This window comes from Somniosus microcephalus, chromosome 28, assembly GCF_052327205.1.
Source record: "Somniosus microcephalus isolate GS21.2 chromosome 28, FLI_Smic_1.0, whole genome shotgun sequence".
NCBI lineage: Eukaryota > Metazoa > Chordata > Chondrichthyes > Squaliformes > Somniosidae > Somniosus > Somniosus microcephalus.
The window spans coordinates 12,029,882-12,101,970 of NC_141014.1; the positions used below are offsets into that span (position 1 = coordinate 12,029,882).

General features: G+C 46.9%; 5 non-coding genes across 5 annotated transcripts; all 5 read right to left on the reverse strand.

The window, feature by feature from the left end:
- Positions 1-5,861: 5,861 nt before the first annotated feature.
- Positions 5,862-5,934, reverse strand: trnar-ccg (transfer RNA arginine (anticodon CCG)). The gene has a single exon. It is a non-coding gene; the product is annotated as a tRNA-Arg (tRNA).
- Positions 5,935-6,813: 879 nt separating this feature from the next.
- trnar-ucu (transfer RNA arginine (anticodon UCU)) lies at positions 6,814-6,886 on the reverse strand. Its single transcript has one exon. It is a non-coding gene; the product is annotated as a tRNA-Arg (tRNA).
- Positions 6,887-20,231: 13,345 nt separating this feature from the next.
- trnar-ucu (transfer RNA arginine (anticodon UCU)) lies at positions 20,232-20,304 on the reverse strand. Its single transcript has one exon. It is a non-coding gene; the product is annotated as a tRNA-Arg (tRNA).
- An 878-nt stretch (positions 20,305-21,182) lies between these two features.
- On the reverse strand, positions 21,183-21,255 carry trnar-ucu (transfer RNA arginine (anticodon UCU)). The gene has a single exon. It is a non-coding gene; the product is annotated as a tRNA-Arg (tRNA).
- A 32,497-nt stretch (positions 21,256-53,752) lies between these two features.
- trnar-ucu (transfer RNA arginine (anticodon UCU)) lies at positions 53,753-53,825 on the reverse strand. The gene has a single exon. It is a non-coding gene; the product is annotated as a tRNA-Arg (tRNA).
- Between the last annotated feature and the right edge of the window lie 18,264 nt (positions 53,826-72,089).

Here is a 72,089-nt window from a genome sequence, read left to right on the forward strand (position 1 = left end):
AGGCTGGTGGAATGGGTGGACACGTGACAAATGAAAGTTAACGCAGAAAACTGATACATTTTGCTAGAAGGAATGAAGAGAGGAAATATAAACTAAAGGGTACAATTCTAAAGTGGGTGCATGAACAGACAGAACTGGGGGTGTATGTACACAACTCATTGAAGGTGGCAGGGCAGGTTGAGAAAGCAGTTAAAAAAGCTTACGGGATCCTGGGCTTCATGAATAGAGTTGTAGAGTCATCAAGTCATAACGGCACAGAGGGAGGCCATTCAGCCCATCCAGTCCGTGCCTGCTCTCTTTAGAGCAATCCAGTCAGTCCCATTCCCCCGCTTTATTCCCATAGCCCTGCAAGTTTATTTCCCTCAAGTGCCTATCCAGTCTCCCCTTGAAAACATTGAGTGTCTCCACTTCCACCACTTCCGTCGGCAGCGAGTTCCAGGTCATCACCATTCACTGTGTAAAAAAGTTTTTCTCACATCCCCCCTGTATCTCTTGCCCAATGCCTTAAATCTGTGTCCCCTGGTCCTTGTGCCATCAACTAGTGGGAAGAGCCTTTCCCCGTCTAGCCTATCCAAACCCGTCATAATCTTGTACACCTCTATCAAATCACCCCTCAACCTCCTTTGCTCTAAAGAAAATAAATCCAGCTTCTCCAACCTGTCCTTATAGCTAAGATCCCCCATCCACGGAACCATTCTGGTAAATCTCCTCTGCACCCTCTCAAGGGCCTTCACATCCTTCCTAAATTGTGGTGACCAGAACTGGATGCAATACTCCAGTTGTGGTCCAACCAGCGCTTTATAAAGGTTCAGCATAACTTCTCTACTTTTGTACTCAAAACCTAAAACCTCTATTTATGAAGCCCAAGATCCCATATGCTTTGTTAACCACTCTCTCAATATGTCCTGCCACCGAGGTATAGAGTAGAAAATCGTGGAAATTATGATGAACCTTTATAAAACATTGGTTCGACCCCAACTGGAGTATTGTGTCCAATTATGAGCACCGCACTTCAGGAAGGATGTGAAGGCCTTAGAGAGAGTGCAGAAAGATTTACGAGAATGATTCCAGGGAAGAGGGACTTTAGTTACATGGATAGACTGGAGAAGCTGGGGTTGTTCTCCTTAGAGCAGAGAGGATTGAGAGTAGATTTGATAGAGGTGTTCAAAATCATGAGGGGTCTGGACAGAGTAGATAGAGAGAAACTGTTCCCATTGGTGGAAGGGTCGACAACCAGAGGACAAATTTAAGATGATTGGTGGAACAACCAAAGGTGACGTGTGGAAAAACTTTTTTACTCAGCGAGTGTTTAGGATCTGGAATGCACTGCCTGGAAGGCTGGTGGAGGCAGATTCAATCACGGCTTTCAAAGTGGAATTGGGTAAGTACCTGCAGGAAAAACATTTGCAGGGCTACGGGGAAGGGGCAGAGACAGTGGGACTAGCTGAAGTGGTATTGCAGAGAGCCGGCACAGGCTCGACGGGCCGAATGGCCTCCTTCTGTGCTGTAACCATTCGATGATAAGCTTTTGGTCACCTGTCCCAGTATCTCCTTATGTGGCTCGGTGTCAAATTCTCTTTGATAATCGCTCCTGTGAGCCCCTTGGGACGTTTTACTACTTTACAGACGCTATATAAATGCAAGTGGTTGCTGCAGATGGCTCTGGCACGGCACGTGAGCAGCGGCAGATATGATGGGTGAAAATAGCTTCCCTCAGTGCTTAACTTTCCAGGATTTGGGAAATGTGGGGAATTTCAGAGCGGTCAATTGTCCTCAGGTGGGGTGCTGTTAGTATTCAGCCCCAGTGGCCTAATGGATAAGGCACTGACCTCCTAAGTCAGGGATTATGTGTTTGAGTCTCATCTGGGGTGATGCGTTTTTAATGATTGACACTATGGCGGATTAGACGGGGCAAGTGGTGGAAAGTACAGCCAGGCGGGGAGGCTGCATTAATTGTAACTTGTGAGCCAAGTTTCCGTCAACGCTGTGATGTCAATGCAACCATCCGCAATAAGCTCAAGGGTGGTAAGGGCCTTGTGGACAAGTGTATTGACAATTCGAGGAAGCTGGAGTAGGGATTTGGGAGGGCCGAGTGACCAAGAGGGTTTATGGAGGTATTACCGTGGAAATTTCCAGGGCTGACTGACGTAAACAAAGAGGTGGATGGTCAGTGGGCCCAGGTAACTTTAAACTTGTAGCTTGGGCTAGAATGCAACCACACAGGATCATACCTATCAGCCAAGGTCCCAGACTCCTCCATCACCATCCCTGGGTATGTCCCGTCCCACAAGCAGGACAGACCCAGCAGAGGTGGCGGCCCAGTGGTACACAGACAGGAGGGAGTGGCCCTGGGAGTCCTCAACGCTGACTCCTGACCCCATGAACTCTCATACCATCAGGTGGACTTCAATGTCCATCACCATAAGAACATAAGAAGTAGGAGCAGGAGTCGACCATACAGCCCTTCCAGCCTGCTCCGCCATTCAATAAGATCATGGCTAATCTTCGACCTCAACTCCACTTTCCCGCCCGACCCCATATCCCTTGTTCCCCCTAGAGTCCAAATATCTATCTATCGCAGCCTTGAATATACTCCACGACTCAGCATCCACAGCCCTTTGGGGTGGAGAATTCCAAAGATTCACAACCCTCTGAGTGAAGAAATTCCTCCTCATCTCAGTCTTAAATGCACGACCCCTTATCCTGAGACTGTGACCCCTAGTTCTAGACACTCAACCCAGGGGAAACAACCTCTCAGCATCCAGCCTGTCAATCCCACTCTGAATCTTATATGTTTCATTCTTCTGAACTCCAGAGAGTATAGGCCCATTCTACACAATCTCTCATTATAGGACAATCCTCTCATCCCAGGAATCAATCTAGTGAATCTTCATTGCACTGCATCATAAGGCATGTATGTCCTTTCTCTGATAAGGAGACCAGAACTGTGCCCAGTACTCCAGGTGTGGTCTCACCAAAGCCCTGTACAATTGTAGTAAGACTTCCTTACTCTTGTGCTCCAACACCCTTGCAATAAAGGCCAACATGCCATTTGCCTTCCTAATTGCTTGCTGTACCTGCATGCTAACTCTCTGTGTTTCGTGTACGAGGACACCTAAATCTCTCTGAACACCAACATTTAATAGTTTCTCACCATTTAAAAAATATTCTGTTTTTCTATTCTTCCTAACAAAGTGAATAACCTCACCTTTCCTCACATTATTCTCTATTTCCCTCCTTATTGTCCACTCACTTAACCTCTCTAGATCCCTTTGCAGGCTCTTTGTGTCCTCCTCACAGCTTACTTTTCCACCTCGCTTTGTATCGTCAGCAAATCTGGATACATTGTCCTCGGTCCCTTCATCTAAGTCATTAATATAGATTGTAAATAGCTGAGGCCCAAGCACCACACTAGTTACAGCCCGCCAACTGGAAAATGACCCGTTTATCCCTACCCGCTGTTTTCTATCTGTTAGCCACTCCTCTATCCATGCTAATATATTACCCCAACCCCAGGATACCTTATCTTGCGTAGCGTTGTGGTTGTTGGAGGTCAATCACCTCAGCCCCAGGACATCGCTGCAGGAGTTCCTCAGGGCAGCGGCTTACCACCACCTTCTCAAGGGCAATTAGGGATGGGCAATAAATGCTGGCCTTGCCAGCGACGCCCACGTCCCAGGAACAAATAAAAATAAAACCTTTTACGTGGCACCTTATTGAATGCCTTTGGGAAATCCAAATATACAACATCCACTGATTCCCATTTATCTACCCTGCTAGTTACATCCTCCAAATACTCCAATAAATTTGTTAAACACAATTTCCCTTTCACAAAAACCTAATCATATGATTTTCTAATTGCATTGTTACCACTTCCTCAATAATGGATTCCAACATTTTCCCGATGACTGATGTCAGGCTAACTGGCCTGTCTTCTCTCTCCCTCCTTATTGTGGATGATTGCATTGACCTTACGGCCTTGATGGAATCTTGGCTACAGGTGATAATACAATCCTCCTTAATGCATCCTCCCCGCCTGGCAGCACCTTCCACCACTTGCCCCACCTAAACTGCCGTTGTGTCAATCATTAAAAACACATCACCCCAGATGGGACTTTAACCCACAATCCCTGGCTTAAAAAGCCAGTGCCTTATCCATTTTTTTTAATTTTTTTTTTATTAATATACTTTACTGAACATTAAGAACATTTACAACATCGTGATCATTACATCGTATGATACAAATCAATTCCACCACCCTACACCGCCATTCCGCCACCACATTTTAACATCAAAACCTGAAGTTTAATTTGTCACCTGCAACATATATTAATCGATTGTGCTTTAAAAATTGGTTGTAAGATACTGTCCTTAAATTCCTTTCTGAATAAAACATCCACAGAGCCTTATAATGGCCTTTTGGCTTATATTTAAAATACTCTTTTAGATTGATTCTCCGCCCCTTACAAAACAGAGCATTCCTTCTTTGCACAATCACGAATCTAGCCAAACTGAACATTAAATTAATTGCCGTTCCGCTAGACTCGGGCAGACTCTCCTGCAATCCCCATCTCAAAATTGAGTCCCACGGGATTCCCCTTCTTGCCATTCAGTCCCCACCCAGCAAAAAAGCTTCACACAACTGTTGAACATAGTACTTAAAGTCATTTAACTGCGGACATAACACCAGTAAATGGGACAGAGTCTCATCCTGTGTCCCACACATTGGGCAAGTTGCCGCCTCCACACGCCCAATCTTGCACAAGACCGTCATGGTAAAAATCCGGTTGTGAGCCAATTTGAAATCCAGCTCAATCCATTCTGGGCATTTAAAATTCGCCCACATTCCTTTCCAAATCCTGTTAAAGTCCAGCAGTGGGTATATACTCTGCCAAAACTCCTGACCAGCAGGTGTCTTGAATCTCCATTCTCTAAATACCTCATAGAAATCTCGAGTATTACAGTTGTCAAATTGGACTAACTCTCCTCCTTTCTCCAGTACGAAGCTTGGAAAAGCAGGACGCATTTTACTTCCTTTGGAGATTTCCGCATTTATTTCTTCCATCCAATCCTGTGGCATTGCCCTCACAATCTTCTCATACATGATTCCTATTGCTTTTCCTTCTACCTCCTGATCCTCCTCCCACACCATGTCCCTCACAATCGCTTCCGGCAACCAACCTGGAATCACCTCGTATAATACATCTTTCACAGATATAATCCCAGCTTTTATAAAAGCTTGATTAAATAAAACCTCTCCTTCGATGTTGACCCACCTGTTCAAAAATAAGGGCTGCTCTAAAAATTCCTCAGCCCCCTTAGGCATAAACCGCACACTTTTTAAAAATTGAGCCCAAGTCTCTACCACCCCCTTATAAAATCTAGGGAGGAGCTTAATCGATTTCAAAAACATATTATTGTATTCCATATACAATATCCCCTGCCCTCCTATCCCACTTTGTTTTAAAAAATGCTCAAAACAACTCTTCCAAAAACTTGAATTTGACTTCTGAAGAAATCTCTTCACCCATTTGATTCTAAAGAATTTTTTCTTCAAATCAATATCTGGGAAGTTGAGCCCTCCCTGATTTCTCCGTCCAATGATGGTATTGTAGGCCACCAAGGCTGGTTTCCCTTCCCATATAAACCTCACACAAGCCTCTCGGATGGACTTTTCTGCCCACTCAGGAATATCCTCCACCGTCAATAAGTACCATAGCTTAGACAGCAGGAGAGCAGACACCACTGTCGCTCTTCCTTGCACTTTCAACCACCTTCTTTCCCATCTTCCCAAAATCTTTTTAATTTTCATAACCTTCGGTTCTCCAATTTAATCGATCCACTTCTCCCTAAAGATACATCACCCCAGATGGGACTCGAACCCACAATCCCTGGTTTCGGAAACCAGTGCCTTATCCATTAGGCCACTGAGGCTGAATACACAATGGAACCCGCCTGAGGACAATTGACCGCTCCGAAATGTGACATCTGCCTCAGTTTCAGAGTCTTCGAAGTTAAGCACAGATAGGAGCTATTTTCACCCATCATATCTGTCACTGCTTGCGCCATACCAGAGCCCTCTACAACAACAACTTGCATTTATATAGCACCTTTAACCTAGTAAAATATCCCAAGGTGCTTCACAGGAGCGATTATCAAACAAAATTTGACACCGAGCCACATAAGGAGAGATTAGGTCAAGGTGCCCTAAACCTTGGTCCAAGAGGAAGGTTTGGAGGAACATTTAAAGGAGGAGAGAGAGGTAGCGAGGCGGAGATGTTTAGGGAGATACCGTGCCCACTGTCCATTCCCCGACCCTGCCTGGTCTTTGCTTTCATCAGTGAGCCCTGGAACTTTGCTCAAATTTGATTCCCAATTCCTGGCCTTCTCTGCCATCAATACTACACTGCAATACTCAGCTGCTGCGACTCTGATCTTCTATTCAGTTGCTTAAGTTTGAAGGTAACTTTGTCCAGTTTGCAGCCCATCCCCCATTGCTGCTGTGTCTGTGACTGTCCCACTGGTTTATTTTGCTGCTGTCCGGGTCCTGACCAGAAATTCACTCTCCTGGGCCGACATCCATTTCTGGATCTTATGGGGGCCTCCAACTTCACCAGTGCTTTCTGCCACACAACACTGCTCCACATTAACACCTCCAGCATACCTCTCAGTTACTCTGCCCTCCCAAATCCCTTCACAATGTCTATCAACTTGCGAACACTGCCCTGACCATCTACGAGTTTATTCTGGATGGTTGCATTGACATTCTGGGACTTGAATGCAATTTCCATAGTGCCAATCTTAAAATTACATCACCCCAGATGGGACTCGAACCCACAATCCCTGGCTTAGAAGGCCAGTGCCTTATCCATTAGGCCACTGGGGCTGTATGCAAAGCAATGAAAATCATGAGACTTAAAGGTCAGTTTGTGACCGCCAAATCATTATTTACAGGGCAAATTATTCTCACCGCAGACAGAAAATCTTTGATTAGGATTTAAAATGCACATTGTTGGGTGGCTACTGAATCGATTCACCCCATTCTTCCCATGTGGCCCGAATGCTACGGTAGGTAATCAATCAAACCCAAACTGCACAGCCAGAGTAAAGTTTGTACAGGACACAATTTCAAACTTTGCAGATGACACAAAACTTGGAAGTGCAGTGAACAGTGAGGAGGATAGTGATAGACTTCAAGAGGACATAGACAGGCTGGTGGAATGGGCGGACATGTGACAAATGAAATTTAACGCAGAAAACTGATACATTTTGGAAGAAGGAATGAAGAGAGGAAATATAAACTAAAGGGTACAATCCTAAAGTGCGTGCATGAACAGACAGAACTAGGGGTGTATGTACACAAATCATTGAAGGAGACAGGGCAGGTTGAGAAAGCAGTTAAAAAAGCTTACGGGATCCTGGGCTTCATGAATAGAGTTGTAGAGTCATAGGCCTAGAAATTCGGTTGTTTGCGCCAGCGGTTAGCGCCTTAAGAGACCGAGAATTGGAGCGTTGACTAATGTTGGGGCGGGCGCAATGAAGATAGCGACAACTCCCATATTGACTATACATTTAACGCCTGCGCTAAGTTTTTGCGCGCGCCCACTAGCGCAAGCACATAATGACGTCATTTCATCGTGCAACGTCTTTTAGGGGCGCCTGAGCAGATATTGGGTGGCGCCCGGAGCCTTAACGCCTAGCGCTATTAGTGACAGTTCGAGGGAGCATTAGCAGGCCCTTCTCGGAGTCGGGGGGCGCTATTTAAAGGGGACAGCTCTAGTATAGAAGCTTCAGCCACTTGGCCTGTTCATTGCAATCGTTGGTGGAGAGAGTTAGGGAGCTACTGTGGAGCAGAATTTTTGGATTTTAGCATTACAGTACTTGGGACCCTCAAACCTGTCCGGAGCAGTTGGAGCACTAGACCTAACAGCCTTCTGACCAACTGGCATCGGAATGGGAGATGCTTTGGAGGGCGACGGGCTCCAGGCCGAACACTATGAAGGGGCAGAAAGACGGCGGGAGAGAAGGCCGGGATTGGCCAGAAGGAGGAGGGGCAATGGAGGTTGCCCAATCCGAGGGTATGCTGCGAGGGTCTTTAGGGGTCATACCTTGACATGTCGGAGGAGCAGTGTGTGCGAAGGCTCTGAATCGGGATGGACGTTGTTACTGAGCTGTGCCACCTGCTTACTGAGGACCTGCAGCCGCGTCAATGGTGCATGACCTCTCTGTCGGTGGCCGCTAAACTGACTGTTGGCCTCAATTTTTATGGCAACGGATCCTTTCAGTGAGCCATTGGGGACATTGCGAATATCTCCCAGGCTGCAGTCCACTGCTGCATCCGGCAAGTTACAGCTGCCCTTTATAGGAGAAGGCGTCAATTCATCACCTTCCCTCTGACCCTGGAGAAGCAGGCGGAGGAGGAGGAGGAGGAGGAGCATGCGGATGAGGAGGAGGAGGAGCAGGAGGAGGAAGATGGAAGGGCTCCTGAAAGTGGAAGGGCCATCCGTCACTGGCTCATGAGGAGTCGTCTCGAGGCCCCTCTGGCGGAATGATGAGTGTCCTAACTGCTGCGCACTTTGGATGTTTGAAAGCATCTGAAGGCCAGCATCACTGTAATTATTCATGTACACCATAGCACATTTAAACTTCTCTTTATTGGCACAAAAGTCTTTCATTACAGCAAAACAACGTCATGTCAACAGAAACCATAACAAACAAAATAACACTAAACTCTTCGGCAAAGCCGCAAAACTGAACAAACTATTTCCAACAATTCCAACAGGTGAGGGTCTCCTTGAGTTTGGCCAAAGAAATGTCTCAGGACCTCCCTCTACTGCTGGCCCCTTGATGGAGAACGACTTCTCTTTCGCGCTCGGACCCTTCCCACCCTGCTGCTCCTACGTAATTGAACCCCAGTGGCGGGTATTATGTCCGTGTATAATTGAGACACGGGCTGCAGGAGTTGATTATAACAAGTCTTTACTGAATGGAGACAACCTGGAAACTGAAACTACAGAAGCCTGCTAGGGCCTTTTATACAGGGGTGGTCACTGCCGGTACTGCAGTCTGAGACCAGTTATTCCCTTAAAGGTACATACACAACAATTCCTCCCCTTTTAGATAAACAGTACATAACATTCATTTAACAACTAAATAATAACTAATTACAATTACGGTTGCTAGATACATTGGTTGAAGTTAAGCAATTATAAGTTCAGTCTTTGAGGTGGCTTCCTGATTCTGTCTGGATAACGCCTCTTTGGGATATCAGGTTCTTCTGGCAAGGTTGAGTCGGGATCAATGTCGTTGTTTGGTTCGTCTGCTTCCAATATCACCGATTCTGCGGTAGATGCAATTGGTACTTCGGTTTCATCGCCAGGTGTATCAGATCGTGGTGTGGAGTTGGCGTTTTCCAGTGACTCTAGAATCTGGTCAGCATGGCGTCTTACAATGTTCTCTCCAACGTCCACGGTATACATTAGAGGTCCTTGCCGTGTACAGATCGTTCCTGGCTGCCATTTCTCTGTGGGGTAGTCCTGGGCCAAAACTGGTTGACCTATCTTAAAATTCCTGTTCGGCCTTTCATTCATATTCTGAAACTTCCTGTTCTCCACATCTCTTCTGACGTTTGGCTTAACCAAATCCAAGCGGCATCGTAGTCTTCGATTGAAGAACATCATGGCTGGAGTTTGGTTGGTAACCACATGTGTCGCATTCCGGTAGGCAAACAAGAAGTTATCCACCTTGTGTTGTAGGGGTATATCTTCATTACACATTGCCTTGATAGCCTTCTTGAATGTTTGAACAAACCTCTCGGCCAATCCATTAGTGGCTGGATGATATGGGGCGGATGTGTAATGCTTAACACCATTGTTCTTTAAGAACCTCCGGAACTCTTCAGACACAAACTGTGGTCCATTGTCAGAGCAAATCTGTTCAGGCAGCCCATTCCTGGCGAATATGGTTCGTAAGACTGTGATAGTTTTTTCTGTGGTGGTTGAGGACATTTTTATTACCTCTGGCCACTTTGAATGTGCATCCACCGCAATTAAAAACATTGAGTCCATAAAGGGACCAGCAAAATCAATGTGCACCCTTTGCCATGGAGATGAGGGCCACTCCCATGGATGTAGAGGGGCTTGTGGTGGGGCGTTTTGGACCTTCTGGCATCCTGTACAGCTCTTGGTCATCTCTTTGATTTCTCTATCGATTCCCGGCCACCACACAAATGCTCTAGCTAAGTTCTTCATTTATACCCCTCCCAGATGACCCTCATGAAGCTCATTGAGCACTCTATCCTTCAATTTGGGTGGAATTACTACTCTGGATCCACACATCAAGGTTCCTCTGCACACTGACAGCTGTTCTCTTCTCGGCGAGAATGCTGGCAGCAGTGGTTCGCCATGTGCTGGCCATCCCTTCACCGTTAAATCATAGACCCAGGAGAGTGTCGGGCCATTTTGTGTTTCCTTTTCTATGTTTGCATTCGTCACAGGGAGACATTCGACTATGGTCGAGTGGAATAACTCCACTGGATCCACTGCCAGTTCTTCTTCCACCGTTGGCAACAGTAGGCACGGCAATCCATCAGCATTCCCATGCTGTTTAGTTCCTTTGTACTCAATGTCATATTGGTGTGCCCCTAGGAAAAGGGACCACCTCTGTAGCCGTTGTGCCGTCATTATCGGTACGCCCTTCTGAGGGTTGAAAATGGAGACGAGAGGTTGATGATCAGTTAGTAGAGTAAATTTCTGACCGTGCAGGTAGTGATTGAACTTCTTCACCCCCCACACCAGGCTGAGGGCCTCTCTGTCAATCTGGGCGTAGTTACGCTCGCCTGAAGTTAACGAGCGTGACGCAAAAGCTATCGGCCTCTCTGAACCATCAAGGAATTTATGTGACAGTACCGCCCCAATGCCGCAGGGAGACGCATCACACGCCAGTCTTATTGGTAGTGATGGGTTGTAGTGAGCCAATACTTCTCTTGAAGTGATTAGGTCCTTACTCTTCTGAAAGGCCTGCTTACATTCATCGCTCCATTTCCATGCTACTCCCGTTCATAGTAGGGCGTTCAGTGGATGCAGAATTGTGGACAAATTCGGCAAAAACTTATGGTAGTAATTCACCAATCCGAGGAATGACCTCAGTTGCGACACATTTTCAGGCGCTGGAGCCTTAACTACCGCTTCAATTTTGTCAGGGGACTTATGCAACCCCTCTTCATCAATCACGTGGCCACAATACGATATCTGTTTCTTAAAAAACTCGCACTTAGGGCGATTGGCTCGTAGCCCATGTTCCCATAGTCTAGTGAGCACCTGCTCTAGGTTGGCAAGGTGTTCACTGTCATCTTCAACTGTCAGTAGGATGTCGTCCAAGTAATACTGAGTCCCCGGAATCCCTTGCAGGACTTGTTCCATCGCTCTTTGCCATATTGCCGGAGCTGATGCTACTCCGAATACCAGTCGATTATACTGGTAAAGACCTTTGTGAGTATTTATCGTGAGATACTTCCTAGAGGATTCTTCAACCTCCATCTGCAAATATGCTTGTGCTAGGTCAATTTTTGTAAAACGCTTCCCTCCAGATAGTGAGGCGAAGATATCTTCTATCCTTGGAAGAGGATATTGTACTGTGTGAAGGACTGGGTTCATCGTCACCTTGAAGTCCCCACAGATGCGAACCTTCCTTGGCTCCTCAGACTTATTGTTTAACGTTTTCTTCATGACAGGAATGATGGGTGTCGCCCACTCGCTCCAGTCTACCTTAGATAACACGCCTGCCTTCTCCAGATTCTCCAGCTCTGCCTGAATGGCTGGGCAAATTGCATATGGTACCGGTCTTGCTTTGAAAAACTTGGGAATTGCATTCTCCTCTATTTTTATCGAGGCAGTTACGCCTTTAAGAGTGCCCAGTTCTTGTTGAAATACCTCTTTGGCGTCAGCTAAGATTGTTGACAATCGTCCAGGAGTGACGTCGTCATCCTTTTTACCAGCCACTGTCAGTGCCTGAATGGAGTGCCAGTCTAAACTTATCTTTCTAATCCATTCACGTCCCAATAACGGTGGTCCACCATCTTGCAGAATGTAGAGATACAATTTCTGTATTTTCTTGCCGTTGTATTCGACAGGCACCCTTATTTTTCCTCTGGGGTATACTTTTTGCCCCGTATACGTCCTCAAGACAATGGATGTCTCTCTCAAGGGTATGTGTGAGAATAACCGCTCGTAGTCTCGTCGATTCATGATGGTTAGAGCTGATCCTGTATCCAATTCCATTTGGACTTGGGACCCTGCTATCGTGAGGGCGACCCAAATGGTTCGGTGATCCTCTTTTGCGATTACGTTGTGAAGTTTGAGACAGCTTAGTCTCTTGTTCCCGGATTCACTATCGCTCATCTGGTCTTCGGAACTACTGTCCGTCATCTTTTGTACTTTCCTGTACGGTTCCTTAGTAGCCTTTTTGTTGTCATTGGTCTTCTTCCCAGACCTGCAAACTCGTGCAATGTGTCCCATCTTTCCGCATTGCCTGCATATTTTGTCCTTGGACCAGCAGTCCTTCTGGTCATGGTTTGTTCTGCCGCAGCGATAACATTTTGCAAATCCCCGTGTCATTTCGTGGGTGCCGTATTCCTGTGGCTTTTGTTGTATTTCCGCAGCTCCCCTTGCTGCTGCTTCGTACGATACTGCCACGCTGAAAGCCTTATCTAGCGTCAGCTCTTTCTCTGAGAGTAACCTCTTCTGGGTTCGTTCACGCAGGAGTCCACAGACAAATTTGTCCCGTAAGGTATCTGCCAGTCCTGCTATGAACTGGCAGTGCTTTGATAGCTTGCGTAGTTCCGTAAGGTAATCAGCATTGCTCTAATTTTTATGCTGATTTCTCCTGTGGAATTTAAATCTTTCTGCTATCAGCAGCGGTGTAGGATTTAGGTGTTCCTGTAGGATAGCAACAATTTCGTTAAAACTCTTTGCCTTCGGTTTAGCTGGAGTAATCAGGTTCTGCAATAGGCCGTACGGTCTTGCGCCCATTAAATTTAGCAATACCGATGCCTTTTTCTCATCGGCTATTTCGTTTGCCTCGCAATATACCTCGACTCTTTCCACATACGTGGTCCAGTTTTCTATTGCATTATCGAAGGCAGTGATATCGCCAGTCTTTGGCATCTTGAAAATCTAAGATGGCGCCTCCCGCGCTTTGCCTTCGTCCCCGATGGATCAAAATGGCGCCTCCCATGCTTTTCCTTCTTCCCCGCCGAGTTAAGATGGCGCCTCCCACGCTTTCCCGCCGCTGCCGCTGCTGCCAACGCCGCTCTCCGCGGTATTTTTATTTTTCTATCGCGCTTCAATATTTGCTCCGTTAATTGAAGAACCGTTCCCGTCATGGAGCAGACCCTCTGGGACACTTCCCTCCCTATTCTTAGGTCCGAACGCTGCCCGGCTGCGAAGCACCGGCCGCGCCCTGTGTGCTCCACCCTCTCTCTCTCTCTTTGCTTCCCGACTCGCTGCCCGGCCCTGTTGCAGAGCCACCCGATCGAGCTCTAGTCCGCTGCGGCCCAGGAAGGATCAGTGCACTACCTGCCACCAGCCCGATTAGCTGGGAAACCACAGACTGGAGACCAAGCCTGGCTCTCGACAGTCTCTCCTGCACTTTTCAATTCGATGATTTGGAGGGCGGTTGCCCACGGTCGACGCCCGTTTCTTGAGTTTCTTTGGATTTTTTTTTTTTCTTTCTTCTGGCTTCGACCTTCAATAATGTCATCTGAGGTGCTGCCGAGTTGCAGGTAAGTTCGTTTCTTACTCGTCGCCAGTATTATGTCCGTGTATAATTGAGACACGGACTGCAGGAGTTGATTATAACAAGTCTTTACTGAATGGAGACAACCTGGAAACTGAAACTACAGAAGCCTGCTAGGGCCTTTTATACAGGGGTGGTCACTGCCGGTACTGCAGTCTGAGACCAGTTATTCCCTTAAAGGTACATACACAACAGCGGGGTGAAGGCTGGGGGACGCCTGCTGACTGTCTGGAAGCACAGAAGCCCCTGAGGGACGGCCTGGCCGACCTCTGGGCTTGGAGGGTGCGGACGCAGGATGCTTGATCTGAGCATGGCTGGAAGCAGTGTGCACTGCAGGTGGTGGCAGCTGCACTGCAGACGTGCCAGCGCTGGCATGTGGAATGGTCACCTGCCGAGAGAGGACACCTGCACCATTGTCGGACAACACACTGGCTCTCTGAGGGGACCAGCTCGGCTCATCCGCCACAATCGCATGCTCCACTGATTCCTGGCCTTGTATGGGACTGGAAGGGCCCGGGGTGATCCTAGCTGATGCAGATAGGGTGGCTGCAGTGAGAGTTCGCGTTGCCTCAATCTGGGTGTGGACGAGACCGGCAAGTGACTGCGTGGCAGCAGTGAGGACCTGTGAGCCAGGTGCCAGTGCTTCGGAGAAGCCCTGGACAGTTCTTTCCATTGCTTCGGACAAGGCCGGTGCTGACCGCTCCACTGCCTCGGACAAGCCCTGGACAGACCTTTCCAGGGATTGTCCGAAGCCCTCAACAGTCCTTTCCCTAGCGGCCTCGAAGCCCTGGACAGTCCTCTCCATTGTTGGTGCAAAGCCCTCGACAGACCTCTCCATTGTTGCCCCGAAGCCCTGGAGAGTCCTGTCCATTGTTGCCCCGAAGCCCTGGAGAGTCCTGTCCATTGTTGCCCCGAAGCCCTGAAGAGTCCTCTCCATTGTTGCCCCGAAGTCCAACACAATCTTTGCCAGTGAATCTATTGATTGAGGCATCCTCCCCACTGCAGCCATCAGCTCAGTGTGCCTGAGCCGGGCCTGGGTGCTCATTTCAGCCAGGCGACGCACCTCCTCTGCACTCTGTGCAGCCGTCATCACTACCTGCCTTGCCCTCCGGGGAGACGGTGGCCGAACTTGCCTACCCCCCTTGTGTTGCTGCATGCCGCTTGGTCCGTCAACTGCCTGATCCTCAGAGCCCCCCCCGCCTCCCCTCCAGGGAACTACTATCCCCAGTCTGTACATGTGTATGCTCCTCTGAGATTGGAGCGGATGATCCGGCTTCCTCCTGATCCTCAACTCTGGAGGCACTGGCACTGGCAGCTTCAGGGCGTGGAGCCCCAGTTGGTGATGCATCATCTGAAAGCAGGGAGGTGGAAGAGTGGCTTTAGCAAAAGGACAGGTTGGCGGAAAGGCATGGCAGATTGCGGCACACTGAGGAAGCATGCTGGCGGGGGGACCAAGTGGAAGGAGACAGTTGCAAAAGGTGAGAGCCTTACCCTCGCTGTCGAGAATGGGGTCGGCAGCTGCAGTGGTAACAGGACCAGACAGACGTCCTCCAAGAATCTGGTGCACTCTCTCCTCGCGATCCGTGAGAGTGACCACTTGTGGAGATCCGCCACCGGTTCGACGCTGCTCCCTCTGCATCGTCGCCAGCTTGGACTGCAGGGGAAAGAAGGGGAAGTTCTGTAACATGATGCCTTGAGAGATCATCTGATGCCCCCCATGGTGCAAGAGCCCTTACATGATGCCTTGAGAGATCATCTGATGCCCCCCATGGTGCAAGAGCCCTTACATGATGCCTTGAGAGATCATCTCATGCCCCCCACGGTGCAAGGGCCCTTACATGTGGCCTTGAGAGATCATCTCATGCCCCCCATGGTGCAAGAGCCCTTACATGTGGCCTTGAGAGAAATGTCCATGTGTGTGCCCAGAAAGGGCCATGGGTGCTTGCTGGCAGATGGCCATTGGGGCATCATGTCAACAGGGTCCTCGAAGTTAGGTGCAGATGGAGGGAATCAGAAGTTTGCACAGCCAACACTCACCCTAACGACCCGAGTGAGGTCGTTGAATTTCTTCCTGCACTGAACAGGGGTCCTGGTCGCCAAGCTGTTGGAGTTGAATCTCTGAGAAACCTCCCTCCAAGATCGCCGGTAAGCCTTTTGATTCGGCCTCTTGCCATTGTCAGGATACAGAACATCTCGACGGCGCTCAACTGCAGACACCAAGTGGTCCAGGGCCTCAGTGCTGAAGCGCTCTGCTCTCTGTCTCACCTTCTCCATCCTCACCAAGTTTGTTGCGCCAGAGAAGGGCGAGCGCCGATTCTGAGGCCTACAGGGCGTTGAGTGTAGCAGCTCAGGCTGACTGACCCACCCCTTTAAGAGCCAGCCGGCGCCTGGAAGTCTCGTGGTTTCCTGTAATTGAGATCACCTGCGCTGCGCCCGTCCGCGACGATATTGGGTAGCGCCTGAACTTTTGCGCCTTAGGAGCCCCGTGCAACGTCTGAGTTAGCGCCTCAATCCCCTTTGGGGGCGATGCAACCCAATATCTCGCCAGGCAGCGATAAGTTTCGTCTGGCTATAAACTTTGCGCAGCGCCAGTTCTAACGCCTCAAGCGGGGCTATACCCAATTTTTGGCCTTAGAGTCATAACGGCACAGAGGGAGGCCATTCAGCCCATCCAGTCCGCGCCGGCTCTCTGTAGAGCAATCCAGTCAGTCCCATTCCCTCGCTTTATTCCCATAGCCGTGCAAGTTTATTTCCCTCAAGTGCCTATCCAGTCTCCCCTTGAAAACATTGAGTGTCTCCACTTCCGCCACTTCCGTCAGCAGCGAGTTCCAGGTCATCACCATTCACTGTGTAAAAAAGTTTTGTCTCACATCCCCCCTGTGTCTCTTGCCCAATTCCTTAAATCTGTGTCCCCTAGTCCTTGTGCCATCAACTAGTGGGAAGAGCCTTTCCCCGTCTAGCCTATCCAAACCCGTCATAATCTTGTACACCTCTATCAAATCACCCCTCAACCTCCTTTGCTCTAATGAAAATAAATCCAGCTTCTCCAACCTGTCCTTGTAGCTAAGATCCCCCATCCAAGGAACCATTCTGGTAAATCTCCTCTGCACCCTCTCAAGGGCCTTCACATCCTTCCTAAATTGTGGTGACCAGAACTGGATGCAATACTCCAGTTGTGGTCCAACCAGCGCTTTATAAAGGTTCAGCATAACTTCTCTACTTTTGTACTCAAAACCTAAAACCTCTATTTATGAAGCCCAACATCCCATATGGTTTGTTAACCACTCTCTCAATATGTCCTGCCACCGAGGTATAGAGTAGAAAATCGTGGAAATTATGATGAACCTTTAGGAAGGATGTGAAGGCCTTAGAGAGCGTGCAGAAAAGATTTACGAGAATGATTCCAGGGATGAGGGACTTTAGTTACGTGGATAGACTGGAGAAGCTGGGGTTGTTCTCCTTAGAGCAGAGAGGATTGAGAGTAGATTTGATAGAGGTATTCAAAATCATGAGGGGTCTGGACAGAGTAGAGAGAGAGAAACTGTTCCCATTGGCGGAAGGGTCAAGAACCAGAGAAATCAGATTTAAGGTGATTGGCAGAAGAACCAAAGGCGACATGTGGAATAACTTTTTTACTCAGCGAGTGGTTAGGATCTGGAATGCACTGCCTGGAAGGCTGGTGGAGGCAGATTCAATCACGGCTTTCAAAGGGGAATTGGATAAGTACCTGCAGGAAAAACATTTGCAGGGCTACGGGGAAGGGGCAGAGACAGTGGGACTAGCTGAAGTGGTATTGCAGAGAGCCGGCACGGGCTCGACGGGCCGAATGGCCTCCTTCTGTGCTGTAACCATTCCATGATAAGCTTTGGGTCACCTGTCCTAGTATCTATTTATGTGGCTCGGTGTCAAATTCTCTTTGATAATCGCTCCTGTGAGCACCTTGGGACGTTTTACTACTTTACAGACGCTATATAAATGTAAGTTGTTGCTGCAGATGGCTCTGGCACGGCACGTGAGCAGCGGCAGATATGATGGGTGAAAATAGCTTCCCTCAGTGCTTAACTTTCCAGGATTTGGGAAATGTGAGGAATTTCAGAGCGGTCAATTGTCCTCAGGTGGGGTGCTGTTTGTATTTAGCTCCAGTGGCCTAATGGATAAGGCACTGGCCTCCGAAGCCAGGGATTATGTGTTTGAGTCTCATCTGGGGTGATGCGTTTTTAATGATTGACACTATGGCGGATTAGACAGGGCAAATGGTGGAAAGTACAGCCAGGCGGGGAGGCTGCATTAATCGTAACTTGTGAGCCAAGTTTCCGTCAAGGCTGTGATGTCAATGCGACCATCCGCAATAAGCTCAAGGGTGGTAAGGGCCTTGTGGACAAGTGTATTCACAATTCGAGGAAGCGGGAGTAGGGATTTGGGAGGGCCGAGTGACCAAGAGGGTTTATGGAGGTATTTCCGTGGAAATTTCCAGGGCTGACTGACGTAAACAAAGAGGTGGATGGTCAGTGGGCCCAGGTAACTTTAAACTTGTAGCTTGGGCTAGAATGCAACCACACAGGATCATACCTATCAGCCAAGGTCCCAGACTCCTCCATCACCATCCCTGGGTATGTCCCGTCCCACAAGCATGACAGACCCAGCAGAGGTGGCGGCCCAGTGGTACACAGACAGGAGGGAGTGGCCCTGGGAGTCCTCAAGGCTGACTCCTGACCCCATGAACTCTCATGCCATCAGGTGGACTTCAATGTCCATCGCCATAAGAACATAAGAAGTAGGAGCAGGAGTCGACCATACAGCCCTTCGCGCCTGCACCGCCATTCAATAAGATCATGGCTGATCTTCGACCTCAACTCCACTTTCCCGCCCGACCCCATATCCCTTGTTCCCCCTAGAGTCCAAATATCTATCTATCTCAGCCTTGAATATACTCCACGACTCAGCATCCACAGCCCTTTGGAGTAGAGAATTCCAAAGATTCACAACCGTCTGAGTGAAGAAATTCCTCCTCATCTCAGTCTTAAATGCACGACCCCTTATCCAGAGACTGTGACCCCTAGTTCTAGACACTCAACCCAGGGGAAACAACCTCTCAGCATCCAGCCTGTCAATCCCACTCTGAATCTTATATGTTTCATTCTTCTGAACTCCAGGGAGTATAGGCCCATTCTACACAATCTCTCATTGTAGGACAGTCCTCTCATCCCAGGAATCAATCTGGTGAATCTTCATTGCACTGCCTCTAAGGCATGTATGTCCTTTCTCAGACAAGGAGACTAAAACTGTGCGCAGTACTCCAGGTGTGGTCTCACCAAAGCCCTGTACAATTGTAGTAAGACTTCCTTACTCTTGTGCTCCAACACCCTTGCAATAAAGGCCAACATGCCATTTCCCTTCCTAATTGCTTGCTGTACCTGCATGCTAACTCTCTGTGTTTCCTGTACGAGGACACCTAAATCTCTCTGAACACCAACATTTAATAGTTTCTCACCATTTAAAAAATATTCTGCTTTTCTATTCTTCCGAACAAAGTGAATAACCTCACCTTTCCTCACATCATTCTCTATCTCCCACCTTATTGCCCACTCACTTAATCTGTCTAGATCCCTTTGCAGGCTCTTTGTGTCCTCCTCACAGCTTACTTTTCCACCTAGCTTTGTATCGTCAGCAAATCTGGATACATTGTCCTCGGTCCCTTCATCTAAGTCATTAATATAGATTGTAAATAGCTGAGGCCCAAGCACCCCACTAGTTACAGCCTGCCAACCGGAAAATGACCCGTTTATCCCTACCCGCTGTTTTCTGTCAGTTAGCCACTCCTCTATCCATGCTAATATATTACCCCAACCCCAGGATACCTTATCTTGCGTAGCGTTGTGGTTGTTGGAGGTCAATCATCTCAGCCCCAGGACATCGCTGCAGGAGTTCCTCAGGGCAGCGGCTCACCACCACCTTCTCAAGGGCAATTAGGGATGGGCAATAAATGCTGGCCTTGCCAGCGACGCCCACGTCCCAGGAACAAATAAAAATAAAACCTTTTACGTGGCACCTTATTGAATGCCTTTTGGAAATCCAAATATACAACATCCACTGATTCCCATTTATCTACCCTGCTAGTTACATCCTCAAAATACTCCAATAAATTTGTTAAACACAATTTCTCTTTCACAAAAACCTAATCATATGATTTTCTAATTGCATTGTTACCACTTCCTCAATAATGGATTCCAAAGTTTTCCCGATGACTGATGTCAGGCTAACTGGCCTGTCTTCTCTCTCCCTCCTTATTGTGGATGATTGCATTGACCTTACGGCCTTGATGGAATCTTGGCTGCAGGTGATAATACAATCCTCCTTAATGTCGCCTCCCCGCCTGGCAGCACCTTCCACCACTTGCCCCACCTAAACCGCCATTGTGTCAATCATTAAAAACACATCACCCCAGATGGGACTTGAACCCACAATCCCTGGCTTAGAAAGCCAGTGCCTTATCCATTAGGCCACTGGGGCTGAATACACAATGTAACCCGCCTGAGGACAATTGACCGCTCCGAAATGTGACATCTGCCTCAGTTTCAGAGTCTTCGAAAGTTCAGCACAGGTAGGAGCTATTTTCACCCATCATATCTGTCACTGCTCGCGCCATACCAGAGCCCTCTACAACAACAACGTGCATTTATATAGCACCTTTAACCTAGTAAAATATCCCAAGGTGCTTCACAGGAGCCATTATCAAACAAAATTTGACACCGAGCCACATAAGGAGAGATTAGGTCAGGTGCCCTAAACCTTGGTCCAAGAGGTAGGCTTGGAGGAACAGTTAAAGGAGGAGAGAGAGGTAGCGAGGCGGAGATGCGAAGGGAGATACCGTGCCCACTGTCCATTCCCCGACCCGGCCTGATCTTTGCTTTCATTAGTGAGCCCTGGAACTTTGCTCAAATTTGATTCTCAATTCCTGGCCTTCTCTGCCATCAATACGACACTGTAAGACTCAGCTGCTGTGACTCTGATTATCTTTTCAGTTGCTTAAGTTTGAAGGTAACTTTGTCCAGTTTGCAGCCCATCCCCCATCGCTGCTGTGTCTGTGACTGTCCCACTGGTTTATTTTGCTGCTGTCCGGGTCCGGACCAGAAATTCACTCTCCTGGGCCGACGTCCATTTCTGGATCTTATGGTGGCCTCCAACTTCACCAGTGCTTTCTGCCACACAACACTTCTCCACATTAACACCTCCAGCGTACCTCTCGGTTACTCTGCCCTCACAAATCCCTTCAGAATGTCTATCAACTTGCGAACACTGCCCTGACCATTTACGAGTTTATTCTGGATGGTTGCATTGACATTCTGGGCCTTGACGGCAATACCTTGGTGCCAATCTTAAAAGTACATCACCCCAGATGGGACTCGAACCCACAATCCCTGGCCTAGAAGGCCAGTGCCTTATCCATTAGGCCACTGGGGCTCTATGCAAAGCAATGAAAATCATAAGACTTAAGGGTCAGTTTGTGACCGCCAAATCATTATTTACAGCGCAAATTATTCTCACCGCAGACAGAAAATCTTTGATTAGGATTTAAAATGCACATTGTTGGGTGGCTAATGAATTGATTCACCCCATTCTTCCCATGTGGCCCGAATACTACGGTAGGTAATCAGTCAAACCCAAACTGCACAGCCAGAGTAAAGTTTGTACAGGACACAATTTCAAACTTTGCAGATGACACAAAACTTGGAAGTGCAGTGAACAGTGAGGAGGATAGTGATAGACTTCAAGAAGACATAGACAGGCTGGTGGAATGGGCAGACATGTGACAAAGTAAATTTAACGCAGAAAACTGATACATTTTGGTAGAAGGAATGATGAGAGGAAATATAAACTAAAGGGTACAATCCTAAAGGGGTGCATGAACGGACAGAACTAGGGGTATATGTACACAAATCATTGAAGGTGGCAGGGCAGCTTGAGAAAGCAGTTAAAAAAGCTTACGGGATCCTGGGCTTCATGAATAGAGTTGTAGAGTCATCGAGTCATAACGGCACAGATGGTGGCCATTCAGCCCATCCAGTCCATGCCGTCTCTCTTTAGAGCAATCCAGTCAGAAAAAGGGTGTAAAAGAAAAGACAGCCATCCGTGGCTAAGTAAAGAAATTAAGGATAGTATTCGACTAAAAACAAGGGCATATAAGGTAGCCAAATCTAGTGGGAGGATAGAGGATTGGGAAAACTTTAAAAGACAGCAAAAAATAACAAAAAGATTGATTAAGAAAGGGAAGATAGATTATGAAAGTAAATTAGCAAAAAATATAAAAACAGATAGCAAGAGTTTTTATAGTTATATAAAAAGAAAAAGGGTGGCTAAAGTAAATGTTGGTCCCTTAGGGGATGAGACCGGGAAATTAATGGTGGGAAATATGGAGATGGCAAAAACACTGAATGAATATTTTGTATCAGTCTTTACAGTAGAAGACACTAAGAATATCCCAACACTGGACAAACAGGGGGCTATAGGGGGGAAGGAGCTAAACATGATCAAAATCACTAAGGAAGTGGGACTCGGTAAAATAATGGGACTCAAGGCGGATAAATCACCTGGACCTGATGGCTTACATCCTAGGGTCTTGAGGGAAGTGGCGGTAGGGATTGTGGATGCATTGGTAATAATTTTCCAAAACTCCCTGGACTCAGCAAAGGTCCCGGCAGACTGGAAAACTGCAAATGTAACACCATTATTTAAAAAGGGCAGTAGACAGAAGGCTGGAAACTATAGACCGGTTAGCCTAACATCTGTGGTAGGTAAAATGTTGGAGTCCATTATTAAGGAGACAGTAACAGGACATTTGGATAATCATAATTTAATAGGACAAAGTCAGCATGGTTTTATGAAGGGGAAGTCATGTTTGACAAATTTGCTGGAGTTCTTTGAGGAAGTAACATATAGGGTGGTTAAAGGGGAACCAGTGGATGTAGTGTATTTAGACTTCCAAAAGGCATTTGACAAGGTGCCACACAAAAGATTATTGCTTAAGATAAAAAATCATGGGATTGGGGGTAATATTCTGGCATGGATAGAGGATTGGCTATCTAACAGAAGGCAGAGAGTTGGGATAAATGGTTCATTCTCAGACTGGCAATCAGTAACTAGTGGTGTTCCGCAGGGGTCAGTGCTGGGTCCCCAACTCTTTACAATCTATATTAACGATTTGGAGGAGGGGACCGAGTGTAACATATCAAAGTTTGCAGATGATACTAAGATGGGAGGGAAAGTAGTGAGTGAGGAGGACATAAAAAACCTGCAAGGGGACATAGACAGGCTAAGTAAATGGGCAGAGATTTGGCAGATGGAATACAATACTGGAAAGTGTGAGGTTATGCACTTTGGCAGGAAAAATCGTAGAGCAAATTATTATCTTAATGGCAAGAAACTGGAAAGTACTGAAGTACAAAGGGACCTGGGGGTCCTGGTGCACGAAACTCAAAAGGTTAGTATGCAGGTGCAGCAAGTGATTAAGAAGGCCAATGGAATGTTGGCTTTCATTGCTAGGGGGATAGGATATAAAAATAGGGAGGTATTGCTTCAGTTGTACAAGGTATTGGTGAGACCGCGCCTGGAATACTGCATACAGTTTTGGTGTCCATACTTAAGAAAAGACATACTTGCTCTCGAGTCAGTACAAAGAAGGTTCACTCGGTTAATCCCGGGGATGAGGGGATGGACATATGAGGAGAGGTTGAGTAGATTGGGACTCTACTCTTTGGAGTTCAGAAGAATGAGAGGCAATCTTATTGAAACATATAAGATTGTGAAGGGGTTGGATCGGGTGGATGCAGGGAGGATGTTCCCGATGATGGGTGAAACTAGAACTAGGGGGCATAGTCTTAAAATAAGGGGCTGCTCTTTCAAAACTGAGATGAGGAGGAACTACTTCACTCAGAGGGTGGTAGGTCCATGGAATATGCTGCCCCAAAAAGCTGTAGAAGCTACATCATTACATAAATTTAAAACAGAAATAGACAGTTTCCTCGAAGTAAAGGGAATTAAGGGTTACGGGGAGCGGGCAGGAATTTGGACATGAGTCTAGGTTCGGATCGGTCATGGCCCTGTGGGTAGCGGAGCGGGCCCAGGGGCCGTGTAGCCTGATCCTGCTCCTATTTCATGTGTCTAATTCTGTTAGATTCAGGAGATAGTTCTGTGATAGTAGATTGGCGGTTAGGATCAGATCAGCCATGATCTTATTGAATGGCGTAGCAGGCTCGAGGGGCCGATTGGCCTACTCCTGCTCCTATTTCTTATGTTCTTATGTTCTTATGTTCTAGTCCCATTCCCCCGCTTTATTCCCATAGCCCTGCAAGTTTATTTCCCTCAAGTGCCTATCCAGTCTCCCCTTGAAAACATTGAGTGTCTCCATTTCCGCCACTTCCGTCGGCAGCGAGTTCCAGGTCATCACCATTCACTGTGTAAAAAAGTTTTTTCTCACATCCCCCCTGTAGTGTATGTAACCGTTCCACCTTTAAGAGAACTATTTTAAGAGTTGCACTACTTTATCTTGGCTGCTGTATACTGTAATACCGGCGGTGACCACACCGGTATATAAGTGCTGTGTAAGGATCTATTGGGCAGATCCGCCCTGACCTTCAACCAGTAAAGTCCTGTTAAAGTTTACTCTTGCGGTCTGTGTAGCAATTCGCAATATAACACACAGACTTAACAGTGGCGACGAGTTCGATCTTACCCTGCGGCAGAGATACATCCAAGGCAGTTAACGGGCGTCGAGAAGAGGCATCCGCCCTCGTCATTCTGCTGAGAGAAGACTCGAGTCCGCAGAGCAAGGAAGAAAGAAGAATTCTGACACGAAGCCTTCCATCAGCAACAGGCAGTGATCGTCCCTTCTATCACGGTGGTGAGTGAGCCGATCAGCGACGAGAAGCAAGTCGGCCACGTTGACTGTGAGTAGGGGAGAAAATAAAAAAAAAACAGAGGATATAAGGGCGGAGAACTCGACCACGGCCGGGGAAAGGAGCCGGACAGAAGTCGGGGCCAGAGGCGCTGAGACTGGGGCAGCGTAGGGCACGGCAGCCGCGGTGCAGGCAAACACAGCCGGGGTGAGAGACCGGGCTACAAGCGGGAACGCAGCCGGTGTGAGAGACCGGACTACAAGCGGGAACGCAGCCGGTGTGAGAGACCGGGCACAAGCGGGCTGGGAGACGCAACAGCGTCGAGAGACAGCTCGACCGCGACAGGGGAAAAAGGCCGAGCACCTACCGAGGCCGCGAGGCGCTGCGACCGGGATCGTAAGGCGCGGGAGGTAATAAAAAAAATAATAAATAAATAAAACCGCGGAGAACTCAGCCGCAGCCGGGGGAGGAAAGGACCGGACTGCGAGAGGGCTGGCAGGCGCGATTGAAAGCCGCTGAGGGAGAGACAGAGCCCGAGCGAGCGGGAGAGACAGAGCCCGAGAGAGCGAGCGAGACCGTACGAGCGAAGGGGACCGAGCGAGCGAGGGAGAACAGGACCGAGCGAGATTCCGCCCAGCGGCTTACAGCAGCTTTCCGTAAAGGACCAAGAGCTGGAACTGTCCGCCGCCAACTGGTTGTCCCCAGCGCCCGGTTGCCCCTGCCGAGAAAGGGAACAAGGAACGCAATCAGCTGTTCTCGCGCTTCAGAATAAACTGAAGCCGGCGCGCAGGCTGCGAACCCTGAAAGCCAGCGGTCGTCGCCCGAGGGCAAAGCTTACCCCTCCCGCCAGAGGAAGAAACGCGGGAAGCCGCCAGTTAGGCGGGGAAGAAGACAAGCGTGGGAAACCGCCATTCTCGGAGGCGGGGAAGAAGATAAGCGCGGGAAACCGCCATTTTTGAAAAAAAAAAGTTAAAGAAAAATTTCGTTGTTGTTTCTCAGAAAGATTGTGAAGATGCCTAAGCGTGGTAACATCAACGATTTCGATTCCGATGTGGAAGATTGGGCCACGTATGTAGAACGCATCGAGATATATTGTAAGGCAAATAAAATAGCAAATGATGATAAAGCTCTAACCTTACTAAACTCAATGGGTGCGAAGACATACGGGCTATTGAAGCATCTTCTATCACCAGCTAAACCGGCGGATCAGACTTTCGCTAATATTGTTGCTGTCCTGAAGGATCATTTGAACCCCACACCGCTGATGTTAGCGGAACGATTCAAATTTTATGCGAGAACGCAACTGAAAGAGGAAAGCAACGCGGAGTACTTGGTTGAACTGCGTAGACTAGCGAAATACTGTCAGTTTGGGGAAAATCTGACAGAGGCACTGAGAGACAAGTTCGTGTGCGGGTTGTCGAAGGAAGGAACACAAAAGCGACTACTCGAAGAGAACGATCTTACACTTGATAAGGCTGTCCTTATTGCAGCATCGCACGAAGCCGCAGCGAGAGGCACTGCGGAAATGCAGCTGAAGGCAGCGGTACTCAGCGTGGATCAAATGGCTTCGGGTACAACGAAATGTTATCGTTGTGGGAAGACAACACACGATCAGAACCAATGCTGGTTTAAAAACCAGGAATGTAGAAAATGTGGCAAGCTTGGTCACATAGCTAAAATATGCCGGTCAGGAAAGAAGACCAGCAACAGAAAAAAGTCACCGCATGAAAAGTGCAGCAAGGTACACAAGGTGGCTGAGAAGAGTTCGGATGAACAGAATTCAGATTCAGACTCCAACAGCCAGGAACTGGGTAGTCTGAGAATTCACAATGTGAGTAAGGAAGCTGACCTACAAACTATCTGGGTCACGCTCAAAATAGCCGGAGTCCAAGTGAAAATGGAATTGGACACAGGATCAGCCCTAACAGTCATAAACCGAAGGGACTACAAGCGGCTATTCTCACATATTCCCTTGAGAGATACCAAGATTGTATTGCAGACATACACGGGGCGAAGAGTATACCCCATCGGAAAGATAAAAGTCAAGGTGAGACACAAGGGCAAAGAACACCAAGGAATGGACTTATATGTACTACCTGAGGGAGGTCCACCACTTCTGGGACGGGAGTGGATCAGGAAAATAAATATGGACTGGCACTTCCTAAAAGCCATAAAGAGTGAGAACTCGGTGAAGACAATCAGCTCAGACTCTGGAACTGATGATAGTAAGACCAGCCCATGTGCAAAAGACAAGTCTAAAATGGACTTGCAGACTAATGTTGGAAAAACGAAGGAGTGCATAAATGCTTATGCTTCAGAGGAGAACAAAGTTTCAGAACAGAATTCCACTGAACAACAACAACATAGTTTGACAGAGAATTCTGAGTCTGTCCAGTCTACAGACATGCACATTTCTGAGGAACACCGGGCTCGAACTCAACTCCATTTCAAACTACAACAGCAATTAGAACAAATGATTCGCCGTCTTGAGCAAGAGATGAATGCAACGAAAAAGTTCTTTGACACAGAGTGGGAGAATCTGGAAAGACAACAGAAGCAGCTGATGGAGAAAATGGAGCAGGAGCACACAAACCGTCTGCGCGAGGAGGCCAAATGAATCAAAGCTGATTCGGTTTCTGAAGGTGCGTGCTCTAATCTGGTGGAGCAAGATGTTCAGCAACTGAAGGCGCTTGTTAGCAGGTTGCAGGCAGAAAAGGCTGATTTGGTTGCCATGAATTCCGAGCTCCTACTGAAGTTGGGTGCAGCATCACCGGACGATTCATTTGTTGAAATTCGAATGGTGGAGGCTGCGGATGATGGAGAATTAAAAGCAGCAAAGGGGTCCCAGTGCAAGGTTACAAACAGCCCTGCAGCCTATACGTCAAAAACACATGACGACGATACTGGGAAACGTCTGATGTCAGAAGAGTTAACGGTCAGCCAACTCCTTCATATGCTGAGGGACAAGACTCTGAAATGGGAAAAACTTGAACACGAGCTTCAATCTTCAAAGGAAAGGGGTTCGGAGCTCTCACAAGTTATTGAAATAGCTGAGGTTGCAACACAGACTGAGAAGATTACAGCAGAGCAGCCCTTGGATGCCAAAAGTACGCTGACTCACGTCAATGTAGAACAACAGAATGCTGAAACAGCTGCTCCAGTAGAGGGATTGAATAGTACGATCAATCAATCTCCGAATGAAGTTGAAGTATTGAAATCACGAATGAGGTCATTAGTAAAAGACTTGCAGGAAGCCCAGAAAAAGCGGGATGAAGCTGAACACATGAAGAAGTCTCTTCAGGAGAGATGTCTGGATTTGGAACAAAAGCTGGCTAACGTCCAGCTGGGCATGGAGGAAGTAGAAGACCCTCTCGCTGGCCTAGCTCAGGACAACACCGAATATTACCATGACCTGTTGGACGACACCGAATATAACGATGACCTGTTCTGCCCAGCTTGTGGGGAAATCTTCCAAAGTGCAAAAACCATGAAGAATCACGAAAAGTCTAAGAAACACCGGGAGATGGTGGCGCTACTACGGCAACAGGAGGAAGAGGAGGAGGAACTGTGCATGCAGCTGGCAGTGGAGCCCAGAGAGTCTCCAAGAAGCAGGAAAGGAAAAGACGAAGCAGAAGAAGATGACCCATCTGAACCATTATCACCTCTACCAGGTCACGCACGTGGTCCCTCCGAACTGAGTCAAATCAGTTTGGAAGTAGAAAAACTTCCCAAGGTACTTGAGCTTTTAGAAGTCAGCAATGTTGGTTCTGCAGTTACGGAAGTTCAAGCTGGTTCTGAAGCTACGGAAGTTCAAGCTGTTAAGTCCAGTGAAGGACTATTAGATGAGTCACCCCAGCCACAAGAACCTACTACACCATCGAAAACTGCTACACCACCGAGGCGTTATCCGGACCGAGTCAGGAAGCGCAGGAGGCGCTTCCGCAGAGACTGAATCTGTGAACTGTTTCCCGCAGAGACTGAATCTGTGAACTGTTTTACATGAAGTGGTGTATCTATGTTATGATGTTATGTTTAATGGGGAATATATATATTGTAAGCTAAAAAGGGAGGATTGTAGTGTATGTAACCGTTCCACCTTTAAGAGAACTATTTTAAGAGTTGCACTACTTTATCTTGGCTGCTGTATACTGTAATACCGGCGGTGACCACACCGGTATATAAGTGCTGTGTAAGGATTTATTGGGCAGATCCGCCCTGACCTTCAACCAGTAAAGTCCTGTTAAAGTTTACTCTTGTGGTCTGTGTAGTAATTCGCAATATAACACACAGACTTAACACCCCCTGTATCTCTTGCCCAATTCCTTAAATCTGTGTCCCCTAGTCCTTGTGCCATCAACTAGTGGGAAGAGCCTTTCCCCGTCTAGCCTATCCAAACCCGTCATAATCTTGTACACCTCTATCAAATCACCCCTCAACCTCCTTTGCTCCAATGAAAACAAATCCAGCTTCTCCAACTTGTCCTTATAGCTAAGATCCCCCATCCATTCTGGTAAATCTCCTCTGCACCCTCTCAAGGGCCTTCACATGCTTCCTAAAGTGTGGTGACCAGTGTTAGATCCGTGTATCTTGATGTTGTGTCCTTCAATAATTAGACAACCAGACTGCAGGGAACGATTCAACAGGTGTTTACTGAATGAGGGTTACTCTAGAACTAACTGTACAGATCACTACTCAGGGTTTATATACAGGTGTGGTCACTGTCGGTACTACAGTATACAGGAGCTGTAAAAAGTAGTTCTCCCCTTAAAGGTACATACATTACAATTCCTCCCCTTTTAGATTAACAGTCCATAACACTCATTTAACAATTAAATATCAAACTAATTACAATTAACACTTTTAACATGCAACACTAGCTGAAAATAGTCTACTTATAAATTCAGTCTTTGGGGAAGCTTCCTGGTCCTTTCTGGATAGCACCTTTCCCGAGTGTCTTGCTCTTGGTGTAGAGGCGATTCTGGCCCCCTGTCGTCGGTTGGTTCATCCGCTTCCGATGCTACTGTTTCTGGGGTAGATGCTACCTGTACGTCGGGTTCATCACCAGGTACGTATGGGTGAGACATGGGGTTGACTCGTTCCTGTGACTCTAGGATCTGGTCAGCATGTGGGACTAGCTGAGTATCAATAATACATGGACTGCAGGAGAACAATAATAACAGGTATTTACTGAACGGAGGGTAACTTAAGACTGAAGTACAGAAGCCTGCTCTGGCTTTATATACAGGTGTGGTCACTGCCGGTACTGCAGTATAAAATCAGTTCTTCTCTTAAAGGTACATACACAACAATTCCTCCCCTTTTAGATAAACAGTACATAACATTCATTTAACAACTAAATAATAACTAATTACAATTACAATTTTCTCTGTACTATATACATCAACTGAAATAATCATTTATAAGTTCAGTCTTTGAGGAGGCTTCCTGATCCTGACTGGATAGCGCCTTTCTCGAGTATCCTGTTCTTGCGGCGGAGTCGATTCTGGCTCATTGTCATTGGTTGGTTCGTCAGCTTCCAATACCGCTGATTCAGAGGTAGACGCAATCTGTACTTCGGGTTTATTACCAGGTGCACATGCTCGTGGTATGGTTTTGGCTTGTTCCTGTGACTCTAGAATCTGGTCAGCATGGCGTCTCACGATGCTCTCTCCAACGTCCACTGTGTACATTAGTGGCCCCTGCCGTGTGCATATCGTTCCTGGTTGCCATTTCTCTGTTCGGTAGTCGCGGGCCAAGACTGGTTGCCCTACATTGAAGCTCCTTGTCGGCTTCTCATTGATGTGCTGGAATTGCTTATTCTCAACATCTCTTCGTACATTTGGTCTGAGCAAATCCAGACGAGATCTCAACCTTTGGTTAAAGAACATCATGGCCGGGGCCTGATTGGTGACTGCATGTGTCGCATTTCTGTAGGCTAACAGGAAATTGTCCACCTTATGCTGCAGTGGAATGTCGTCATCGCACATGGCCCTTACTGCTTTTTTAAAGGTTTGTACGAACCTCTCAGCCAATCCATTTGTGGCTGGATGATACGGGGTGGATGTGTAATGCCTTACTCCATTCCTTTTCATAAATCTTCAAAATTCTTCGGACACCAACTGTGGTCTGTTATCAGAGCAATTCTGCTCTGGCAAGCCGTTCCTGGCAGAAATGGCCTGTAGGACTGCAAAAGTAACTCCGTGGTGGTGGAGGACATTTTGATCACCTCAGGCCATTTCGAGTGTGCATCCACGGCTATTAAAAACATTGAGTCCATGAATGGACCAGCAAAATCAATATGCACCCGTTGCCATGGAGTTGAGGGCCACTGCCATGGGTGTAGAGGGGCATGTGGTGGTGCATTTTGGACCTTCTGGCATCCTGAGCAGCTCTTTGTCAGGTCCTCGATTTGCTGATCGATCCCCGGCCACCACACATAAGCCCTAGCAAGGCTTTTCATTTTTACCCCTCCCAGATGACCTTCGTGAAGCTCATTGAGAACTCTCTCCCTTAACTTGGGTGGAATTACCACTCGGGATCCACACATCAAGGTCCCCTGGCATACTGACAGCTGTTCTCTTCTGGATGAGAATGCTGGCAACAGTGAGTCGCCATGTGCTGGCCATCCCTTCACCGTCAAATCATATACCCGAGACAGTGTCGGGTCATTTCGAGTCTCCCTCTCTATACCAGCGTTAGTTACTGGCAAGCATTCAATTATAGTTGAATGAAATATTTCGACAGGATCCACTGCTGGTGCTTCCTCCACAGTAGGCAGTGGCAGGCGTGATAACCCATCAGCGTTTCCATGCTGTTTCGTGCCCTTATACTCGATTTCATATTGGTGCGCCCCTAGAAAAAGGGACCATCTTTGTAGCCGTTGCGCAGTCATCACCGGAACGCCCTTCTTTGGATTAAAGATGGAGACAAGTGGTTGGTGGTCAGTCAGCAAGGTGAACTTCTGCCCGTGCAGATAGTGATTGAACTTTTTCACTCCCCACACTAAGCTGAGGGCCTTCCTGTCAATCTGGGCGTAGTTACGCTCGGCTGAGGTTAGTGTCCGAGACGCAAAGGCTACTGGCCTCTCTGAGCCGTCCGGGAATTTGTGCGACAGCACCGCTCCAATGCCATAGGGTGATGCATCACACGCCAACCGAATTGGTAGTGCTGGGTTGAAATGAGCCAACACCTCTTTTGATGTGATCAATGCTTTGCTCTTCTGGAAAGCTCATTTACATTCGTCACTCCACTTCCATGGTACTCCCGTTTGCAGTAGGGTGTTCAGTGGGTGTAGTACGGTAGACAAATTCGGCAAGAACTTATGGTAGTAGTTCACCAGCCCGAGGAACGACCTCAGTTGTGACACATTTTCTGGTGCTGGAGCCTTGACTACTGCCTCAATCTTTTCAGGGGACTTATGTAACCCCTCTTCATCAATAACGTGGCCACAATACGAGATCTGCTTCTGGAAAAACTCGCATTTGTGGCGATTAGCTCGGAGCCCATATTCCTTCAATCTAGTGAGCACCTGCTCCAGGTTGGCGAGGTGATCACTGTCATTTTCGCCCGTGAGCAAGATGTCATCCAAATAACACTGGGTCCCTGGAATCCCTTGCAGGACTTGTTCCATTGCCCTTTGCCAAATAGCCAGAGCTGATGCTGCCCCGAACACCAGCCGGTTGTATTGGTAGAGACCTTTATGAGTGTTGATCGTGAGGTACTGTTTCGAGGCTTCTTCTACCTCCATTTGCAGGTACGCCTGGGCCAGATCAATCTTAGTGAAGCGTTTCCCTCCCGATAGTGAGGCGAAAATATCTTCAATCCGCGGAAGCTGATATTGTACAGTGTGAAGGACTGGGTTCACTGTCACCTTAAAGACCCCACAGATGCGAACCTACTTTGGTTCCCCAGGCGTATTACTCAATGACCTCTTCATTACAGGAGCGATGGGTGTAGCCCACTCGCTCCAGTCCACTTTGGACAGTACTCCTGAACGTTCCAAACCTTCCAGCTCTGCTTCGGCGGCTGGGCGGATCGCATAAGGTACCGGTCTGGCCTTAAAAAACTTTGGGCTTGCATTTTCCTCTATTTTGATCGTCGCTGTTATGCCTTTTAGCGTTCTGAGTCCCTGCTGGAACACTTCTTGTGCATCAGTTAGCATTTTTGACAGTCGTCCAGGTGTGACGTCGTCATCCTTTTTGGCATCTACAGTCAGTGCTTGTATGGAATGCCAATCTAGCTGTATCTTCCAGATCCATTCACGTCCTAGTAGTGGTGGTCCTCCATCTGGCAATACATATAGGTCCATTTTTGGTGTTTCCTTGCCGTTATATATAACGTTCAGCCTTATTTTTCCTTTGGGGTAGACTTTTTGCCCCGTGTACGTCTTCAAGACAATCTTTGTATCTCTCAAGGATATATGTGAGAATAGCCGCTTGTAGTCCCTTCAGTTTATGACTGTTAGGGCTGATCCTGTGTCCAATTCCATTTTCACTTGGACTCCTGCTATCTTGAGCGTGACCCAGATAGTTTGGTGATCCTCCGTTTTGATCACATTATGTAGTTTCAGACAACCCAGCTCCTTGCTTCCGGAGTCTGTATCACTTTTCTGTTCGTCTGAACTACTCTCCGTCATCTTGTACTTCTCCTGTGGAGATTTCTTGCTGCTGGTTTTCTTTCCCGACCTGCAGACTCTTGCTATGTGTCCTACTTTTCCACACTGTCTGCACACTTTGTCCTTGAACCAGCAATCCTTATGGTCGTGTGTTGAATGCCGCAGCGATAGCACTTCACTGTTCCGTATGACATTTCATTTGTGCCATATTCTTGCGGTCGCCGTTGTATCTCTGCCGCGCCCCGTGCTGCTGCTTCGTGTGATACTGCAATGCTGAAAGCCTTGTCCAACGTAAGATCCTATTCTGATAGAAGCCGTTTCTGGGTTCCTTCACTTTGAAGCCCACACACAAACTTGTCCCTTAAAGTATCTGCTAGTCCCGTTCCAAACTGGCAATGTTTCGATAGCTTGCACAGTTCCGTTAAATACTCAGCATTACTTTCATCTTTATGCTGGTTCCTTTTGTGAAACTTAAATCTTTCTGCTATCAGCAGCGGTGTGGGGTTTAAGTGGTCCTGTAGGATTGACACTATGTTTTCAAAATCCTTTTCTACTGGCTTCTCTGGGGTTACTAGGTTTCGTAGTAAGCCATACGTTTTTGCACCCATTGAATTCAACAATACCAGCACTTTCTTGTCATCTGGCACTTCATTCGCCTTGCAGTATACTTCTATGCATTCGACATATGTCGTCCAATCTTCGACTTCATTGTCGAACGCTGTGATACTGCCACTCTTCGGCATTTTTGGGTGTGGTTAGACTGGCTTAAAATGGCGTCTCCCGCGCTTTCCTTTCTTCCCCGCTGACGCTGCTCGGCCCTTGAACACCAGCTGCGCTCTGCGCGTTTTCCTGCGTGCCTCTCTCCCCCGTTGACGCTGCTCAGCCCTGAACACCGGCTGTGCCCTGTGCGCTCTACCCTCTCTCTCTCCCCCGTCGACGCTGCTCGGCCCTTTTCTGTGCCGTCAGTCGCCTCTAGACGCCGCTGTCCGGGAAGGGCCTGCGCAGTACCTGTTGCCAGCCCATTTTGCTGGACCACCGTGACTGGAAAGCCAAGCCTGGCTCTCGACAGCCTCCCCTGCAATGCTCAAATCTCCGCTGGATGACTGGGGGGTTTCCCGTGGTCGACGCCCGTGCTTCTGGACTCGGCCTTCTTCCACTGTTCTCCAGGAGCGAATCCCTGGGAGGTGATGCAGAGTTGCAGGTAGGTTTGAATCTGCTCGTCGCCAATGTTAGATCCGTGTATCTTGATGTTGTGTCCTTCAATAATCAGACAACAGACTGCAGGAACGATTCAACAGGTGTTTACTGAATGAGGGTTACTCTAGAACTAACGGTACAGATCACTACTCAGGGTTTATATACAGGTGTGGTCACTGCCGGTACTGCAGTATACAGGAGCTGTAAAAAGTAGTTCTCCCCTTAAAGGTACATACATTACAACCAGGACTGGATGCAATATATCCAGGATAAAAAACCAGCGCTTTATAAAGGTTCAATATAACTTCTCTAATTTTTCTACTCAATACCTCTATTTATGAAGCCCAAGATCCCATATGCTTTGTTAACCACTCTCTCAATATGTCCTGCCACCGAGGTATAGAGTAGAAAAGCGTGGAAATTATGCTCAACCTGTATAAAACACTGGTTCGACCTCAACTGCAGTATTGTGTCCAATTCTGAGCACCGCACTTTAGGAAGGATGTGAAGGCCTTAGAGAGGGTGCAGAAAAGATTTACGAGAATGATTCCAGGGATGAGGGACTTTAGTTATGTTGATAGACTGGAGAAGCTGGGGTTGTTCTCCTTAGAGCAGAGAGGATTGAGAGTAGATTTGATAGAAGTGTTCAAAATCATGAGGGGTCTGGACAGAGTAGATAGATAGAAACTGTTCCTATTGGTGGAAGGGTCGAGAACCAGAGGACACAGATTTAAGATGATTGGCGGAACAATCAAAGGCAATGTGTGGAATAACTTGTTCACTCAGCGAGTGGTTAGGATCTGGAATGCACTGCCTGGAAGGCTGGTGGAGGCAGATTCAATCACGGCTTTCAAAGGGGAATTGTATAAGAACCTGCAGGAAAAACATTTGCAGGGCTATGGGGAAGGGGCAGGGACAGTGGGACTAGCTGAAGTGGTATTGCAGAGAGCCGGCACGGGCTCGACGGGCCGAATGGCCTCCTTCTGTGCTGTTACCATTCTATGGTAAGCTTTTGGTCACCTGTCCTAGTACCTCCTTATGTGGCTCGGTGTCAAATTCTGTTTGATAATCGCTCCTGTGAGCCCCTTGGGACGTTTTACTACATTACAGGCGCTATATAAATGCAAGTTGTTACTGTAGATGGCTCTGGCACGGCACATGAGCAGCGGCAGATATGATAGGTGAAAATAGCCTCCCTCAGTGCTTAACTGTCCAAGATTTGGGAAATGTGAGGAATTTCATAGCGGTCAATTGTCCTCAGGTGGGGTGCTGTTAGTATTCAGCCCCAGTGGCCTAATGGATAAGGCACTGACCTCCTAAGCCAAGGATTGTGTGTTTGAGCCTCATCTGGGGTGATGTGTTCTTTATGATTGACACTATGGCGGATTAGACGGGGCAAGTGGTGGAAAGTACAGCCAGGCGGGGAGGCTGCATTAATCGTAACTTGTTGAGCCAAGTTTCCGTCAAGGCTGTGATGTCAATGCAACCATCCGCAATAAGCTCAAGGGTGGTAAGGGCCTTGTGGACAAGTGTATTGACAATTCGAGGAAGTGGGAGCAGGGATTTGGGAGGGCTGAGTGACCAAGGGGTTTGCTGGAGGTATTTCTGTGGAAATTTCCAGGGCTGACTGATGTAAACAAAGAGGTGGATGGTCAGTGGGCTCAGGTAACATTAAACTTGTAGCTTGGGCTAGAATGCAACCACACAGGATCATACCTATCAGCCAAGGTCCCAGACTCCTCCATCACCATCCCTGGGTATGTCCCGTCCCACAAGCAGGACAGACCCAGCAGAGGTGGCGGCCCAGTGGTACACAGACAGGAGGGAGTGGCCCTGGGAGTCCTCAACGCTGACTCCCGACCCCATGAACTCTCATGCCATCAGGTGGACTTCAATGTCCATCACAATCAGAACATAAGAAGTAGGAGCAGGAGTTGGCCATACAGCCCTTCGAGCCTGCTCCTGCTCCGCCATTCAATAAGATCATGACTGATCTTTGACCTCAACTCCACTTTACTGCCCGACCCCATATTCCTTGTTCCCCTTAGAGTCCAAATATCTAGCTATCTCAGCCTTGAATATACTCCACGACTCAGCATCCACAGCCCTTTGGGGTGGAGAATTCCAAAGATTCACAACCGTCTGAGTGAAGAAATTCCTCCTCATCTCAGTCTTAAATGGCCGACCCCTTACCCTGAGACTATATCCCCTAGTTCTAGACACTCCAGCCAGGGGAAACAACCTCTCAGCATCTACCCTGTCAATCCCACTCTGAATCTTATATGTTTCATTCTTCTGAACTCCAGGGAGTATCGGCCCATTCTACACAATCTCTCACCATTGGACAGTCCTCTCATCCCAGGAATCAATCTAGTGAACGTTCGTTGCACTGCATCTAAGGCATGTATGTCCTTTCTCTGATAAGGAGACCAGAACTGCACACAGCACTCCAGGTGTGGTCTCACCAAAGCCCTGTACAATTGTAGTAAGACTTCCTTAATCTTGAGCTCCAACTCCCTTGCAATAAAGGCCAACATGCCATTTGCCTTCCTAATTGCTTGCTGTACCTGCATGCTAACTCTCTGTGTTCCCTGTACGATGGCGATATCGCAAAGTCTCTGTTTGAAGAATGGACTCAGTCGAGAATATTTTTGTGGACTTTATGGGCTGAGGGTGTTTTCCCTGTGGTGGGATCGCCCTGTGCAGGTGCGTGGAGGACTGGTTTGTTAAAACTCCAGAGAACGCATGGCAGTTGGCTGTGACAAAAGAACTGTCAGTCATCCAGAATGTATGGGTTCGCCCGACAGTCCTGGAAAAAGGAAGGGGGCCATTGAACTTGAACTTATTAGAAAGCCACTCTAATATGCAAAAGCACTTCTCACCTCCATCTCAGAAGAGAAGCAGAACAATGAACCCACTGACCTCAGCCTGCTGAAGAGGAGCCAGTTTTTCCCAACACAAAGACCGAAATATATGTCCCAGACTTAGGGCCATTAATCCAATCACAGATTACTCATGGGTCCGATGATGACCCATCACTGATTAAGCACCGGAGTGCTTAGAAACAAAAGGATTTTAAAGATTGGTGGGAAAGATAGGGGTAGCAAGACTCCTATAAAGATAGATCCTTTTCCACGATTCTTTCTCTCTCTCTCTCGCTTCCTCGCTCCACCAAGTTAGACCTAACAAGAAGTACCAGAGGAAGAAGCCACTGAGCGAAGCGATCGAGACCAACTGTGTGTGGTGGTAAGCATAGTCTCGAGTGTCCCAAGCCGGTAACCAGATATCCCAGGCAAGCTGGGTGAGGTGAAAGGGGCTCAGGGTTTTCCTCAGAAGTGAAGCTTTTGGGCTATTCCAAGGATGGGAGCTTCGTTTAGTTCAGCCAGACGAAGGGGTTTATGCGACTGGGTAATTCGTTGGTAGGGGTGGAGTTAGAGTCCACCATAGCAACAAGGGAATTATTGCTTGTTATAGGCCCCAGTTGTGTACTGTATGTATGTTGTTTGTAATCTGGATTCTATTCTCCACAGAGATAGTGATTTCATTTAGTAGTGCATGTTTTATCCAATGTATGTTAGACCAAATAAATATAAGTTTGATTTTTCACCGAAGCATTCCTGTCCGTGACTTATTCCATTTACACTCTGAATAATAATTCCCGGGTATAGAACTTTCGTAAGGCGGGGGCGATTCGAACCGTCCATCTAGCAATTGGGCAAGGGTCAAAAACCGCTTACAACGAGGACACCTAAATCTCTCTGAACACCAACATTTAATAGTTTCTCACCATTTAAAAAATATTCTGTTTTTGTATTCTTCCTACCAAAGTGAATAACCTCACCTTTCTTCACATTATTCTCTATCTCCCTCCTTATTGCCCACTCACTTAATCTGTCTAGATCCCTTTGCAGGCTCTTTGTGTCCTCCTCACAGCTTACTTTTCCACCTAGCTTTGTATCGTCAGCAAATCTGGATACATTGTACTCGGTCCCTTCATCTAAGTCATTAATATAGATTGTAAATAGCTGAGGCCCAAGCACCCCACTAGTTACAGCCTGCCAACCGGAAAATGACCCGTTTATCCCTACCCGCTGTTTTCTATCTGTTAGCCACTCCTCTATCCATGCTAATATATTACCCCAACCCCAGGATACCTTATCTTGCGTAGCGTTGTGGTTGTTGGAGGTCAATCATCTCAGCCCCAGGACTTCGCTACAGGAGTTCCTCAGGGCAGCGGATCACCACCATCTTCTCAAGGGCAATTAGGGATGGGCAATAAATGCTGGCCTTGCCAACGACGCCCACATCCCAGGAACAAATAAAAATAAAACCTTTCACATGGCACCTGATTGAATGCCTTTTGGAAATTCAAATATACGACATCCACTGGTTCCCATTTATCTACCCCGCTAATTACACCCTCAAAATACTCCAATAAATGTGTTAAACACAATTTCCCTTTCACAAAAACCTAATCATATGATTTTCTGAGTGCATTGTTACCACTCCCTTAATAATGGATTCCAACATTTTCCCGATGACTGATGTCAGGCTAACTGGCCTGTCTTCTCTCTCCCTCCTTATTGTGGATGATTGCATTGACCTTACGGCCTTGACGGAATCTTGGCTACAGGTGATAATACAATCCTCCTTAATGCAGCCTCCCCGCCTGGCAGCACCTTCCACCACTTAGAGTCATAGAGTCATAGAGTTATACAGCACGGATAGAGGCCCTTCGGCCCATCATGTCCGCGCCGGCCATCAAGCCCTGTCTAATCTAATCCCATATTCCAGCATTTGGTCCGTAGCCTTGTATGCTATGGCATTTCAAGTGCTCATCCAAATGCTTCTTAAATGTTGTGAGGGTTCCTGCCTCCACAACCCTTTCAGGCAGTGAGTTCCAGACTCCAACCACCCTCTGGGTGAAAAAGTTCTTTCTCAAATCCCCTCTAAACCTCCCACCCTTTACCTTGAGTCTATGCCCCCTTGTTATTGACCCTTCTACTAAGGGAAAAAGCTCCTTAGTATCCATCCTATCTATGCTCCTCATAATTTTGTACACCTCAATCATGTCCCCCCTCAGCCTCCTCTGCTCCAAGGAAAACAAACCCAATCTGCCCAGTCTCTCTTCATAGCTGAAGCGCTCCAGCCCTGGTAACATCCTGGTGAATCTCCTCTGCACCCTCTCCAAAGCGATCACATCCTTCCTGTAGTGTGGCGACCAGAACTGCACACAGTATTCCAGCTGTGGCCTAACCAGTGTTTCATACAGCTCCATCATAACCTCCTTGCTCTTATATTCTATGCCTCGGCTAATGAAGGCAAGTATCCCATATGCCTTTTTTACCACCTTATCCACCTGTTCCGCCGCCTTCAGGAATCTGTGTTCTTGCACACCCAGATCCCTCTGACCCTCTGTCTTGCCTAGGGTCTTACCATTCATTGTGTATTCCCTTGCCTTGTTAGTCCCCCCAAAGTGCATCACCTCGCACTTTTCCGGGTTAAATTCCATTTGCCACTGTTCCGCCCATCTGACCAACCCATCTATATCGTCCTGCAGACTGAGACTACCCTCCTCACTACTTGCCCCGCCTAAACCGCCATTGTGTCAATCATTAAAAGCACATCACCCCAAATGGGACTCGAACCCACAATCCTTGGCTTTGGAGGGCAGTGCCTTATCCATTAAGCCACTGGGGCTGAATACACAATGTAACCCGCCTGAGGGAAATTGACCGCTACGAAATGTGATATCTGCCTCAGTTTCAGAGTCTTCGGAAGTTCAGGAGAGATGGGAGCTATTTTCACCCATCATATCTGTCACTGCTCGCGCCATACCAGAGCCACCTACAACAACAACTTGCATTTATATAACGCAGTTAACATAGTAAAAAGTCCCAAGGCGCTTCACAGGAGCGATTATCAAATAGAATTTGACACCGAGCCACATAAGGAGATATTAGGACAGGAGTCCTAAACCTTGGTCAAAGAGGTAGGTTTTAAGGAACATTTAAAGGAGGAGAGAGAGGCAGCGAGGCGGAGATGTTTAGGGAGATACCGTGCCCACTGTCCATTCCCCGACCCTGCCCACTCTTTGTTTTCATCAGTGAGCCCTGGAACTTTGCTCAAATTTGATTCCCAATTCCTGGCCTTCTCTGCCATCAATACTACACTACTCCACTGGGCTCCACTGGAATACACTGTAAGACTCAGCTGCTGTGACTCTGATCTTCTATTCAGTTGCTGCAGTTTGAAGGTAACTTTGTCCAGCTTACAGCCCATCCCCCATCGCTGCTGTTTCCTGCTGAGTCTGTGACTGTCCCACTGGTTTATTTTGCTGCTGTCTGGGTCCTGGCCAGAAATTCACTCTCCTGGGCCAACGTCCATTTCTCCACCATTTCCGCATCTTATGGTGGCCTCCAACTTCACCACCGCTTTCTGCCTCACAGCAATTCTCCAACATTTCCACGGAAATACATCCAGCGTACCTCTCAGTTACTCTGGATTGTGGTTGTTGGAGGTCAATCACCTCAGCCCCAGGACATCGCTGCAGGAGTTCCTCAGGGCAGTGTCCTAGGTCCAACCATCTGCAGCTGCTTCATCAATGACCTTCCCTCCATCATAAGGTCGGAAGTGGGGATGTTCGCTGATGATTGCACAGTGTTCAGTTCCATTCACAACTCCTCAGATAATGAGGCAGTCCATGTCCGCATACAGCAAGACCTGGATGACAGTCAGGCTTGGGCTGATAAGTGGCAAGTAACATTGGCACCACACAAGTACCAGGCAGTGACTATCATAGAATCATAGAATGGTTACAGCACAAAAGAAGGCCATTCGGCCCGTGCCAGCTCTCAGCTAGTCCCACTCCCCTGCCCTTTCCCTGTAGCCCTACAATTTTCTTTCCTTGAGATACTTATCCAACTCCCTGTTGAAAGTTAAGATTGAGTCTGCCTCCACCACCCTTTCAGGCAGCGCATTCCAGATCTTAACCATTCGCTGCGTAAAAAAGTTTATTCCACTGAAGGGTGAGACTAGAACTAGGGGGCATAATCTTAGAATAAGGGGCTGCCCTTTCAAAACTGAGATGAGGAGAAACTTCTTTACTCAGAGGGTAGTAAATCTATGGAATTTGCTACCCCAGAGAGCTGTGGAAGCTGCAACATTAAATACATTTAAAATGGAGATAGACATTTTCCTAGCAGATAAGGGAATTAGGGGTTACGGGGAGAGGGCAGGGAAGTGGATGTGAGTCTAGATTCAGATCAGCCATGATCCTATTGAATGGTCGAGCAGCCGTATGGCCTACTCCTGCTACTATTTCTTATGTTCTTATGTCGCCTTTGGTTCTTTTGCCAATCACCTTAAATCTGTGCCCTCTGATTCTCGAATATCTCCAACTTACGAGAGTCTAACCACCACCCCTTGATATTCAACAGCATTACCATCGCCGAATTCTGCGGTGAGTGTCTCACCTCCTGACTCCCCAAAGCCTTTCCACCATCTACAAGTCAGGAGTGTGATGGAATACTCTGCACTGGCCTGGATGAGTACAGCTCCAACAACACTCAAGAAGATTGACACCACCCAGGACAAAGCAGCCCACTTGATTGGCACCCCATCCACCATCTTGAACATTCACTCCCTCCACCACCGGCACACCGTGTGCCATCTACAAGATGCACAGCAATAACTTGCCAAGGCTTCTTTGGCAGCATCTCCCAAAACCAGGACTGATGTCAGGCTAACTGGCCCGTCTTCTCTCTCCCTCCTTATTGTGGATGATTACATTGAGGATGATTACATTGACCTTATGGCTGTAAGGGATTCTTGGCTGACAGGTGATAATACAAGCCTCCTTAATGCAGCCTCCCCACCTGGCAGCACCTTCCACCACTCGCCCCACCTAAACCACCGTTTTATCAATCATTAGAAAACACATCACCGCAGATAGGGATCGAACCCACAATCCCTGGCTTAAGAGGCCAGTGCCTTATCCATTAGTCCACTGGGGCTGAATACACAATGTAACCCGCCTGAGGACAATTGACCGCTCCGAAATGTGACATCTGCCTCAGTTTCAGAGTCTTCGAAAGTTAAGCACAGATAGGAGCTATTTTCACCCATCATATCTGTCACTGCTTGCGCCATACCAGAGCCCTCTACAACGACAACTTGCATTTATATAGTGTAATGATCAGTAACCTGTCATTCTGGAATGGTACACTAGGTGGTGCTGTATGTATATAAGAGTGGGCTACCCATGATGCACTAGGCTACCCACAAGGCAGCAGTCAAGATGGAGGCCTCTACAGATACTGTGCCTAGTCCACATGTGCTCAATAAAGTGTCTAGCGAAAGCTAGCTGTTCTTAATAAAAACGACTAGTTATTAATGAACATAACATGGTACCAGGATTGGTAAGATCTGCTGAATATTGTGCAACGCGACATGGAGAATTTGAAGCCACCAGAGCGTTTGAAACTCACAGGAAATATCGACTACAATTGGCAGACTTTTAAACAACAATTTGAACTCTACATTGCTGCCATCGGATTCGGTACGAAGCCAGACGCAAGGAAAATAGCATTGCTGCTCACGGTTGCAGGTCCACAGGCGATAGAGATATTTAATACATTCGTATTAATCCAGAGGAGAACAGAGGAAAATTAGATGATGTGCTAAAGAAGTTTGATACACATTGTTCTCCCAAAAAGAATGAAACCTATGAGAGGTACATCTTCTGTTCTCGGACACAGCAGCAAAATGAGACTTTTGATAGCTTTATAACTGATCTGAAACTGAAAGCACAGACATGTAATTTCTCTGAGCTCAAAGCATCCATGATTCGTGACCAGATTGTGTTTGGTATTCATGATAAAAAAAGTCAGGGAACATCTGTTGAGAGAAACCGAACTAACATTGGAAATTGCTGTGAAAATATGCCAAGCCAGCGAGCTAGCTCGAAAGCACGCGGAGACTTTCAGTGAAATCAATAATGATGCGATTGTAATGAGTGATAATGCTACTGTCGGTGCTGTGTCCTACAAGGGGAAGAAACGTGGGCAGAACAGAAATGAAAAGCAATCGGAGGATGAAATTTTTAATTGTAAATGCTATGGTTACAAACACCAGTTAAGACAATGCCCAGCGTTTGGAAAAATGTGCACAAAGTGGAATGGAAAGAATCACTTTGCCAAACAATGCTTTTCAAAAGTAAAAACAAAGAAAGGGCAACAAGTTAATGTGATTGAGGACACTGATTTAAGTGAGACATTTTTTGTATGAATGGTGCCACGTGACCATGTCAAAAATGATACAGAAAATGTGCAGCCCTCAGATATGGACAATGCTGAACATAAAATTAATGCAGTAAAAGAGGACAAATGGATGATCCCACTGCAGATAAATGGAGCATTAGTTACATTGAAACTGGACACTGGGGCAAAAGCAAATTTAATCAGTATGAGTGACATTAAAAACATGAAAGAAAAGCCCAAAATAAAGAAAAAGTCAGTACCACTGAAGGACTATAATGGACAGAAAATAGATAGCTTAGGTGTATGCAGACTTAAAGTGACAGTCAAAGACAAAGTGCATCATCTCATGTTTTCTGTTGTGGCTGAAGGACTTGATTCACTACTGGGTGACAAAGCTTGTGAGGACTTAGAACTGGTCAAGAGAGTATACCGTATAAACTGCCATAAGCAGACCAGATGACTCAGTGGATTCTGTAGTAAATAATTTCCAGGATGTTTTCAAAGGATTTGGAGTTCTACCATTCACTTACAAGATCCAGCTAAAGGAGGATGCTCAGCCAGTGGTACATGCTCCACGAAGAGTTCCAGCACCCCTGCGTGACCGGCTCAAGAATGAACTGGACAGAATGACCACACTAGGAGTCATCAGGAAAGTCGAAGAGCCAACAGACTGGGTTAACTCCATGGTATGTGTAAAGAAAAAGAACAATGATCTGAGGATATGCATGGATCCAAAGGACTTAAATGCAAACATAAAACGTGAACACTACCAGATTCCCAAGCGAGAAGAAATCACCAGTGAAATGTCAGGTGCCAGATACTTTACAAAGCTCGATGCATCACAAGGATTTTGGCAACTAAAACTGGATGAAGAGAGCACCAAATACTGAACCTTCAACACACCATTTGGCAGGTATTGTTTCCTCAGAATGCCTTTCGGGATAATATCTGCATCTGAAATCTTTCATAGAGTGATGGAACACATAATTGAAGTTCTGGAAGGAGTTCGGGTCTATGTTGATGATATCATCATCTGGGGCTCCACACTGAAAGAACACAATGAGAGACTGACTAAAGTGCTACAGAGCATACGCCGGAATGGACTGAAGCTCAACAAAGCCAAGTGTCAGTTTGGTGTCCAGGAAGGCACTTTCCTAGGGGATAATCTATCTGGTAAAGGAATAGAGCCAGATATGGAAAAAGTAAACGCCATACTCAAAATGCCCCGACCCACTGATGAAAAAGGAGTGCTACGCATCATGGGGATGATAAACTTCATTGGAAAGTTCATTCCTAACTTGTCAGCCAAGACAGCCTGTCTGCGAGACCTGCTACGTAAAACAAATGACTTCCCATGGACAGAAAGACATGAACAAGAGTGGATAAACCTCAAAACAGTGCTGACAACCACACCTGTACTCACCTTCTTTGACCCAACAAAAAGAATCAAAGTGTCAACGGATGCATCAAAAGATGGCCTAGGTGCGGTCTTGCTACAAGCAGAGGGTGAAGATTGGAAGCCTGTTGCCTATGCCTCCAGGTCTATGACTGATACTGAGTGTCGATACGCCCAGATTGAAAAGGAATGTCTAGGCTTGGTAGTTGGACTAGAAAAGTTTCATGGCTACATATATGGACTTCCCACCTTCACAGTTGAGACAGACCACAGCCCACTGGTTGCCATCATAAAAAAGAACCTGAATGAGATGTCTCCAAGGATTCAACAACTCATGATGAAGCTGCAAAGATATGACTTTGAACTGATCTACACACCAGGCAAATACATAGTGTTAGCAGATGCACTATCCCGAGCACGGTGGCATAGTGGTTAGCACTGTTGCCTCACAGCGCCAGGGACCCGGGTTCGAATCCGGCCTCGGGTGACTGTCTGTGTGGAGTTTGCACATTCTCCCCGTGTTTGCGTGGGTTTTCTCCGGGTGCTCCGGTTTCCTCCCACAGTCCAAAGATGTGCGGGTTAGGATGATTGGCTATGATAAATTGACCCTTAGTGTTAGGGGGATTAAATACGTGGGGTTACAGGGATCAGGTGGGATATGTGTCGGTGCAGGCTCGATGGGCCGAAATGGCCTCCATCTGCACTGTGGGGTTTCTGTGAATGAGTCATGTGAGCTGTACTGAAGAAGGCATGGATGTTCATGTGAGTATGGTCACTGCTGTGCTGCCCGTGTCAGACACAAAATCAAAGCAAATAGCAGAAGAAACAGTAAAAGATACAGTATTAATAGAGAACATTCATCATGGTTGGCCAAAAGGTTCCTGTCCAAACTATTTTCACATAAGGTCAGAATTGAGTGTCGGAAGTGGGCTATTACTAAAACAGAACAGAATAGTCATTCCACAGGCTCTACGTCAAGACATGCTCAAAAGGATTCATGAGGGACACCTCGGAATTGAAAAATGCAAAAGGAGAGCAAGAGACACTGTTTATTGGCCTGGCATAAATAAGGACATTGAGAACATGATAGGCAAATGTGAGACATGTCAGAAACACAAAAACAAACAAGCAAAGGAACCAATGATAGTAGCTGACATACCAACAGCACCATGGCAAAAGGTTGGTATGGACCTTTCTCATTTAAATGGTAAAGACTATCTAATAGTGATTGACTACTATTCTAACTATCCTGAGATGGCGCTGCTCTCAAGCACCACAGCAAGCAGTGTCATAATGCATGTGAAATCCATCTTCGCCAGACATGGAATTCCCAGGATTGCCGTTAGCGACAATGGTCCGTGCTTCAACTGTAAGGAGTGGCAACAGTTTGCAGCACATTATGACTTTCAACACATCACATCCAGTCCTTTGTATGCTCAGTCGAATGGTAAGGCAGAAAAAGGTGTTCAAGTTCTCAAGCAGCTACTGAAGAAAGCGACAGAAAGCAAGTCTGATCCTTATCTTGCCCTGCTGAGCGACCGAGCCTCACCTTTAGACTCTGGTTCTTCACCTGCTGAACTCCTAATGGGTCACAAGTTGCGTACCACGCTACCCTGCTGTGCAAAAGAAAAGCAGAGTAAGGAACTGAGACAGAGACTTCAACTGTTAAAGCTGAAACAGAAATCACACTGTGAAAAGTCATTCAAAACTCTGAAACCATTGACAAGGGATGATGTTGTCAGGATTGAGGATCCAGATGCATGGAACAGGAAAGCTACAGTTCTTGAGGAAGTAGGACCAAGGTCATACACTGTTAGAACTGAGGAAGGACAGATTCTCAGGAGGAACCGCCGTTCCCTCCTAAAAACACAAGAGACTATCGAAGAGCAAATCGATGACAATGCCACAACGGAATCTTGTCACTCACCACCAGAACAATCAAACACAAATACACATACAGGCTCTCATGAAAACACATCAGACTTACCTGTGCTGAGAAGATCCACACGTGAAGTAAAAAAGCCTGATAGACTTAATTTTTGAGTACAAAGAAAACTACATTGAAAATGCATTGACTGTTGAAGATGTTTATGTTGTTATTGATTGATATTGATTGATACTGATTTTTTTAACCTCAAAGAAAGGGGGATGTAATGATCAGTGACCTGTCATTCTGGAATGGTACACTAGGTGGTGCTGTATGTATATAAGAGTGGGCTACCCATGATGCACTAGGCTACCCACAAGGCAGCAGTCAAGATGGAGGCCTCTACAGATACTGTGCCTAGTCCACATGTGCTCAATAAAGTGTCCAGCAAAAGCTAGCTGTTCTTAATAAAAACGACTAGTTATTAATGAACATAACATATAGCACCTTTAACCTAGTAAAATATCCCAAGGTGCTTCACAGGAGCCATTATCAAACAAAATTTGACACCGAGCCACATAAGGAGAGATTAGGTCAGGTGCCCTAAACCTTGGTCAAAGAGGTAGGTTTGGAGGAACATTTAAAGGAGGAGTGAGAGGTAGCGAGGTGGAGATGTTCAGGGAGATACCGTGCCCGCTGTCCATTCCCCGACCCGGCCTGGTCTTTGCTTTCATCAGTGAGCCCTGGAACCTTGCTCAAATTTGATTCCCAATTCCTGGCCTTCTCTGCCATCAATACTACACTACTCCACTGGACTACTCAGATCTTCTATTCACTTGCTTAAGTTTGAAGGTAACTTTGTCTAGTTCACAGCCCATCCCCCATCGCTGCTGTCACCTGCTGTGTCTGTGACTGCCCCACTGGTTTATTTTGCTGCTGTCTGGGTTCCTGGTCAGAAATTCACTCTCCTGGGCCGACGTCCATTTCTGGATCTTATGGTGGCCTCCAACTTCACCAGTGCTTTCTGCCACACAACACTTCTCCACATTTCCACAGAAATACCTCCAGCACACCTCTCGGTTACTCTGCCCTCCCAAATCCCTTCAGAATGTCTATCAACTTGCGAACACTGCCCTGACCTTCTACGAGTTTATTCTGGACGGCTACATTGACATTCTGGGCCTTGACGGCTATATCATCGTGCCAATCTTTAAAAAAGCATCACCCCAGATGGGACTCGAACCCACAATCCCTGATTTAGAAGGCCAGTGTTTTATCCATGAGGCCACTGGGGTTGCACATAAAGCAATCAAAATCATGAGACTTAATGGTCAGTTTGTGACCGCCAAATCATAATTTACAGGGCAAATTATTCTCACAGCACACAGAAAATCTTTGATTAGGATATAAAATGCACATTGTTGGGTGGCTAATGAATCGATTCACCACATTCTTCCCATGTGGCCTGAACACTACGGTAGGTAATCAATCAAACCCAAACTGCCCAGCCAGAGTTAAGTTTGTACAGGACACAATTACAAAACTTGCAGATGACACAAAACTTGGAAGTGCAGTGAACAGTGAGGAGGATAGTGATAGACTTCAAGAGGACATAGACAGGCTGTTGGAATGGGCGGACACGTGACAAATGAAAGTTAACGCAGAAAACTGATACATTTTGGTAGAAGGAATGAAGAGAGGAAATATAAACTAAAGGGTACAATCCTAAAGTGGGTGCATGAACAGACAGAACTAGGGGTGTATGTACACAAATCATTGAAGGTGGCAGGGCAGGTTGAGAAAGCAGTTAAAAAAGCTTACGGGATCCTGGGCTTCATGAATAGAGTTGTAGAGTCATAGAGTCAGAACGGCACAGAGGGAGGCAATTCAGCCCATTCAGTCCGTACCGGCTCTCTGTAGAGCAATCCAATCAGTCCCATTCCCCCGCTTTATTCCCATAGCCCTGCAAGTTTATTTCCCTCAAGTGCCTATCCAGCCTCCCCTTGAAAACATTGAGTGTCTCCACTTCCGCCACTTCCGTCGGCCGCGAGTTCCAGGTCATCACCATTCACTGTGTAAAAAAGTTTTGTCTCACATCCCCCCTGTATCTCTTGCCCAATTCCTTCAATCTGTGTCCCCTAGTCCTTGTGCCATCAACTAGTGGGAAGAGCCTTTCCCCGTCTAGCCTATCCAAACCCGTCATAATCTTGTACACCTCTATCAAATCACCCCTCAACCTCCTTTGCTCTAACGAAAACAAATCCAGCTTCTCCAACCTGTCCTTAAAGCTAAGATCCCCCATCCACGGAACCATTCTGGTAAATCTCCTCTGCACCCTCTCAAGGGCCTTCACATCCTTCCTAAAGTGTGGTGACCAGAACTGGATGCAATACTCCAGTTGTGGTCCAACCAGCGCTTTATAAAGGGTCAGCATAACTTCTCTACTTTTGTACTCAAAACCTAAAGCCTCTATTTATGAAGCCCAAGATCCCATATGCTTTGTTAACCACTCTCTCAATATGTCCTGCCACCGAGGTATAGAGTAGAAAATCGTGGAAATTATGATGAACCTTTATAAAACACTGGGTCGACCCCAACTGGAGTATTGTGTCCAATTATGAGCACCGCACTTTAGGAAGGATGTGAAGGCCTTAGAGAGAGTGCAGAAAAGATTTACGAGAATGATTCCAGGGATGAGGGACTTTAGTTACGTGGATAGACTGGAGAAGCTGGGGTTGTTCTCCATAGAGCAGAGAGGATTGAGAGTAGATTTGATAGAGGTGTTCAAAATCATGAGGGGTCTGGACAGAGTAGATAGAGAGAAACTGTTCCTATTGGCGGAAGGGTCGAGAACCAGAGGACACAGATTTAAGATGATTGGTGGAAGAACCAAAGGCGACGTGTGGAATAACTTGTTTACTCAGCGAGTGGTTAGGATCTGGAATGCACTGCCTGGAAGGCTGGTGGAGGCAGATTCAATCACGGCTTTCAAAGGGGAATTGGATAAGTACCTGCAGGAAAAACATTTGCAGGGCTACGGGGAAGGGGCAGAGACAGTGGGACTAGCTGAAGTGGTATTGCAGAGAGCCAGCACAGGCTCGACAGGCCATTCTGTGCTGTAACCATTCCATAATAAACGTTTGGTCACCTGTCCTAGCATCTATTTATGTGTCTCGGTGTCAAATTCTCTTTGATAATCGCTCCTGTGAACCGCCTTGGGACGTTTTACCACTTTACAGACGCTATGTAAATGCAAGTTGTTGCTGCAGATGGCTCTGGCACGGCACGTGAGCAGCGGCAGATATGATGGGTGAAAATAGCTTCCCTCAGTGCTTAACTTTCCAGGATTTGGGAAATGTGAGGAATTTCAGAGCGGTCAATTGTCCTCAGGTGGGGTGCTGTTTGTATTTAGCCCCAGTGGCCTAATGGATAAGGCACTGGCCTCCTAAGCCAGGGATTATGTGTTTGAGTTTCATCTGGGGTGATGCGTTTTTAGTGATTGACACTATGGCAGATTAGTCAGGGCAAGTGGTGGAAAGTACAGCCAGGCGGGGAGGCTGCATTAATTGTAACTTGTGAGCCAAGTTTCCGTCAAGGCTGTGATGTCAATGCGACCATCCGCAATAAGCTTAAGGGTGGTAAGGGCCTTGTGGACAAGTGGATCAACATTGCGAGGAAGCTGGAGTAGGGATTTGGGAGGGCCGAGTGACCAAGAGGGTTTATGGAGGTATTTCCGTGGAAATTTCCAGGGCTGACTGACCTAAACAAAGAGGCGGTTGGGCAGTGGGACCAGGTAACTTTAAACTTGTAGCTTGGCTAGAATGCAACCACACAGGATCATACCTATCAGCCAAGGTCCCAGGCTCCTCCATCACCCTCCCTGGGTATGTCCCATCCCACAAGCAGGACAGACCCACCAGAGGTGGCGGCCCAGTGCTACACAGACAGGAGGGAGTGGCCCTGGGAGTCCTCAACGCTGACTCCGGACCCCATGAACTCTCATGCCATCAGGTGGACTTCAATGTCCATCACCATAAGAACATAAGAAGTAGGAGCAGGAGTCGACCATACAGCCCTTCCAGCCTGCTCCGCCATTCAATAAGATCATGACTGATCTTTGACCTCAACTCCACTTTCCCGCCCGACCCCATATCCCTTGTTCCCCCTAGAGTCCAAATATCTATCGATCTCAGCCTTGAATATACTCCACGACTCAGCATCCACAGCCCTTTGGGGTGGAGAATTCCAAAGATTCACAACCGTCTGAGTGAAGAAATTCCTCCTCATCTCAGTCTTAAATGCACGACCCCTTATCCTGAGATTGTGACCCCTGGTTCTCGACTCTCCAGCCAGGGGAAACAACCTCTCAGCATCTACTCTGTCAATCCCCCTCAGAATCTTATATGTTTCAATGAGATCACCTCTCATTCTTCTGAACTCCAGGGAGTATCGGCCCATTCTACACAATCTCTCCTCATAGGACAGCCCTCTCATCCCAGGAATGAATCTAGTGAACCTTCATTGCACCGCCTCTAAGGCATGTATGACCTTTCTCTGATAAGGAGACCAGAACTGTGCCCAGTACTCCAGGTGTGGTCTCACCAAGGCCCTGTACAATTGTAGTAAGACTTCCTTACTCTTGTGCTCCAACACCCTTGCAATAAAGGCCAACATGCCATTTGCCTTCCTAATTGCTTGCTGTACCTGCATGCTAACTCTCTGTGTTTCCTGTACGAGGACACCTAAATCTCTCTGAACACCAACATTTAATAGTTTCTCACCATTTAAAAAATATTCTGTTTTTCTATTCTTCCTAACAAAGTGAATAACCTTACCTTTCCTCACATTATTCTCTATCTCCCTCCTTATTGCCCACTCATTTAATCTGTCTAGATCCCTTTGCAGGCTCTTTGTGTCCTCCTCACAGCTTACTTTTCCACCAAGCTTTGTATCGTCAGCAAATCTGGATACATTGTACTCGGTCCCTTCATCTAAGTCATTAATATAGATTGTGAATAGCTGAGGCCCAAGCACCCCACTAGTTACAGCCTGCCAACCGGAAAATGACCCGTTTATCCCTACCCGCTGTTTTCTGTCTGTTAGCCACTCCTCTATCCATGCTAATATATTACCCCAACCCTAGGATACCTTATCTTGCGTAGCGTTGTGGTTGTTGGAGGTCAATCATCTCAGCTCCAGGACATCGCGACAGGAGTTCCTCAGGGCAGCGGCTCACCACCACCTTCTCAAGGGCAATTAGGGATGGGCAATAAATGCTGGCATTGCCAACGACGCCCACATCCCAGGAACAAATAAAAATAAAACCTTTTACTTGGCACCTTATTGAATGCCTTTTGGAAATCCAAATATACGACATCCACTGGTTCCCATTTATCTGCCATGCTAGTTACATCCTCAAAATACTCCAATAAATGTGTTAAACACAATTTCCTTTCAGAAAAACCTAATCATATGATTTTCTGAGTGCATTGTTACCACTCCCTTAATAATGGATTCCAACATTTTCCCGATGACTGATGTCAGGCTAACTGGCCTGTCTTCTCTCTCCCTCCTTATTGTGGATGATTGCATTGACCTGACGGCCTTGATGGAATCTTGGCTACAGGTGATAATACAATCCTCCTTAATGCAGCCTCCCCGCCTGGCAGCACCTTCCACCAGTTGCCCCGCCTAAACCGTCATTGTGTCAATCATTAAAAACACATCACCCCAGATGGGACTCGAACCCACAATCTCCAGATTAGGAGGCCAGTGCCTTATCCATTAGGTCACTGGGGCTGAATACACAATGTAACCCGCCTGAGGGCAATTGACCACTCCGAAATGTGACATCTGCCTCAGTTTCAGCGTCGTTGAAAGTTCAGCAGAGATGGGAGCTATTTTCACCCATCATATCTGTCACTGCTCGCGCCATACCAGAGCCACCTACAACAACTTGTATTTATATAGCGCCTTTAACATAGTAAAATATTCCAAGGTGCTTCACAGGTGCGATTATCAAACAAAATTTGACACCGAGCCACATAAGGAGATATTAGGACAGGAGTCCTAAACCTTGGTCAAAGAGGTAGGTTTTAAGGAACATTTAAAGGAGGAGAGAGAGGCAGTGAGGCGGAGATGTTTAGGGAGATACCGTGCCCACTGCCCATTCCCCGACCCTGCCAGCTCTTTGTTTTCATCATTGAGCCCTGGAACTTTGCTCAAATTTGATTCCCAATTCCTGGCCTTCTCTGCCATCAATACTACACTACTCCACTGGACTCCACTGGAATACATTGTAAGACTCAGCTGCTGTGACTCTGATCTTCTATTCAGTTGCTGCAGTTTGAAGGTAACTTTGTCCAGTTTACAGCCCATCCCCCATCGCTGCTGTTACCTGCTGAGTCTGTGACTGTCCCACTGGTTTATTTTGTTGCTGTCTGGGTCCTGGTCAGAAATTCACTGTCCTGGGCCGACGTCCATTTCTCCACCGTTTCCGCATCTTGTGGTGGCCTCCAACTTCACCAGTGCTTTCTGCCACACAACACTTCTCCACATTTCCACAGAAATACCTCCAGCATACCTCTCGGTTACTCTGCCCTCCCAAATCCCTTCAGAATGTCTATCAACTTGCGAACACTGCCCTGACCATCTCCGAGTTTATTCTGGATGGCTGCATTGACATTCTGGGCCTTCACGGCTATATCATCGTGCCAATCTTTAAAAAAACATCACCCCAGATGGGACTCGAACCCACAATCCCTGACTTAGAAGGCCAGTGCCTTATCCATTAGGCCACTGGGGTTGCATATAAAGAAATGAAAATCATGAGACTTAAGGGTCAGTTTGTGACCGCCAAATCATTATTTACAGGGCAAATTATTCTCACAGCACACAGAAAATCTTTGATTAGGATTTAAAATTCACATTGTTGGGTGGCTAATGAATCGATTCACCCCATTCTTCCCATGTGGCCCGAATACTACGGTAGGTAATCAATCAAACCCAAACTGCACAGCCAGAGTAAAGTTTGTACACAATTTCAAACTTAGCAGATGACACAAAACTTGGAAGTGCAGTGAACAGTGAGGAGGATAGTGATAGACTTCAAGAGGACATAGACAGGCTGGTGGAATGGGCGGACATGTGACAAATGAAATTTAACGCAGAAAACTGATACATTTTGGTAGAGGGAGTGAAGAGAGGAAATATAAACTAAAGGGTACAATCCTAAAGGGGTGCATGAACGGACAGAACTAGGGGTGTATGTACACAAATCATTGAAGGTGGCAGGGCAGCTTGAGAAAGCAGTTAAAAAAGCTTACGGGATCCTGGACTTCATGAATAGAGTTGTAGAGTCATCGAGTCATAACGGCACAGAGGGAGGCCATTCAGCCCATCCAGTCCGTGCCAGCTCTCTTTAGAGCAATCCAGTCAGTCCCATTCCCCCGCTTTATTCCCATAGCCCTGCAAGTTTATTTCCCTCAAGTGCCTATCCAGCCTCCCCTTGAAAACATTGAGTGTCTCCACTTCCACCACTTCCGTCGGCAGCGAGTTCCAGGTCATCACCATTCACTGTGTAAAAAGGTTTTTCTCACACCCCCCCTGTATCTCTTGCCCAATTCCTTAAATCTGTGTCCCCTAGTCCTTGTACCATCAACTAGTAGGAACAGCCTTTCCCCGTCTAGCCTATCCAAACCCGTCATAATCTTGTACACCTCGATCAAATCACCCCTCAACCTCCTTTGCTCTAACGAAAATAAATCCAGCTTCTCCAACCTGTCCTTATAGCTAATATCCCCCATCCACGGAACCATTCTGGTAAATCTCCTCTGCACTCTCTCAAGGGCCTTCACATCCTTCCTAAATTGTGGTGACCAGAACTGGATGCAATACTCCAGTTGTGGTCCAACCAGCGCTTTATAAAGGTTCAGCATAACTTCTCTACTTTTGTACTCAAAACCTAAAGCCTCTATTTATGAAGCCCAAGATCCCATATGCTTTGTTAACCACTCTCTCAATATGTCCTGCCACCGAGGTATAGAGTAGAAATTCGTGGAAATTATGATGAACCTTTATAAAACACTGGTTCGACCCCAACTGGAGTATTGTGTCCAATTATGAGCACCGCACTTTTGGAAGGATGTGAAGGCCTTAGAGAGAGTGCAGAAAAGATTTACGAGAATGATTCCAGGGATGAGGGACTTTAGTTATGTTAGACTGGAGAAGCTGGGGTTGTTCTCCATAGAGCAGAGAGGACTGAGAGTAGATTTGATAGAGGTGTTCAAAATCATGTGGGGTCTGGACAGTGTAGATAGAGAGAAACTGTTCCTATTGGCGGAAGGGTCGAGAACCAGAGGACAGATTTAAGATGATTGGTGGAACAACCAAAGGCGACGTGTGGAAAAACTTTTTTACTCAGCGAGTGGTTAGGATCTGGAATGCACTGCCTGGAAGGCTGGTGGAGGCAGATTCAATCACGGTTTTCAAAGGGGAATTGGATAAGTACCTGCAGGAAAAACATTTGCAGGGCTACGGGGAAGGGGCAGAGACAGTGGGACTAGCTGAAGTGGTATTGCAGAGAGCTGGCACGGGCTCGACGGGCCGAATGGCCTCCTTCTGTGCTGTAACCATTCTATGATAAGCTTTGGGTCACCTGTCCTAGTGTCTATTTATGTGGCTCGGTGTCAAATTCTCTTTGATAATCTCTCCTGTGAGCCCCTTGGGACGTTTTACTGCTTTACAGATGCTATATGAATGCAAGTTGTTGCTGCAGATGGCTCTGGCACGGCACGTGAGCAGCGGCAGATATGATGGGTGAAAATAGCTTCCCTCAGTGCTTAACTTTCCAGGATTTGAGAAATGTGGGGAATTTCAGAGCGGTCAATTGTCCTCAGGTGGGGTGCTGTTTGTATTTAGCCCCAGTGGCCGAATGGATAAGGCACTGGCCTCCTAAGTCAGGGATTATGTGTTTGAGTCTCATCTGGGGTGATGCGTTTTTAATGATTGACACTATGGCGGATTAGACGGGGCAAGTGGTGGAAAGTACAGCCAGGCGGGGAGGCTGCATTAATTGTAACTTGTGAGCCAAGTTTCCGTCAAGGCTGTGATGTCAATGCACCCATCCGCAATAAGCTCAAGGGTGGTAAGGGCCTTGTGGACAAGTGTATTGACAATTCGAGGAAGCGGGAGTAGGGATTTGGGAGGGCCGAGTGACCAAGAGTGTTTATGGAGGTATTTCCGTGGAAATTTCCAGGGCTGACGGACGTAAACAAAGAGGTGGATGGTCAGTGGGCCCAGGTAACTTTAAACTTGTAGCTTGGGCTAGAATGCAACCACACAGGATCATACCTATCAGCCAAGGTCCCAGACTCCTCCATCACCATCCCTGGGTATGTCCCGTCCCACAAGCCGGACAGACCCAGCAGAGGTGGCGGTCCAGTGGTACACAGGCAGGAGGGAGTGGCCCTGGGAGTCCTCAACGCTGACTCCTGTCCCCATGAACTCTCATACCATCAGGTGGACTTCAATGTCCATTGCCATAAGAACATAAGAAGTAGGAGCAGGAGTCGACCATACAGCCCTTCGAGCCTGCTCCGCCATTCAATAAGATCATGGCTGATCTTCGACCTCAACTCCACTTTCCCGCCCGACCCCATATCCCTTGTTCCCCCTACAGTCCAAATATCTATCGATCTCAGCCTTGAATATACTCCACGACTCAGCATCCACAGCCCTTTGGGGTGGAGAATTCCAAAGATTCACAACCGTCTGAGTGAAGAAATTCCTCCTCATCTCAGTCTTAAATGCATGACCCCTTACCCTGAGACTGTGACCCCTGGTTCTGGACACTCAACCCAGGGGAAACAACCTCTCAGCATCCAGCCTGTCAATCCCACTCTGAATCTTATATGTTTCATTCTTCTGAACTCCAGGGAGTATAGGCCCATTCTACACAATCTCTCATTATAGGACAGTCCTCTCATCCCAGGAATCAATCTCGTGAATCTTCGTTGCACTGCATCATAAGGCATGTATGTCCTTCCTCAGATAAGGAGACCAGAACTGTGCCCAGTACTCCAGGTGTGGTCTCACCAAAGCCCTGTACAATTGTAGTAAGACTTCCTTTCTCTTGTGTTCCAACACCCTTGCAATAAAGGCCAACATGCCATTTCCCTTCCTAATTGCTTGCTGTACCTGCATGCTAACTCTCTGTGTTTCCTGTACGAGGACACCTAAATCTCTCTGAACACCAACATTTAATAGTTTCTCACCATTTAAAAAATATTCTGTTTTTCTATTCTTCCTAACAAAGTGAATAACCTCACCTTTCCTCACATTATTCTCTATTTCCCACCTTATTGCCCACTCACTTAATTTGTCTAGATCCCCTTGCAGGCTCTTTGTGTCCTCCTCACAGCTTACTTTTCCACCTAGCTTTGTATCGTCAGCAAATCTGGATACATTGTACTCGGTCCCTTCATCTAAGTCATTAATATAGATTGTAAATAGCTGAGGCCCAAGCACCCCACTAGTTACAGCCTGCCAACTGGAAAATGACCCGTTTATCCCTACCCGCTGTTTTCTGTCTGTTAGCCACTCCTCTATCCATGCTAATATATTACCCCAACCCCAGGATACCTTATCTTGCGTAGCGTTGTGGTTGTTGGAGGTCAATCACCTCAGCCCCAGGACATCGCTGCAGGAGTTCCTCAGGGCAGCGGCTCACCACCACCTTCTCAAGGGCAATTAGGGATGGGCAATAAATGCTGGCCTTGCCAGCGACGCCCACGTCCCAGGAACAAATAAAAATAAAACCTTTTACGTGGCACCTTATTGAATGCCTTTTGGAAATCCAAATATACAACATCCACTGATTCCCATTTATCTACCCTGCTAGTTACATCCTCCAAATACTGCAATAAATTTGTTAAACACAATTTCCCTTTCACAAAAACCTAATCATATGATTTTCTAATTACATTGTTACCACTTCCTCAATAATGGATTCCAAAGTTTTCCCGATGACTGATGTCAGGCTAACTGGCCTGTCTTCTCTCTCCCTCCTTATTGTGGATGATTGCATTGACCTTACGGCCTTGATGGAATCTTGGCTACAGGTGATAATACAATCCGTCTTAATGCAGCCTCCCCGCCTGGCAGCACCTTCCACCACTTGCCCCACCTAAACTGCCGTTGTGTCAATCATTAAAAACACATCACTCCAGATGAGACTTGAACTCACAATCCCTGGATTTAGGAAGCCAGTGCTTTATCCATTAGGCCACTGAGGCTGAATACACAACGTAACCCGCCTGAGGACAATTGACCGCTCCGAAATGTGACATCTGCCTCACAGTTTCAGAGTCTTCGAAAGTTAAGCACAGATAGGATCTATTTTCACCCATCATATCTGTCACTGCTCGCACCATACCAGAGCCCTCTACAACAACTTGCATTTATATAGCACCTTTAATCTAGTAAAATATCCCAAGGTGCTTCACAGGAGTGATTATCAAACAAAATTTGACAGCGAGCCACATAAGGAGAGATTAGGTCAGGTGCCCTAAACCTTGGTCAAAGAGGTAGGTTTGGAGGAACATTTAAAGGAGGAGAGAGATGTAGCGAGGTGGAGATGTTTAGGGAGATACCGTGCCCAGTGTCCATTCCCCGACCCGGCCTGGTCTTTGCTTTCATCAGTGAGCCCTGGAACTTTGCTCAAATTTGATTCCCAATTCCTGGCCTTCTCTGCCATCAATACTCCACTGGAATACTCAGCTGCTGTGACTCTGATCTTCGATTCAGTTGCTTAAGTTTGAAGGTAACTTTGTCCAGTTTGCAGCCCATCCCCCATCGCTGCTGTGTCTGTGACTGTCCCACTGGTTCATTTTGCTGCTGTCACGGGTCCTGACCAGAAATTCACTCTCCTGGGCCGACGTCCATTTTTGGATCTTATGGTGGCCTCCAACTTCACCAGTGCTTTCTGCCACACAACACTTCTCCACATTAACACCTCCAGCATACCTCTCAGTTACTCTGCCCTCCCAAATCCCTTCAGAATGTCCATCAACTTGCGAACACTGCCCTGACCATCGACGAGTTTATTCTGGATGGTTACATTGACATTCTGGGTATTGACGGCAATACCTTGGTGCCAATCTTAAAAGTACATCACCCCAGATGGGACTTGAACCCACAATCCCTGGTTTAGGAGGCCAGTGCCTTATCCATTAGGCCACTGGGACTATGTACAAAGCAATGAAAATCATGAGACTTAAGGGTCAGTTTGTGACCGCCAAATCATTATTTACAGGGCAAATTATTCTCACCGCAGACCGAAAATCTTTGATTCGGATTTAAAATGCACATTGTTGGGTGGCTAATGAATCGATTCACCCCATTCTTCCCATGTGGCCCGAACACTACAGTAGGTAATCAATCAAACCCAAACTGCACAGCCAGAGTAAAGTTTGTACAGGACACAATTTCAAACTTTGCAGATGACACAAAACTTGGAAGTGCAGTGAACAGTGAGGAGGATAGTGATAGACTTCAGGAAGACACAGCCAGGCTGGTGGAATGGGCGGACATGTGACAAATGAAATTTAACGCAGAAAACTGATACATTTTGGTAGAAGGAATGAAGAGAGGAAATATAAACTAAAGGGTACAATCCTAAAGTGGGTGCATGAAGAGAAAGAGCTAGGGGTGTATGTGCACAAATCATTGAAGGTGGCTGGGCAGGTTGAGAAAGCAGTTAAAAAAGCTTACGGGATCCTGGGCTTCATGAATAGAGTTGTAGAGTCATCGAGTTATAACGGCACAGATGGTGGCCATTCAGCCCATCCAGTCTGTGCCGTCTCTCTTTAGAGCAATCCAGTCAGAAAAAGGGTGTAAAAGAAAAGACAGCCATCCGTGGCTAAGTAAAGAAATTAAGGATAGTATTCGACTAAAAACAAGGGCATATAAGGTAGCCAAATCTAGTGGGAGGATAGAGGATTGGGAAAACTTTAAAAGACAGCAAAAAATAACAAAAAGATTGATTAAGAAAGGGAAGATAGATTATGAAAGTAAATTAGCAAAAAATATAAAAACAGATAGCAAGAGTTTTTATAGTTATATAAAAAGAAAAAGGGTGGCTAAAGTAAATGTTGGTCCCTTAGAGGATGAGACCGGGAAATTAATGGTGGGAAATATGGAGATGGCAAAAATACTGAATGAGTATTTTGTATCAGTCTTTACAGTAGAGGACACTAAGAATATCCCAACACTGGACAAACAGGGGGCTATAGGGGGGGAGGAGCTAAACACAATCAAAATCACGAAGGAAGTGGTACTCGGTAAAATAATGGGACTCAAGGCGGATAAATCACCTGGACCTGATGGCTTACATCCTAGGGTCTTGAGGGAAGTGGCGGTAGGGATTGTGGATGCATTGGTAATAATTTTCCAAAACTCACTGGACTCAGCAAAGGTCCCGGCAGACTGGAAAACTGCTAATGTAACACCATTATTTAAAAAGGGCAGTAGACAGATGGCTGGAAACTATAGGCCGGTTAGCCTAACATCTGTGGTAGGTAAAATGTTGGTGTCCATTATTAAGGAGACAGTAACAGGACATTTGGATTATCATAATTTAATAGGACAAAGTCAGCATGGTTTTATGAAGGGGAAGTCATGTTTCACAAATTTGCTGGAGTTCTTTGAGGAAGTAACAGAAAGGGTGGATAAAGGGGAACCAATGGACATAGTGTATTTAGGCTTCCAAAAGGCATTTGACAAGGTGCCACACAAAAGATTATTGCTTAAGATAAAAAATCACGGGATTGGGGGTAATATTCTGGCATGGATAGAGGATTGGCTATCTAACAGAAGGCAAAGAGTTGGGATAAATGGTTCATTCTCAGACTGGCAATCAGTAACTAGTGGTGTTCTGCAGGGGTCAGTGCTGGGTCCCCAACTCTTTACAATCTATATTAACAATTTGGAGGAGGGGACTGAGTGTAACACATCAAAGTTTGCAGATGATACTAAGATGGGAGGGAAAGTAGTGAGTGAGGAGGACATAAAAACCTGCAAGGGGACATAGACAGGCTAAGTAAATGGGCAGAGATTTGGCAGATGGAATACAATACTGGAAAGTGTGAGGTTATGCACTTTGGCAGGAAAAATCATAGAGCAAATTATTATCTTAATGGCAAGAAACTTGAAAGTACTGAAGTACAAAGGGATCTGGGGGTCCTGGTGCACGAAACTCAAAAGGTTAGTATGCAGGTGCAGCAAGTGATTAAGAAGGCCAATGGAATGTTGGCTTTCATTGCCAGGGGGGTAGGATATAAAAATAGGGAGGTATTGCTTCAGTTGTACAAGGTATTGGTGAGACTGCACCTGGAATACTGCATACAGTTTTGGTGTCCATACTTAAGAAAAGACATACTTGCTCTCGAGTCAGTACAAAGAAGGTTCACTCGGTTAATCCCGGGGATGAGGGGGATGGACATATGAGGAGAGGTTGAGTAGATTGGGACTCTATTCATTGGAGTTCAGAAGAGTGAGAGGCGATCTTATTGAAACATATAAGATTGTGAAGGGGTTGGATCGGGTGGATGCGGGGAGGATGTTCCCGATGATGGGTGAAACTAGAACTAGGGGGCATAGTCTTAGAATAAGGGGTTGCTCTTTCAAAACTGAGATGAGGAGGAACTACTTCACTCAGAGGGTGGTAGGTCCATGGAATATGCTGCCCCAAAAAGCTGTAGAAGCTACATCATTACATAAATTTAAAACAGAAATAGACAGTTTCCTAGAAGTAAAGGGAATTAAGGGTTACGGGGAGCGGGCAGGAATTTGGACATGAGTCTAGGTTCGGATCGGTCATGGCCCTGTGGGTAGCGGAGCGGCCCCAGGGGCCGTGTAGCCTGATCCTGCTCCTATTTCATGTGTCTAATTCTGTTAGATTCAGGAGATAGTTCTGTGATAGTAGATTGGCGGTTAGGATCAGATCAGCCATGATCTTATTGAATGGCGGAGCAGGCTCGAGGGGCCGATTGGCCTACTCCTGCTCCTATTTCTTATGTTCTTATGTTCTAGTCCCACTCCCCCGCTTTATTCCCATAGCCCTGCAAGTTTATTTCCCTCAAGTGCCTATCCAGTCTCCCCTTGAAAACATTGAGTGTCTCCACTTCCGTCGGCAGCGAGTTCCAGGTCATCACCATTCACTGTGTAAAAGTTTTTTCTCACATCCCCCCCGTACCTCTTGCCCAATTCCTTAAATCTGTGTCCCCTAGTCCTTGTGCCATCAACTAGTGGGAAGAGCCTTTCCCCGTCTAGCCTATCCAAACCCGTCATAATCTTGTACACCTCTATCAAATCACCCCTCAACCTCCTTTGCTCTAATGAAAACAAATCCAGCTTCTCCAATCTGTCCTTATAGCTAAGATCCCCCATCCATTCTGGTAAATCTCCTCTGCACCCTCTCAAGGGCCTTCACATGCTTCCTAAAGTGTGGTGACCAGTGTTAGATCCGTGTATCTTGATGTTGTGTCCTTCAATAATTAGACAACCAGACTGCAGGGAACGATTCAACAGTTGTTTACTGAATGAGGGTTACTCTAGAACTAACTGGGCTTATATACAGGTGTGGTCACTGCCGGTACTACAGTATACAGGAGCTGTAAAAAGTAGTTCTCCCCTTAAAGGTACATACATTACAATTCCTCCCCTTTTAGATTAACAGTCCATAACACTCATTTAACAATTAAATATCAAACTAATTACAATTAACACTTTTAACATGCAACATTAGCTGAAAATAGTCTACTTATAAATTCAGTCTTTGGGGAGGCTTCCTGATCCTTTCTGGATAGCACCTTTCCCGAGTGTCTTGCTCTTGGTGTAGAGGCGATTCTGGCCCCCTGTCGTCGGTTGGTTCATCCGCTTCCGATGCTACTGTTTCTGGGGTAGATGCTACCTGTACGTCGGGTTCATCACCAGGTACGTATGGGTGAGACATGGGGTTGACTCGTTCCTGTGACTCTAGGATCTGGTCAGCATGTGGGACTAGCTGAGTATCAATAATACATGGACTGCAGGGGAACAATAATAACAGGTATTTACTGAACGGAGGGTAACTTAAGACTGAAGTACAGAAGCCTGCTCTGGCTTTATATACAGGTGTGGTCACTGCCGGTACTGCAGTATAAAATCAGTTCTTCTCTTAAAGGTACATACACAACAATTCCTCCCCTTTTAGATAAACAGTACATAACATTCATTTAACAACTAAATAATAACTAATTACAATTACAATTACAATTTTCTCTGTACTATATACATCAACTGAAATAATCATTTATAAGTTCAGTCTTTGAGGAGGCTTCCTGATCCTGACTGGATAGCGCCTTTCTCGAGTATCCTGTTCTTGCGGCGGAGTCGATTCTGGCTCATTGTCATTGGTTGGTTCGTCAGCTTCCAATACCGCTGATTCTGAGGTAGACGCAATCTGTACTTCGGGTTTATTACCAGGTGCACATGCTCGTGGTATGGTTTTGGCTTGTTCCTGTGACTCTAGAATCTGGTCAGCATGGCGTCTCACGATGCTCTCTCCAACGTCCACTGTGTACATTAGTGGCCCCTGCCGTGTGCATATCGTTCCTGGTTGCCATTTCTCTGTTCGGTAGTCGCGGGCCAAGACTGGTTGCCCTACATTGAAGCTCCTTGTCGGCTTCTCATTGATGTGCTGGAATTGCTTATTCTCAACATCTCTTCGTACATTTGGCCTGAGCAAATCCAGACGAGATCTCAACCTTCGGTTAAAGAACATCATGGCCGGGGCCTGATTGGTGACTGCATGTGTCGCATTTCTGTAGGCTAACAGGAAATTGTCCACCTTATGCTGCAGTGGAATGTCGTCATCGCACATGGCCCTTACTGCTTTTTTAAAGGTTTGTACGAACCTCTCAGCCAATCCATTTGTGGCTGGATGATACGGGACGGATGTGTAATGCCTTACCCCATTCCTTTTCATAAATCTTCAAAATTCTTCGGACACAAACTGTGGTCTGTTATCAGAGCAATTCTGCTCTGGCAAGCCGTTCCTGGCAGAAATGGCCTGTAGGACTGCAAAAGTAACTCCGTGGTGGTGGAGGACATTTTGATCACCTCAGGCCATTTCGAGTGTGCATCCACGGCTATTAAAAACATTGAGTCCATGAATGGACCAGCAAAATCAATATGCACCCGTTGCCATGGAGTTGAGGGCCACTGCCATGGGTGTAGAGGGGCATGTGGTGGAGCATTTTGGACCTTCTGGCATCCTGAGCAGCTCTTTGTCAGGTCCTCGATTTGCTGATCGATCCCTGGCCACCACACATAAGCCCTAGCAAGGCTTTTCATTTTTACCCCTCCCAGATGACCTTCGTGAAGCTCATTGAGAACTCTCTCCCTTAACTTGGGTGGAATTACCACTCGGGATCCACACATCAAGGTCCCCTGGCATACTGACAGCTGTTCTCTTCTGGATGAGAATGCTGGCAACAGTGAGTCGCCATGTGCTGGCCATCCCTTCACCGCCAAATCATATACCCGAGACAGTGTCGGGTCATTTCGAGTCTCCCTCTCTATACCAGCGTTAGTTACTGGCAAGCATTCAATTATAGTTGAATTAAATATTTCGACAGGATCCACTGCTGGTGCTTCCTCCACAGTAGGCACTGGCAGGCGTGATAACCCATCAGCGTTTCCATGCTGTTTCGTGCCCTTATACTCGATTTCATATTGGTGCGCCCCTAGAAAAAGGGACCATCTTTGTAGCCGTTGCGCAGTCATCACCGGAACGCCCTTCTTTGGATTAAAGATGGAGACAAGTGGTTGGTGGTCAGTCAGCAAGGTGAACTTCTGCCCGTGCAGATAGTGATTGAACTTTTTCACTCCCCACACTAAGCTGAGGGCCTTCCTGTCAATCTGGGCGTAGTTACGCTCGGCTGAGGTTAGTGTCCGAGACGCAAAGGCTACTGGCCTCTCTGAGCCGTCCGGGAATTTGTGCGACAGCACCGCTCCAATGCCATAGGGTGATGCATCACACGCCAACCGAATTGGTAGTGCTGGGTTGAAATGAGCCAACACCTCTTTTGATGTGATCAATGCTTTGCTCTTCTGGAAAGCTCATTTACATTCGTCACTCCACTTCCATGGTACTCCCGTTTGCAGTAGGGTGTTCAGTGGGTGTAGTACGGTAGACAAATTCGGCAAGAACTTATGGTAGTTGTGGTGTATGTAACCTGTTCCACCTTAAGAGAACTTAAGCCTGGTCCACCTTAAGAAAGGTACTACTTTCTTTGGCTGCTGTATACGTAATACCGGTGGTGACCACACCGGTATATAAGCACAGTGTAATAATATTGTATTCAGTATAGTCCGACCTCCCACCAGTAAAGACCTGTTGAGTTTACTCTTGTGGTCTGTGTAGTAATTCTCACTATAACACACAGACTTAACAGTGGCGACGAGTCTGATTCTTACCCTGCTGCAGTAATTTCAACGGCGACTTCGTCCACAGACAGGACGTCGAAGAGAGGTTTCCACCCTCATCACCTACGGGAAGACACATCGAGCGGCAGGCATCGAGCAACCGGAGTGCAGAAGACATCCTGACCTCGGAGCCTCCATCAGCGACTGTCAGCTTCTTCTACTACCTCGTGGTGGGTAAGCCGGGCAGCGACGCGACAGAAAGTCAACCGCGTTGGCTGTACAGACGGGGCTGGGAAGACGGAGGAATAAGGGCGGTGAGGTCGATTGCGACCAGAGACAAGGGCCGGGCCGCTTTCGAGCGAGAGGCGCAGCACGGGACATCGATCGCGACCGGTGATAAGGGCCGCATTCGGGCTAAAGGCGCAGCGTCTGGGGAAACTGAAGGCGCGAGAGCCGCGGTGAAGCGGAGACAGCGTCGGGGGACAGGTGAAGACCGCCAAGCGTGGGAAAACCGCCATTTTGTGGGCGGAGGACGACGGCAAGAGCGGGAAGCCGCCATCTTAGATAACATTAAAAATACGATAAATTGCTACGATGCCTAAACATGGGAACATTAATGCCTTCGACAGTGATATAGAAGACTGGGCTATGTATGTAGAATGCATACAAAACTATTGTAAGGCAAATAAAATTCCTGAGGCAGATAAAGCACTAACATTACTAAACTTAATGGGTGCGAAGACATACGGGCAATTGAAACACCTGTTATCACCAGATGAACCGGCGGATAAGACGTTCGAACAGATTGTTACTGTCCTAAAAAATCATCTTAACCCCACGCCGCTGATGCTAGCAGAACGATTTAAATTTTACGATAGAAGACAGCTGCAAAATGAAAGCAATGCTGAATATTTGATGGAATTACGTAAGCTCGCAAAATATTGTCAGTTTGGAACGGGACTGACAGAGGCACTTCGAGATAGAATTGTGTGTGGTTTATTTAAACAGGATACACAAAGGCGACTGCTCGAGGAGAATGAGCTGTCTCTCGAGAAGGCGGTCACTATGGCAGCAGCACACGAGGCCGCAGTGAGAGGCATGGCAGTGATGCAGCTACGGCCACCGGAACTCGGTACAAACAAATTGGGTTTGAGTTCTGTCAAATGTTATCGTTGTGGAAAGACAACGCACGATCAGAACCAGTGTTGGTTTAAAAACCAAGAATGCAGAACGTGTGGCAGGCTTGGCCACATAGCTAAAGTATGCCGGTCAGGAAAGAAGACCAGCAACAAAAAGTCACCGCAAGGAAAATATGCAAAGGTACACAAGGTAACAAAGAACAGTTTGACTGAACAGAAGTCAGATTCAGATGCTAGCAGTAATGAACTGGATAGCTTAAGAATACACAACGTTGGTAAGGATACAGACCTCCAGACAATTTGGGTCACTCTTAAGATAGCAGGGGTCCAAGTAAAAATGGAATTGGACACTGGATCGGCATTGACGGTCATGAATAAGAAAGATTACAGAAGGTTATTCCAACATATTCCCTTACAGGATACGGAGATTATATTGAAAACGTACACGGGGCAAAGAGTGTACCCCATCGGAAAAATAGAGGTAGAAGTGGTCCACAAGGGCGAAGGAAGCCAAGTAATGGACTTATATGTGCTACCTGAAGGAGGTCCACCACTACTAGGACGGGAGTGGATTAGGAAAATGAATATGGACTGGCACTCCTTGAAAGCACTAACGGTAGATTCCGGGGAAACAGCTGTCAAACTTAAACGATTGTCCAGAATATTGGATGAGGCTAAAGAGGTGTTCCAGCCGGGACTGGGAACACTGAGAGGAATTACGGCAAACATCAAGATTGATGAACATGCACAACCAAAATTTTTTAAAGCCAGACCGGTACCCTATGCAATACGACCTGCGGTTGAAGCGGAGCTGGAAGCACTAGAACGTTCAGGTGTACTGTCTAAAGTAGATTGGAGTGAGTGGGCTACGCCCATTGTTCCCGTTATGAAACGTCCTGCGAACAATAAGCCAGGAGATCCAGGGAAGGTTCGCATCTGTGGAGATTTCAAAATCACCGTTAATCCGGTGCTTCACACGGTGCAGTATCCGCTTCCACGGATTGAGGATATTTTCGCTACACTGTCTGGCGGGAAACACTTCACCAAGATAGACCTGGCGCAGGCGTACTTACAGATGGAGGTTGAAGAAGAGTCACGCCAATACCTCACGATCAACACGCATCGAGGGTTGTACCGGTACAATAGGCTGGTTTTTGGAGTGGCATCAGCTCCAGCAATTTGGCAGAGGGCCATGGAGCAGGTATTACAGGGAATTCCAGGCACACAATGTTACCTGGACGACATTCTGATCACAGGTGATGGTGATGAACAGCATCTCGCTAACTTGGAACTGGTGCTCAACAGACTGAAAGAGTATGGACTTAGAGTAAATCGGCAGAAATGTGAGTTCTTCCAGAAGCGGATCTCGTACTGTGGTCATGTCATTGACCGGGAGGGGCTTCATAACTCTCCTGACAAGATAGCGGCAGTTGTAAAGGCTCCCGCTCCGGAGAATGTCTCTCAGTTGAGGTCGTTTCTGTAGTGTATGTAACTGTTCTACCTTTAAGAGAACTTTTGTATGTAACCGTCCACCTTTAAGAGAACTATTTTAGGTGTGGCACTACTTTATCCTGGCTGCTGTATACTGTAATACCGACGGTGACCACACTGGTATATAAGTGCTGTGGCAGAATTTATTGGGCAGATTCGCCCTGACCTTCGAATAGTAAAGTCCTGTTAAAGTTACTCTTGTAGTCTGTGTATTACTTCGCTATACAACCCACAGACTTTACAGTTTCTAGGATTAATTAACTATTACCATAAATTTCTGCCAAATCTATCCACAGTGCTGCATCCATTGAACGCTCTTTTACAGAAGGGGGTACCATGGGACTGGGGCAAAAACTGTAAGAAGGCATTTCGCAAAAGCAAAGAATTGATCACCTCAGAGGAAGTGTTGGCTCACTTCAACCCGACACTGCCTATTCGGTTGGCTTGTGATGCTTCTCCATATGGTATTGGGGCAGTACTCTCACATAAATTGCCAAATGGCATGGAAAGGCCAGTCGCTTTTGCATCCAGATCATTGACCTCCACTGAGCGCAACTATGCGCAGATCGATAGGGAGGCCCTTAGCCTTGTATGGGGAGTGAAGAAGTTTAATCATTACCTAGAGGGCCAAAAATTCACACTTCTGACGGACCATCAACCGTTGGTGTCCATTTTTAACCCTAAGAAAGGTGTTTCGGTGATGACAGCACAGCGTCTCCAGAGATGGTCTCTTTTCTTAGGGGCACATCAATATCAGATAGAATTCAAAGGTACGAAACAGCATGGCAATGCTGATGGCCTGTCGCGCCTGCCACTACCTGAAGATGAAGACACGACGGAAGTTGACCCTGTTGAGTTATTTCATTCGACCATTATCGAATGTTTACCTGTCACCAACGCAAGTATTGAAAGAGAAACCAGGAACGACCTGACACTGTCCAGCGTCTACGAGGTGACAGTGAAAGGATGGCCAACACGGGGTGATCCTCTGTTACCGGCATTCTCGGCAAGGCGAGACCAGCTGTCCGTCTGCCATGGTACTTTGATGTACGGGACAAGAGTGATTATTCCTCCCAAGTTAAGGGAAAGAGTTTTAAAAGAACTACATGAAGGTCATCTGGGGGGAGTTAAAATGAAAAGTCTTGCTAGGGCTTACGTATGGTGGCCGGGTATTGACCAACAGATTGAGGAGTTAACGAAAAGCTGCGCTGGGTGTCAAAAAGTGCAAAATGCACCTCCGATAGCACCGCTACACCCATGGGAATGGCCTTCAGCCCCATGGCAACGCGTACACATTGACTTTGCTGGTCCATTCATGGACTCCATGTTCCTAATCGCGGTGGACGCACATTCCAAATGGCCAGAAGTCATCAAGATGAATACCACTACTTCAGAAAAGACAATTGCGGTGTTAAGAACAATATTCGCAAGGAACGGATTGCCAGAACAGATCTGTTCGGACAACGGAGCACAGTTTGTATCGGAAGAATTCCAACAATTCTTAAAGAAGAATGGAGTTAAACATTATACCTCTGCCCCATATCATCCGGCGACAAACGGGTTGGCTGAAAGATTTGTCCAGACATTCAAAAAGGCTATTAAGGCCATGAATGATGATCAGATTCCGCTGCAACACAAGGTCGATAAGTTCCTGATGTCATATAGAAACGCCGATCATGCCGTGACTAACCAAAGTCCTGCTATGATGTTTTATAACAGGAGGTTGCGGTCCAAGTTGGACTTGTTAAAACCAAATGTGCGGAAGGAAGTGGAAAACAAACAGTTTCGGCATATTAACAGCAAGACCACTCGAACTTTCGACGTAGGACAACCAGTGATGGCAAGGGGCTATGGAAACGAAAAATGGCAGTCCGGAACAATCCGGGCCAGACAAGGACCTCTGATGTACACCGTAGATATTGGTCATAATGTGATAAGGCGTCATGCGGATCAACTGGTAGAGTCGAGAGCAAGGGTCGAACCCATGGTTGTGACAGAGACAGCTGTGGAAGACGTTCATGAACCTGAAGCATCTACCTCGGCCGAGAATGTATTTGATGATGATGACACCCAATACATTGGCAACCAACTAGAGGAGGCACCTCAACAACAAGAATCAGAGACCACTGAAAGGCGTTATCCAAGCCGAATCAGAAAGCCTCCTGAGAGACTGAACCTTTGAACTGTTATACCTGAAGTTATATATGTATATATGTTATGTTTATTTGGGGATATGACTGTTAAGCTAAAAAGGGAGGATTGTGGTGTATGTAACCTGTTCCACCTTAAGAGAACTTAAGCCTGGTCCACCTTAAGAAAGGTACTACTTTCTTTGGCTGCTGTATACGTAATACCGGTGGTGACCACACCGGTATATAAGCACAGTGTAATAATATTGTATTCAGTATAGTCCGACCTCCAACCAGTAAAGACCTGTTGAGTTTACTCTTGTGGTCTGTGTAGTAATTCTCACTATAACACACAGACTTAACAGTAGTAGTTCACCAGCCCGAGGCACGACCTCAGTTGTGACACATTTTCCAGTGCTGGAGCCTTGACTACTGCCTCAATCTTTTCAGGGGACTTATGTAACCCCTCTTTATCAATAACGTGGCCACAATACGAGATCTGCTTCTGGAAAAACTCGCATCTGTGGCGATTAGCTCGGAGCCCATATTCCTTCAATCTAGTGAGCACCTGCTCCAGGTTGGCGAGGTGATCACTGTCATTTTCGCCCGTGGGCAAGATGTCATCCAAATAACACTGGGTCCCTGGAATCCCTTGCAGGACTTGTTCCATTGCCCTTTGCCAAATAGCCGGAGCTGATGCTACCCCGAACACCAGCCGGTTGTATTGGTAGAGACCTTTATGAGTGTTGATCGTGAGGTACTGTTTCGAGGCTTCTTCTACCTCCATTTGAGGGACGCCTGGGCCAGATCAATCTTCGTGAAGTGTTTCCCTCCCGATAGCGAGGCGAAAATATCTTCAATCTGCGGAAGCTGATATTGTACAGTGTGAAGGACTGGGTTCACTGTCACCTTAAAGACCCCACAGATGCGAACCTACTTTGGTTCCCCAGGCGTATTACTCAATGACCTCTTCATTACAGGAACGATGGGTGTAGCCCACTCGCTCCAGTCCACTTTGGACAGTACTCCTGAACGTTCCAAACCTTCCAGCTCTGCTTCGACGGCTGGGCGGATCGCATAAGGTACCGGTCTGGCCTTAAAAAACTTTGGGCTTGCATTTTCCTCTATTTTGATTGTCGCTGTTATGCCTTTTAGTGTTCCGAGTCCCTGCTGGAACACTTCTTGTGCGTCAGTTAGCATTTTTGACAGTCGTCCAGGTGTGACGTCATCATCCTTTTTGGCATCTACAGTCAGTGCTTGTATGGAATGCCAATCTAGCTGTATCTTCCAGATCCATTCACGTCCTAGTAGTGGTGGTCCTCCATCTGACAATACATATAGGTCCATTTTTGGTGTTTCCTTGCCGTTATATATAACGTTCACCCTTATTTTTCCTTTGGGGTAGACTTTTTGCCCCATGTACGTCTTCAAGACAATCTTTGTATCTCTCAAGGATATATGTGAGAATAGCCGCTTGTAGTCCCTTTGGTTTATGACTGTTAGGGCTGACCTGTGTCCAATTCCATTTTCACTTGGACTCCTGCTATCTTGAGCGTGACCCAGATAGTTTGGTGATCCTCTGTTTTGATCACATTATGTAGTTTCAGACAACCCAGCTCCTTGCTTCCGGAGTCTGTATCACTTATCTGTTCGTCTGAACTACTCTCCGTCATCTTGTACTTCTCCTGTGGAGATTTCTTGCTGCTGGTTTTCTTTCCCGACCTGCAGACTCTTGCTATGTGTCCTACTTTTCCACACTGTCTGCACACTTTGTCCTTGAACCAGCAATCCTTATGGTCGTGTGTTGTTCTGCCGCAGCGATAGCACTTCACTGTTCCGTAT